At 42.6% G+C, this 67,416-nt stretch overlaps 1 protein-coding gene across 2 annotated transcripts; it reads left to right on the plus strand.

Moving 5' to 3' along the window:
• Positions 1-19,842: 19,842 nt before the first annotated feature.
• GPI (glucose-6-phosphate isomerase) lies at positions 19,843-48,469 on the plus strand. Of its 2 annotated transcripts, none has more exons than XR_012154508.1 (18): positions 19,843-20,062; positions 25,373-25,463; positions 26,826-26,894; positions 30,637-30,756; positions 33,408-33,491; positions 33,587-33,733; positions 35,797-35,868; positions 37,058-37,102; positions 38,146-38,199; positions 39,681-39,741; positions 40,873-40,916; positions 41,225-41,377; positions 42,149-42,278; positions 42,684-42,760; positions 44,182-44,310; positions 45,260-45,335; positions 45,549-45,638; positions 47,440-47,526. XR_012154508.1 is itself a non-coding variant. In XM_073307921.1 (18 exons), the coding sequence occupies exons 1-18, from the start codon at positions 19,944-19,946 to the stop codon at positions 47,561-47,563; spliced, it is 1,662 nt and encodes a 553-aa protein (XP_073164022.1). In that variant the 5' UTR covers positions 19,847-19,943; the 3' UTR covers positions 47,564-48,469. The 2 variants fall into 2 exon arrangements, 1 of the variants encoding a protein (XP_073164022.1); XM_073307921.1 differs by lacking the exon at positions 45,549-45,638 and adding an exon at positions 45,416-45,482 and having other exon boundaries at positions 19,847-20,062; positions 47,440-48,469.
• Positions 48,470-67,416: the final 18,947 nt, after the last annotated feature.

A 67,416-nucleotide genomic window follows, 5' to 3' on the forward strand; every position in this document is an offset into this window, starting at 1 on the left:
CCCACAGTATGCCAACATTTTTATGGCTCACTTAGAACAACGCTTCCTCAGCTCTCGTCCCCTAGTGCCCCTACTCTACTTGCGCTATATTGATGACATCTTCATCATCTGAACCCATGGAAAAGAAGCCCTTGAGGAATTCCACCATGATTTCAACAATTTCCATCCCACCATCAACCTCAGCCTGGACCAGTCCACACAAGAGATCCACTTCCTGGACACTACGGTGCTAATAAGCGATGGTCACATAAACACCACCCTATACCAGAAACCTACTGACCGCTATTCCTTCCTACATGCCTCCAGCTTTCACCCAGACCACACCACACAATCCATCATCTACGGCCAAGCTCTATGATACAACCGCATTTGCTCCAACCCCTCAGACAGAGACAAACACCTACAAGATCTCTATCAAGCATTCTTACAACTACAGTACCCACCTGCTGAAGTGAAGAAACAGATTGACAGAGCCAGAAGAGTACCCAGAAGTCACCTACTACAGGACAGGCCCAACAAAGAAAATAAAAGAACACCACTAGCCATCACCTTCAGCCCCCAACTAAAACCTCTCCAACGCATCATCAAGGATCTACAACCTATCCTGAAGGACAACCCATCACTCTCACAAATCTTGGGAGACAGGCCAGTCCTTGCCTACAGACAGCCCCCCAACCTGAAGCAAATACTCACCAGCAACCACACACCACACAACAGAACCACTGACCCAGGAACCTATCCTTGCAACAAAGCCTGTTGCCAACTGTGTCCACATAGGGACACCATCATAGGGCCTAATCACATCAGCCACACTATCAGATGCTCATTCACCTGCACATCTACCAATGTGATATATGCCATCATGTGCCAGCAATGCCCCTCTGCCATGTACATTGGTCAAATTGGACAGTCTCTACGTAAAAGAATAAATGGACACAAATCAGATGTCAAGAATTCTAACATTCAAAAACCAGTTGGAGAACACTTCAATCTCTCTGGTCACTCGATTACAGACCTAAAAGTCGCAGTATTACAACAAAAAGACTTCAAAAACAGACTCCAACGAGAGACTGCTGAATTGGAATTAATTTGCAAACTGGATACAATTAACTTAGGCTTGAATAGAGACTGGGAGTGGATGTGTCATTACACAAAGTAAAACTATTTCCCCATGTTTATTACCCCACCCCACCCCCCACTGTTCCTCAGACATTCTTGTTCACTGTTGGAAATGGCCCACCTTGATTATCACTACAAAAGGTTTTCTCCCCCCACCCTCCCCTCCTCCCCCCGCTCTCCTGCTGGTAATAGCTCCTCTTAAGTGATCACTCTGGTTACAGTGTGTATGGTAACACCCATTGTTTCATGTTCTGTGTGTATATAAATCTCCTCACTGTATTTTCCACTGAATGCATCTGATGAAGTGAGCTGTAGCTCACGAAAGCTTATGCTCAAATAAATTGGTTAGTCTCTAAGGTGCCACAAGTACTCCTTTTCTTTTTACTGGAGTTCTGTTCGCTCACATCAGAGTGGAAGTTGGGCCAGTGATTGTGTTATCTGGGATTTCTGCAGTTACAGCCTTTTTTTTTCTCTCCCAGTAAATTTTTTCTTATAGAAAGCAAGATTTCTTACACCATTATAATAAAATCAGAGTACTTCTGAAGTTTGGTAAATTCAGATTTAGATCTAAACAGGTCTGAATATTGTGATTTGGGACACATCTCTAGTATTTTTAGGTGAGATTTTCAAAACCACTCAGTGTTGACAGAACTCTCTTCCCAGGACCATTAATGGAAGTTACTATTAACTTCATTGGGGGCAGAGTTAGGCTAGCACTGAAGGCTATTGAAAATCCTTCTGTTCATAATTTTATTGATTATTTCCTTTATTCAGTCATATACTAGTTTTATGTCCAAGCGCAAGTGATTAATATGTTCACACTTATTTTTCAGGCAGAGAATATCGTTTCTAAAAGTTACATGATTCTGAAAGGCATTTTAAAAGTACAGTATAATTAACTAACTGTGAGGCATGGAATCATGCATATTAATTTATGTATGAATAACAAATAATAAATGCAGTTCTGCCATCTGTTGGTTAGAGTGATTAATGTCCCGGAATTGCTTAACTGTTGGATGCCGTGTTTTCACTTCTTTCTAAACTGTCATATAGAATTGCTGTGCAATGTTAAAACAGCTACTATTTTCCACCCCTGTATTTCACGGGTGTGTTATTTAGGTCAGATCATACCCTTTGTGGAGCCATGTTGCCAAGGAGCTGGTGGAAATGGCAGGAGAGCAGAGCATGCATGTCGGCCCAGAGGCTCTGCACAGATGGGTCAGATCCTCTTGCCTGTTTCCTATGATCTGCCAGGTTTGGAGATGAGCCCTACAGCCTTTTCTGTGGGAGACACTCCGCCCCCACTGCCAGGATGATATGGAAAGAATCTTCACAAGGGAGGCCTTCGAGAGATTTCTGATCCCCAGAGGCCTGTGGGTATTTCCTGTGGGAGTGGATGATCTGGGCCATCGTGTTCACCTGTGTAAAGTCATTTGAGTCATATGAAAAGTGCTATGTAGATAGTATTTAAAGCATAATTCTACTTTCTAGCCAACAGGAGTTTCATACACTGTGGGCCAAATCTCAGTGGTGCAGTGGAACATAATACAGAACTGGGAGTTAGTAGACTGGGATTCTAGTTCCATCTGTGCCACTGACTCACTAGATTAACCTGGACAAATCATGTAGGTCAGTATTTTCAAAAGTGCCCAGGTGGAGACACCTTTGGTCTGATTTCCAGAAGGGCTGAGCACCTGCCCAATGAAGTAAAAAGTTTGAGGCATTCAAAATTAGTAGACACATTTGAAAATATAGGCAGAAGTGACTTGCTCAAGATAACTGTGGGTGTCAGTATCAGAACACAGGAGTTCTGTATTAATCCTATATGCAGACCACTACAGTGTGACTCTCTCTGGGGCTGATTCAATCCCCACAGAAGAAAATGAGTCTCCATTGATGTCAGTGAGGGTTGGATTGGGCCTGATCCTATCTAAATAGGCCTGAGTAATGAGTGCAGAAGCAGGTCTTTTCCACTGTGAAAATGGAAAGTGATCAGTGCTGAGCACTTTTGAAAATGTGGCCACTTTTTTCAGGTGCCTAAATGAGCTCTTTGAAAATCTGGCCCTGTATCTTGTTACCAAACCCCTGAACCATCCACTACACTGCTTCCTTTGGTATTGCTCAAGTATTTTGTTCTCTTTGTTCATGTGTACAGTGCAAGATTTTGTAGTAAGATGACTGATGTTTCCTTTCTAGCAATAAGCTATTAAAATGAGTTTAAACAGATAAAATAGTAGTACAAAACCAAAAAGGAAAAAAGAAGAATAGAATGCCAGAAAATTTGAATGAAGGGAAATCAGTCACTTTGTTATAACAGACTTGCTCTACTTGATAAATTAATCATGGAGATAATCTATTAATCTTGCCAATTAACCTTTCTGAAAAATGTAAAATGCCTATCAATAGTATCTTGGTCTTATACATCTCATTTAAAAAGAATAATTTCGAACCAAAAGGATCATACTACCTTTATTCTGAATCTTTCTTCCAAAATAGAAATTTAATTTCTCTTTTTCATGAGAAACATAGCTGGGTCATTCTGCAGCTGCCACTAATAGAGACAAGCCTTTGTAAAGTGATAGGTCATACATTGTGTTTAAAGGTGGCCAAGATCAGATTCATTGTGATCTCCAATTATAGGAGTCTCTGTAATCGAAGTTCATCCACGAAAAACATCCTGTCTTAACCGTTAACATTTTTACTCCAGGCTCAATTAGCTTTAGGTCATGCTGACATTGGAGCATCCAGTTGGTTGTGTTGCAGTCAGTTTTGCATCACTCTGTCAGTACTAGTCATCCTCAGTTAAAGATTTTGCCTGGTATCCACACTAGGGCTGCCTTAAACTGTTTAGAATGTGTATAGCTCTTATGATAGCTGTCAGCTGTCAAAGACAACAACTGCTGCAGCTGATGAACCTCTTAGTCAGAATCTTCTCTCTGCCCTCTACCATAAAATCATTTGATCTCTTTAATGTGGACAAGGCCTTATTGTCTCTGTACAGTGCAGCTGTTTTGGTGGGCTATAGAGGTAGTCCCTGAGTCAGCTACAAGCCTCCTTCCACTGAGCGCTCTAAAGATTAGGAGTAGAATCTTGACCAGACCATGTCGTGCTTATGCCATAAAAATTTGCATGGTGCATTACAAAAATATTTTTTATTCTAAAACTCTCCAAGGAGTTTATACAATCTAAATTAGAAACAAAAACAATCAGGAAATGAGGACAACAGGGAAGAAAGGGTAGGGGAAAGAACCATGAAATGACAGACACAATTAAAAAATCAAAAGTGTATGAAATAAGGAAGAACCAGATTTTAAAATCTGAGACTAAGGTAGGGCAAAAGAAAAGAAATAGACAGTAGAGTACACAGAGATGATAGAGTTGGTCAGCTCTGGAAAGCTAGCAAAATAAGTGTATTAGAAGGAGAGATTTGAAGGCAGAATGTGAAGATGCTGTCTCTACTGAGGACCAAAATAACAAGATCCTTATTCATGTCCTGATCCTTCATATACTTACACACATAATTAATTTTAAGCATGAGTATTTTCATTGAAGTAAGTGGGATGGCTCAGATGCTCTAAATGAAGCATGTGAAAAGTGCTTGCAGAATCAGGGCCTAAGTCCTTACCCAGGCAAACTCCCATTGACTTCCTTGGATTAAGTAAGGACTTCAGAATTTGTTCCAGAGGGAGAGAGTAGGGTGACCAGACAGCAAGTGTGAAAAATCAGGACGGGAGTGGAGGATAATAGGTACCTATATAAGACAAAGCCCCAAATATCAGGACTGTCCCTGTAAAATTGGGACATCTGGTCACCCTAGGAGAGAGAGATCAGTCCAGATACTAGAAGCAACATGAAAAAGGTATGAGGAGGAGGAGACAAAAGGAGTGTCAGAATGAAGAGAGTTGGCAGAGTTTAGATAACAAGCTCTTAATTAGGGCACATGCACACGACAAACTTTGGTTGATGTAAGTTACATCGGCATAGAGCTGCTGAAGTTTTCTTGTGTGTGTGCATACTTGGCTGCTTGCGTACTCACCAGGAGTGCTTGTGTCGATACAAAGTTCCATGCACCATGGGTAGGTATCCCAATGTGTTATGTGCCACCATCTGGCACAATACCTTTGAGGAAATGTTCACAATGTGTTGTGAGGTAGAAATGAGTCGTGCAGGGATCTCTAGGAGCTAGGAGTCAAGTTCCCAGCATACAACTTTCTCCATCCTTTAATGTCATCCATTTCCCATAATTTTTGCACCTTTTTTAAAAATCCCACAAACCCTCACAGCACTTTTTGTGTCCCCCATCTCTGATAGAATCATGGAGCTCACAGAGCTCTGCACTATGCTTGTGAAGTTCAGGACACATGATTCTCCTGCATTTGCAGACCCACAGGAAGTACCACAACAATGGGGGACTTGAGGATTTCTTCAACGTCAGATTGCTAAGAAACATACAAAATAATTGGAATTTGTTGGTGGCGTTCATGCAGCAGCTGCAGACAGTGGAGCATGACATTTAGACCTGAGAAACATTGCATCGTAATGCAGGTTTAGGGCAACAAGCTGTGGCTTCAGAACTTCCAGATGTAAAAGGCCTGTTGTGATAATTGGCCCAACAAATTTTCCCTAGTTGTGAACTGTCAAAAGTATGTAAAAGTTCATGAGATGTTACAATAACCTATAACAAATGTTGATGGGAAAAGGTATGAAAGGGAGACAGAAAGACCAAATTAGTCTAAAGTTAAACAGAAAGGCCTGCTGATATAACTTGAGGAGTGTGTTAAGATCATGTTTGGTAAACAAGAAAATGTGGGTCTGGAAATTAGTGAACCAAAATTAGTGTGTTGGAAACTAGGTGTAATTGATGGACAAAATAATGAGGGGATGGGCTATTCTACCCATCACTCCCTTTTTGGGTCCTTAAAGAAAGAGACTTTGCGGGGGAAATATGGAAGAACAGAGGCTAATGGAGCAAACTTCATAGAATCATAGAATATCAGGGTTGGAAGGGACCTCACTATGGGTCCAATCCCCAACTAAATCATCTCAACTAAATACTTCACCATCATGCCTGCCTCCATGCCCATTTCCTGGGACCCTGGGCCTTTGTCTTCCTAATCCTGAGAGATGTCCTGACCAGATCTGGACAGAGAGAGGGACCCAGGTGATGTTGCCACCCCTACCAGCTCCAGCTGGACCCAAAACACCACATGCGATGAAATGGGATTGGACTTTAACAACAGCAACAACAATAACTACAGTTCATCTCAACTTTTCTTCTCTGTTACCCAACAGGACAGTTATTAATTACCATCTTTGATACCACCTAAGAGACTGTTAAACAAGAGGTTTTTTCCTTCTAGTAGTCTCTCTAACTAAAGGGAAAGGGAACAAAAAAGTTGTTAAAATGAAAGCTTTACTTAATACTTTACTTTTCAAATGCTTTAATTGTTTTTTCTTCCTTTCTGTATCTTTAATCTTTTAATGGTGTGTTTGCCATGTGTGGCAGGGCACTGCAGGGGAAACCCTAATCAGCTCCTGTCACTCCAGCCCCAATCAGGGGAAATGGGCAGGGTCTGGGCCCCCGGCCTGGAAACTGGCCACACCTGCCAGCCTCGTTAACGGGCTAAAAGCTTGGGAGGAAGTGAGTCTAAGGAGGGGCGGAGAGTAGGCTCAGAGTAGGTGAGAGTAGGCTCAGAAGGATAAATAATCTGTAAATATTTGGAGTTTGGTGTTGCGGACCGGACACAGGAATAAACAGCATGGGTGTTGCACTAGCTTGGAATAGTCCTGACTCATTGAGGAGTGGAGCCAGGAGGCTGACCCAGCGGTAATGAGCAGGCTAAGGTCACTGTATACCAAATCCTGAACCTTATTTAACACTGTTTAATGTTGGACAGTGATTAGGTTATGTTAACACATTTGGCCCTTAAGATCAATACAACAGGTCATATTCCCGGAGAGGTGTGCTGAGCTTGCCCAGCTCCAGCACAGGGATACCAGAATGAGAGCTGTATTGACAGTGGAGAAGCAAGTGGCAATCACACTCTGGAAGTTTGCAACATCAGATTGCTACCAGTCAGTGGGAAATTATTTTGGAGTTGGAAAATCCACAGTGGGGGCCATTAATCATCTCCTGCTATGCAGGACTGCGACACTTGGCAATGTGCAGAAAATAGTGGATGGATTTGCAGGAATGTGGTCCCCCCCGAACTGTGGTGGGATGATAGATGGCACACATATCCCTATTTTGGCACCAGCCCACCTGGCCTCAGAGTACATCAACAGAAAGGGCTACTTTTCTATAGTTATGTAAGCATTGGTGGATCACCAGGGACACTTCACTGATACCAATATGGGCTGGTCAGGGAAAATGTATGACACTCGCATCTTTAAGAACACAGGACTGTTCAGAAAACTGCAAGCAGGGACATTCTTTCCTGAATGGTGGATTACCAGTGGCAAGATTGATATGCCAGCAGTAATTCTGTGGGACGTCCCCTACCTCTTGTTCCCCTGGCTCATGAAGATGTATACTGGCCACCTGGACAGCATGAAGGAAAGATTCAACTACTGGGTCAGCAGGTGCAGAATGATAGTTGAATCGGCTTTTGGTAGATTGAAGGGGCACTGGTGATGTTTACTCACTAGATTGGTTCTCAGTGAGAAAAATATCCCAGTGGTTATAGCTGCCTGTTGTGTCCTGCATAATATCTGTGAGGCAAAGGGGGGAAAGTTGTCACCAGGACGGAGAACAGAGATGCAGGGGCTGTCTGCTGAGTTTGAACAGCTCGACACAAGGGCTATTACAAGAACTCAGCATGGAGCTAAGTGGTTAAGGAAAGCTTTGAAAGAGCACTTTAATGGTCAGCCACGAGAATGTTCTATGCTGGACTGTTCTTTGGGCCTGAAGTTTTGGGTGCTGTTAGGCATTGTTTAGTGCTTGCTATACACGTATAACTATGACTGTGTGTTTTACTGAAGCTATGAATTATGCAGTGCTTGCTGTACATTTATAAATAGTAGACTGTGCGTTTCCTTGAACCTATGAGTTCTGGTGTGCTCTGCATTTACAATACTGGGTGCTTTGAGAGCCGCTATGCATTCATGCAATATTTGTAAACTAATAAAGATAATTTTTTAAATAGAAATGTATTGACTGGCTAAAACAATGCAGAAAAACAATGTGCTCAAAACCCAGGAAATGCTAGACAAACTTATAAAATAAATTAATGAAATCTGAGGTTTAAAATTAGAAAGGCAGCAAACATTTCTGTCTATTTCAGTGCACAAATGTACTCCATTGTGGCTACACATATACCAGCCATGGTTCTCATAGGTCAGTGTATGTGTGTGACGTTTCACTCTGGTGTTATCTGGACTGGTGATCTGATAGGTCATGCCAATCCTTGAGTCTGGGAGCCAGCCTTACCCTGCTCTGCTGTGAGAACCCCCCACTCCTGGGCTGATCACACACAGCCTCTGGCATGTAAGCTGCTCCTTGGATTGTGCAACTGAAGGACACTAACCAATATCTCCGGTCCCAGACACAGCTCTAGGAACCTCCGTCTTGCAGTGTCCAGTTATGCCCACTGGATGCTGCAAGCTCATATGAGTTCATCAATTTAACAAAGAAATTGATATGTACCAGGCTTGTTATTTCAAGGGGAGTCTCTGACACACTTCAAACCAAACGCACTGCTTCAGGTAGAATAAATAAACAGTTTTATTAACTATAAAGATAGATTTTAAGTGATTATAAATCAGTCAGATTTGGTCAAATGAAATAAAAGCAAAATGCATTCTAAGCTGATCTTAACACTTTCAGTGCCCTTACAAACCTTCACCACAGGCTGGCTGGTTGCTCTTCAGCCAGGCTCTCCCCTTTGATCAGCACTTCAGTCGCTTGGTGTGGTGTCTGTAGATGTAAGTGGAAGAGAGAGGAAGAGCATGGCAAATGTCTCTCCGTTTTATCATATTCTTTCTTCCCTCTTGGCTTTGCCACCCCCTTCACAGTCAGGTGAGCATTACCTCATCGCAGTTCCAAACTGACCAAAGGAAGCAGGGTGACTCACTCGAGAGTCCAACAGATTATTTGGTTGCTGCCTAGGCCAGCGTCCTTTGTTCCTGTGAGGCTGGGCTGGGTTTGTCCCATACATGCCCTGATGAGGTGTGAACTGCCTCTCTGCTCTTGGAGAGTTTTTGCCTGGGCTTATTTTAAGCCATGAAGACACATTTTCAGCCTCATAACTATATATATGAAATTATAACCTATAACATTATGGTAACATTACTATAACAACAATGCTCAGTGCATCATGAACCTTCTGAAGACACCTGACATGACAAATTTTGCATTGGATACCACACAATCATTTTACAGGGTTGAACATGGGGGTGTGGGGTGTTCCCATGAAGTGCAGAATGTCACAATGTGAAGCTGTGGTTTTCCTTGCTATCTACCAGCATGAAATGGTAGGGGCCAGGATGCAGCCTGTGATGCCACGTGGTATGCTGAAGTGTGTAGGGGGCTGATACCTTAGAGTTCTCTAAGGACTGCATAGGGTGGGGAGTCCAGGATTTTTGGACCTGCAGGTCAACCAGGGTGGACAGCTTGAGAAGACCCATTATGTCCGGTTGCAACTCCCTCTTCTTTTCCTATTGCAATTCCTGGGCCTTTCTGTCTGCTCTTTCCTTCTCCATGCCATCTGCCATGTTGGCCCTCCAGGCTCTTTGTTCACAGTCCAACACAATGCAGTACTGGCTTGCAGGATCTCCCTTAACATGTCCTCCCTAGTCCTCTTTGTTCTCCTTGTCAGGATCAGGCATCATATGGGTATGGAGGGGGCACCCTTCAGGTCCATAATGGCAGCAGTTGCTTTTTAAAACAGACAGATGTGTCATTGGATTTACCGTCACAACAGAAAGGGAAAGGTGAGTTTTAAAATCTTCTTCCCATATCCCCATAAAACCTTTTAATAAGACATGCTTATTGACACTTCAGCTTTGGAGTTCTCAGCCCCAGCCATAGTGAGCATGGCCACCAGGGATGAGAGTGGGAAAGGAATTTTGGTCATATTAATAATAAAATCTCTGTCCCTAGACCATGAGTACAGGTTTAGGGGAATGGCACTGAATATTGGCACTATTTTCCACAGGCCATGATGATTTTAGCCAATATCTCACTCCTGAGGCTAACAAAGGCATAGAGGGAGTAGCTGCTACTGGAGTTCCAAAACCGCCAAAGCCTGTATGCTACTTGTCTGTTTACTGCTACGGTGCCAGTCCAAATCATCCTCACCTCATAGGAAGAAATAAGGCTGCCACCCCTAGAAACCTTCAGGAGAGTATTGCAGAGTATCTCCAGGAAAGTTTTATTGAGATCTCTCAGAAGGACACAAGAGACAACCCTACATACATAAACAAAGTGCTCCACATGGCTCACTCCACCTAACCCTACACGGGAATGAAAAGCAGATACCAAATTTGCCTCTGTTTGTTTGTTGCTATCTCTTCTCATACAAGTAAAACAATGAAAAATCAATACCAGTGTCTTGTTAATTTGGGGGATGGGCTGGGTGTAATCTTTAAAATTAAACCTCATAAGGGAAAATGCCTGCACACGCTTACCCATGGTCCCTTCTCCTTCTTCAGCTCATCCATGTGTGGCTGACAGTACTGGCTAGGCTTTGGTGGAATCTCAAACAGGTTCTGTCTTGAGTCATGCATGGACCCCCGCACTATCCCTCCAGCTGTTAATAGTTGGGGTCTCTGTCTCAGGCTCCTCCAAGATATCCACTGTGGCTTGCGGGATGCTAGTGCAGGTCTCTGCCAAGTATGGCATGCCACTCACAAAAACAGCAGGTATGTGGCCCAGCACCAGATCAATTGTTGCCCTCCCCCGCCAGCCCGACCTTTTGGTATGCCTAGGCTCAGTTCCTTCATTTTCATTCAGCACTTCCGCTGATCTCTGTCATACCCCTTTGCTTGTATCCCCTGTGCTTGCCAAGCTGAGCAATGATGAAAAAGCATTTCAAAAATATGTGGGGAGTTTTTAAGGAGTGGGGAGTGGCTTCCGGTCTCCATGACCCCTGGGTAGTGGCGTTCACAACTGTGACCAGGACAGTCACTGTTGCAGGGAATGGGGCATTGTGAGACAGCTTCTGGAAGATTGTTAGGGTTGACACAGTTACACAGTATCTACACTCAGTGCGTCGACTACGTAGTGAAAGTGGTTTTACTGCATCGCTGTAATGGGCACTTATGTTGACTGGAGACAAATTTGAGTGTAGACACATGCACAAATAGGTGAACACAAGATGACTTACATCAACCTAACTTTGTAGAGTAGACCAGGCCTTAGGTGGAAACCAGGACTGAGATGCAGGCAAGGGCAGAGTCATGGAGCATCTTCAAGGTGAGGAAAAGAGTTTAAATATCATGTAGAAAGATAAAGGGATCCAGTGAGAAATTCAAGGAGGTTAGATTATGTGGTCAGAGCAGTGAGAAGAGAACATTAATTGTAATATGTTGGATAGTTTAATAAAAAGGAGAGGTAGGACCCAGGGTGGCTAGAGAGGAGGGGATGAGGAACCATATTATGAACTATATTATGAAGGTATTAGCAGTGGAGACAGAGAAGAATGACAGGTTTTAGAAATACTTTAGAGGGAAAAGCAACAAGATGTGATGAGATTCTTGGTGTGAAAAGGATAGGAAAGAGTTAAATTAAGTTCAAAGATGTAGGTTTGCGTGACTGAGAGGAAGGGAAGTTGTCAGCAATGATGGAGAAAAGAGGAAGGAGAATTAAGAGGAAAGTTGAGAAATTCAGTTTTAGCCATGTTGAGTTTGAGAAAGTGACAAGACATCCAGGAGAAGCTATTGACAAGACTGGAAGAGATGTAAACTTGTACAGATGATAGAAATCAAGTAGTAGTTTTGAGAGTAATCAGCATAGAGGTGGCATACTACCCTGAGAACACAAGGAAATGGGACAGTGAGGAGGAGAGCATTGAAAGAGCGGTAACCTAGGTAGGAGAACCAAGGAAGGCTATGCCTATACTGGCTCACATCCTCCCTTATTGGACTGTGTACATGCTTGCACATGCTCCCAATGGGCTATATCTACACTAGCAACTGTACAAGTGTCCAGGTACATAGATGTGCCACAATCCCACTATTGTCTACATCTAAACTCCAGAAACAGATGTATGGAGGTGAGTAGAGCATGAGTAAGCTAATATGCCTGTGGGACATGGGTAAGTGTATGCCTCAGGCTGTGACATGGTTCTGCACCCAGGCCAGTTTGCAGTTTGGACAGGGGTAAGGAATATTTACCAGGTCTCGAGTTTCATCAGTCCACCCCCCTACCATTTCCTCCAGCACACTAAACCCTTTTCTGCCCAACACTTACCCCATCTATAAAATCCCTGTCACCCTGTTTTCACTGGTAGGAATGAACTACACCAACCACATCAAAACAGCTTTCTGCAGCTTTTCTTTCATCAGTATAGGTGGGTGTGGATCTTCCTCCAAGAGCAGCTGCTTGGCCCACTGACCACAGCCAATCAATGTGTGGTCAGACTACACCTTGTGCACACAACTCCTCCTTGTGCAGCAGGAACACACACCTGTACTGGGAAATTTCATGGAGGCTGGAGCAGGTGGGCAGTGAATAGCACTTGAAGCTCCAGTACAGGAGGGCAAAATACTCAAAAGGTCTTTCCAGGAGGGTTCATCAAACGTACCCCTTCTACAATGATCTGGACTGGCTGCTATCAAGGGCTCCTAGTACAGAGCTTGAAGTGTCTCATGACCCTGTCCTCAATTGTCAGGATGCTGATGAGGGCCAGAGCAGGACCCTGGAGAATGCCCCCAGATGACCCGAAGGACAAGGAGCATGTGATTCTGCACCTCTACCCACAGGAGCCTGTTGAGGTAGTCCCCTGATGAACCCAAGGAGGAACCTGAGCTTTGGCAGGAATCAGAACCTGAGGCTGATAAATTACAGCCTGATGATATCCACTGTTACTCTGGTGCTACATTTCTGATTTTCAGCCCAGCCCCTGCTCCACTCCACCCCAAAATGATCACTGAGCAAGACATAGCTACAGAAAAATGACTTCACTGATTTCTGATTAACTGCTATTGTACATTTGGCTAGAGCTATACCTTAAAAACAGATTGTTAATGAAAAATAATTGTGCCCCTATCTCTGTGCATTTCTCAGGCAGCAGTCAGGCAGCAACGGTCCCAGGACTCCATAGACCAGAGGAAGGGAGGGGAAAGGTTTAAAAAGTCCCAACTGGGGAAGGGACAGTTGTCAAAAACATATGGTTATTTGTCTAAACTTAGTAGCAGCTGTCTTTTGTCCCTGGGAAGACTGCACAGTTTCAGGGCTTCTCCCATTCCCCAAGTCTTACTGTTCCCTTACAAACAGGAGCTGTGTGGAATGGGAGGGGTGTGTTTGAGGTGGTTGTGGGGTGTTAGGTCCCAGAGGGAAAAGGGAACAGAACACAGATGTAATACACTTCGGTTGTCTGAGGAATGTCACTGCAGTCCTTTCTCCCTTGGAAGATTATGTAATTGTTACTGTCTCTGTCCCTGGTGTGTGGCCTCTCCCCGCACTGAGTCATGCTGCACAAGCTGGGGGAAATGCACAGTGGGAGAGGATCCGGTCTGGTGGTTGGATAAGTGCAGTATCCCTTTGAAGTGGAGAAGTGAGGGGCTTGTGGGAATGTATTTCACTTCAGGCAATGAAATAAAGTTTGTGAGGTGTCTCTTCTTTTCCTGTCTATTTCATCATTGTTAAGCAGGCACAGGGACAAGATTTTTTGTGATGCTGGGTAGAGTGGAGTGGGCACAGTTTGTGATTCATGTCTCCCTCTGGATGGAAACTGCACATGCTAGTAAGAATATAGTCAATTCCCAGTTGAATTGACTCCCCATCCTGTAAGAATATTTCAGCAAATTTCTAGTGTTGCAGAAACTCCAGCTGATTCTTGATGTTCAACAGCACTGCAAGTCTGCTTGGTCCACCTTCATAGCTGACCAAACCCCTCCATTCAGCATTATATAGAGGAGTGACTGTCAGCAGAAACATCTCTCTGGAATAGATTGCTGGATATCCTCTGCAGGACTGGAAAGCCACTTCTCTATTCCATTCTGGTTCCTTGAAAACCACTATGTTCTACAAATGTTGACCAGCCATTAAAGAAGAAAAAGCAGACTGGCAACATAGCCCACCCCTCAACCCCCCTGCCTTGAGACACTATGAACATTTTAATTTTTTGAAAACATTAGTACATTTTTCTTACCATTAGTAGCCTCTGCTCCTTACTCATGGGCAGCAAAAATTGTCAGAGAACCAAGGATAGTCTAACAGTCACATTCCCAGAAGGCTGAACAAAGTTATGCTGTGGGGAGCGGGGGTGGATTTCTTGGTTTCTTACAAAGGACGAAATAAGGCTACCCTTGTCTTTGGATTGGCAGGACCTTTGGCTCCTGAGAGAGAAACTATTCTGCCAAGAAGGCAGGAGCAGCTCCCCAGAGACAGCAGAGGCAGATGGAGAAGGATCCCGGACAATCTGCTCACATGGATGGACAGGAGAAATCAGAATCAAAGAGTTCCTCAGGGCATGGGAGGACCGGGCTCTTCAGCAGGAAGAAGCTTTGATGAACTGGCTCCTGGAGCAGGAGACACACCATAGGGAACAGGAGCATTCTGTGATGGGGTTCAGGATACAATCCAGACCAGTAAGGGGTTGTGTCACCACATGCCCTGAAATCCAGGGTGCCTCACAATGCTTTTCTGCTGTAGCTCCCAATCTGGGATGCTCACGACAGCCAACAAGCATATGCACTAGACAGCTCTGGTTCAGCAGCTCTGACCCCAGCAGCCTGCCTACAGCCCCATAACCCCACTCTGACTTCCACCAGCCTTGGTTACAACCAGCAACGTGACCCCAACACACTCCCAGTTTCAAATTTTCCTGAAACCATGTGCTCTGCAATGTTCAGCTTGGATAGGTCAGAGAAATAATAAGGTTAATTTGTTCCTCTAAAGGCCCCAAACACATTATAACTTATTAACTTAACTGGGATAAATACAGCCTTCCATTTAAACACAGCACTGAGTTGGTTTATAGTAAAAATAAAACAAATTTATTAACACTACAACTTAGGTTAAGTGATGCCAAGTAACAGGAATAAAATTAAAAAGGGTTACAAGTAAAACAAAGTGAAAACATGCATCTAAAAGTATAAAGCTTAATTTAGCAAGGTACAATCTTTGCCTAAGTAGGTTTCTCACCTATATTCAGTTCCCAGAGACTTCAACTCCCCTTTGGTTGAAGGACCCATCTTTCTCACCTTGCAAGAGCTCTTTTCCCTTGTGTCTAGTGGTAGATCATAAAGATGGCTTCTCTCCTTGCTTATATCTTCTGAGTGACCAAGAAGAGAACACGGAGTCTGCAGCATGCTTGGGACCACACCCTCCGCTGGCACCTGAAATCCTTTGCATGGGGAACCCCTGAGTCTCCAAGAGGGGAATGTTGAGCCTGTGGAGGGTCCTGAACCCCACAATCCTCATAAGTCCCATGCAGGAGATGTCCCTAGTTGTCCCCAAGAACAATTTCCCCAGTTATTGCCCCTTCTCAGTGAGAGGGAAAAAAAGATGGGTGCAGCAGACTGTAACATTTAGTTATTGTTCATGGATTCAGTACCATTATATTTTAAATATTGTTGGGTGACATTTCTTTTTTAAAATATTTTAATTACAAGTTCCATATAATACTTCTAATAAATTTTATAGTTTCTTTGACTTATGTGTGGATGCTCCTTCCTAAGTATGATGAACGGAAGATGTTTTCAGGTTTGGGGTTGGGCCCCACAATTCACAGCATATGAAATGGAATGGTGTAACTGTCAGGTGCCTTCATACAGCAAATACTTTTCTGTCTGTCCCACAGCCACAGCCCTTCCCAGGTTCAGAAATATCTGAAGTCCCAACCATACATGGGAGAGATGATGGGGAAAGCACAGTTAGTGTTACGTGCTTATAGAAAGCACTACTAGTTATCAACACAGCAGAACTCTACAACACAAAAAATGGGTAGATAAACGTCTTTATGGCTTAGTTCACATGTAGAAAATCAAAACACAGTTCCAGTAATAATACCGGCAAAGACAGTATCTGCCACTACCCTGTGATTAAATAGGCTCTCCTTTCCCCCCTCCCTGAAACCCTATCCAGTTTTAAACAGCCACTAAGTGCAGTTAGCGCTGCTGACAGCCTCTTCCTGGTGCGGGCCTGAGGTGGGCTAGACAGAAAATTGGGGTGGGTATGCAGACCTGAGATTGCTCCCCAGAGCTGGCTGTGGCTGGACAATGTGCTGCAAAGCCTCACCACCAAACAGCAACCACCCTGTCCCTGCCTCAGGGGCACCATTTAGGGAGGTGGAGGGCACCCCCCTGAGTTTTGTACCACATTATAGTTTTACTATTTGTGTGTGTGAGAGAGTATGTGTGTGCATGGGAGACTGTGTGGGGGGGGGGAGTGACTGTGTTGGGGGAGTGTGTGAGGGAGATTGTGTGAGAGAGAGTGTGTGTGTGTTGGGGAAAATATGTGTGGGAGACTGTGTGTGTTGAGGGAGTGTGTGGGAGACTGTGTGTGTGCCTGAGTGAATGTGTCAGTGGGCTGTCTCTTTAAGCCAAGCACTCAGGAGCCTGAATGCTTGTGCAGTACAGCAGCTGTAGCAACTCCCATTCCTGATCCAGAGGCATCAGCACAGACAGGCTCTCACCCCACCCCAGCTCAGCAGAGACACACTCAGTCAGACACAGAGCATCGGGCGAGTTTCCCCAGCACCCTGCCACCCATGGATCAACTTCCTAAAGAAGGGGAGACTTAAGTGTAAACAGGGGGCTCACAGTCTCTGTCCTGCCTGCTGCTGAGGAGCCGGTGTCACACCTTGGGCCAAGGCTAACATCAGGAGAGGAGCTGACTGTGCAAATCTCTGGACCACAGCCAGTGCAGCAAATCTGTCAGGGCATATCTGAGCTCAGCACATCTCTGAGCATAAAGGAACTGAATGGAAGAAAAAGACAATTTTCCTCCAGTCTAGGCATGTGGCTAAAGCCTCCTCTCTGTAGATCAGGTGTGTGTGTGTGTGTGTGTGGGAGGTGTCTTCAGGTGCCAATCTGCTTCCCCGGGCTGATGTTGTTTTCAGGCAATGGGGAGTGGTAGGGGGAAGTGAAAGCAAGCGAATGGGGGAAGAAGTGAGTATGTCTGCTGGGGGGAGCCAACGGAAGCTGTGCCTTCAGAGCTGGGTGGCCGGAGAGTGGTGGCTGCTAGCCAGGCACCCAAATCTGAAGGTGGAGCTGCTGCAGCCAGCAGCTGGAAGGGGTGGCTGGAGGAGAGGCCTAAGGCAAATTTTGGAGTGGCTATAGCCCCCACAAACTCCCCTACTGCCACCCCAGCTGACAAGGAAGGGTTGAAAAAAAGAATGGATACACCCTTCTCCAAAGCGAAAGTTGATAAGATAATGAAGAGACTGAGTGATCCTGACAACAGAGGTTTGTAAACAAGTGTGAATAGTGAAGACAAAAGCATTGCACAATAACTGGATTTCAGCATGGCTGCCAACCTCCACAGCACAAATCTAGTGGAGTTGCCCTGTTATAATGGTCTTTAATGTACAAACTGTCACAAAAATGAATGGCTATTGAGCTCGGTCATTGATGTTGGGATAAAGTTATATGAGCCAAGTTAGAACAGGTATGTGGGGTTGGCACAGACACTCCACACAGAACAACATTTCTGGGGAACAAAGTCCCTTTTCCCCCCTCAAATACAAACTGGTCTCCTTAGCATCCTGGTGTCATGAACCTTTCATTGTTTCCTACGTTTTTATTAATCAATCTGCCTCTGTGGTCCACTAAGCTTTGCAGAACAAGAGAACAGTAACCTTTTTGTTTCACACACTTACTTGCCCCTTTTGGTGAGCAAAGTACTGAGATATGGGTGCCACTGATAGCCCCTGAACAGTTGGGAAAGCCCATCCTGTCAGATCCAGCTATTATTTCTGGAACTTTTCTTCTGTCGACAATGCATGGGTAGATCATAGTGCTAAATACCTCGCAATGACATCTGCCTGTGCTGAGGGACACCTTCGTAACCTGTACAGCTGCTGGAAATGTACATGAAGGAACACTGGCACATGCTTGTGGGTTCTGAGGGGTTTGTTCCCCTGTGGCCAAAGTTCATTAGCCATTTGTTCCTGTGACAATTCACACATTAAAGATAACTATCACAGGGCACCTTTATTAGTGTTGGGTTTGTGCTGTGGAGGGTGGTACTGAATTTAAAACAAATAAGGCTAATTGCTAAGTTGACATAGGTTTTGCAAAAGCCTGAAAAAGTAATCTACATGCATGCTCCCTTTGATTGGTATTTTACCTCTAATTTAAATGTTAACATTTTACAGTGAATAAAGTGGTGTGCTCAGCATGACTCAGGAATATATGGTATAATTAAATAACAATGGATAAATACATAAAGTGCCGTACTCACTGTCACTCAGGAAAATGTGATGTATTTTAATATTCTGTGATGTGTGATTCCAGTAGAGCAGTGATACTCAGACTGAGGCTGCCAAGCTGCAAGTGGTTCTTTAATGTGCCTCCTGTGGCTCTTTGCAGCATATGGTATTAAAACAGGGGGGCAAGGCTTACCTTGGGCGTTGCGGCTCCCAAAGCGACCGGCATACCCTTCTGGCAGCAGCTTCTAGGCGGGGGTCTCTGCGTGCCACTTCCGCAGCTCCCATTGCCCGCAGTTCCCAGCCAATGGGAGCTACGGAGTTGGCGCTCAGGTTGGGGGCAATGCACAGAGACACACCAGCCCCGGGGGCCACAGGGACATGCCAGCTGCTTCCGGGAGCGGTGTGGCACGGCACGGGTGGAAGGAGGCAGCGCGGGCAGGGAGCCACCTTAGCCCTGCTGCTGGCATGTCTCTGTGCACCCCCTCAGGGGGGGATGGGGACAGCGGGTCTCCATGCACTGCATGGGGCGGGGGAATCAGGTAGAGCCACCTCCACCCCGCAGGGGGGCACGCAGAGACGTGCCAGCAGCCAGCCACAGAATGCAGGCAGGCAGCTTGCCTGCCTGAGCTCTGCCGCACCGCCGGCTGGGACTCAGGGGCAGGTTGTCAGATGAGATTTGTCCTGCATTTTGGGGGTGGGCCGTCATTGGGGGCGCCGTGCCACCGCACTGTTTCACGGTAAATCCGCCTCTGATCAAAAGATCCCAGTCCGAAGGGAGGTCCCGCCTGGGCCAGGTTCTGAACAAACACCTCGCCTCTAGTCTCGTCCCCGCAGAGCTAAGTCTACTTCGATCCAAAGCAGAAGCCGCGCCAGAGAGAGAGAGAAGCAGGGAGAGGCGGCGCCTTGCGGGCTCGGTGACAGGCTGAAGCTCACACAGTCCGCAGGGCACGCAAGGCGCTCACGGTAACCTTTGGGTGCGCGGGATCCCGGATCGCACCTGCAGGGATGTGCCGGGGCGGCTGCGAACGGGAAAGGCGTTAGCCCGCCGCCCAAGGGAGCGCTGTGACGGCTCCAGCCCCTGCCCGGGCGGACCCCCGTCCACAGGCCAGTCACGGCCACGGGGGCTGCAGCCGCGTGTAAGCGGAGCCCAGACCCAGCGCGCCAAGGGGCCGGCCTGTGGGGGCCGGGCCGGGGCGGGGCCAGCACTGGAGGGGCGGGTCTGCCGTTATAAACCGCCGGTCCCCACCAGCGCCTGCTCTGCCCGCCGCATCGCCGCCCGCTAGCAGCATGGACCTGTCCAGCGACCCCGCCTTCAGGAAGCTCGCCGAGTGGTACAAGGCGAACGCCGCCACGCTCGTCCTGAGGCAACTCTTCGAGGCCGACAAGGACCGCTTCCAGAAATTCAGGTGGGCCCACTCAGCGGCACGACCCCGGCCCCCGCCCCCGGGGGGCGGCTGGGGCGCCGCCGGACCGGTCCCCTCCCCGGGCAGCGGGGCCGGGGCTGCTGCAGGGTCCTTCCCAGCCCCCGCTCCCAGAGCTGTAGGCGGCGGGGCCCGGCCCGGGCCGCGCAGCGCCGCCAGGGGCCCGCTCGCTCAGGGCCGCGGGGAGGCTTGGCGGAAGCCGTTTCCGGGCCCTGCCACCTGCCCGAGTAGGGCCGCAAGGGAGCGGAAGCCGCCTCGGGGCGCTGTCTCCGCACCAGTTGGCCCCAATGGCCTAGGTCCCCGCGGCCCGCCCGCCTGGGGAGTGCAGCGCGGAGGGGACGGGGCGGTCTCCCCCCCAGAGCTGGTGGTGCTCTTCGGGCACGGCTCCAGCAGAGCCCCCTGGCTCGGCGGGCTGCCCGCCTGCCCTTGACTCCTCCTTGCGGCCCGGTACGTGCCGGGAAGCACGGCGCGGGGCTGCGGCGGGGAGAGGGGCATTGTGGGTCCGTCGTGTTTCGGCCTCTCGCAGCAGCCTGCTTCGTCATGGTGAGCCCCGCGGCAAGGGCGCCGAACGGCCCCCAGAGCCAGCGGGGTGTCCGGGCTGGCCCTGAGCAGAGCCTAGTACTGCCCCCAGCACCTTTGGTGCCCCCATAGTTACTCAGAGCACACCGCAAGAGCGATACGGGATTGTGCCCCAGGAAGGGGAAGCACAAGGATAGGCACAGACCGTGTTTAACGCTGCTCAGCCTCTCTGTCGAATGGAGCCATGATTACCCTGGCTAGCAGGAGTGATTAGAATTCATTAACATACACATGTGCTAAATATTTAGTATTGAGCTTCTTCAGATCTCTGTAGATCATGGTGAGAAATACAGACACCCTGAGCTTTTGCCTTTTGGTGTACAGATAATTTCCTGTCAGGCATCACTTGGGTGGGAGATTGATTTAATTGTGGGCATCATCTTGAAAAGGGGCTTTATGAACGGCTTAAGTATTTTAAAGAGTATGTTGAAGACCAAGATGTATTTCTCCACATTAGTGTCCAAGAAGAGCTTTCTTGCATGCCTACTTTCTCTATGCTGATGAAAGAATAGACTTTTTTAAATCCTCATTTCTGTGTAATGGTTGCACCTATGATCCTGGCAACAAGATTGTGTCACCTTGTACTTTAAAGTCTGTAAGTTTTTAAAACAAATATTCTAGTTTCTTTGTAGCAGAGAAAGTACATTCTGGCTTACAAGGTTTCCCTGGCTCTAATACAGCATTAGGGACTGAATTTGATAGTTTCTTTTTTTGTTGAGAGGAGGGCAGGGGTGTCTAGAGGTGTGACTACTTAAAATAAAGTTGAAATGAGATCAATAAAATATACATCCTTTTAAAATCCAGAACACCTATTGTTTCATTCCTTCTTTACATGCCTAATAGGATAGCATAGAATGTCTGTCCATGTTTGTTACATTCATACTCCTCCTTTGCTGCACACCTGCCTGAGAAAAGGTCACATTTGCGGTTTAGTTAGGCATACTTCATAGTTGGAGGCAAGTATGAACACTTCCCACAATGTCACATGAATTTGAACTCTTAAACAAAAAATGCACAAGTCTTTTGACAAATGCTGAGAGCAGTTAATCCATCACCTGGCTCATAGTTGACTGCTCCTTGAAATTCAATCTCTAGTTCTGGCAGGCTGACAGAAGGAGCAGATTCCAGAAGCATGGGTTATCCACTAAGAATACCCTACCACTAGCTGTGGAGGGTTCAGCACCAAAACTGCTGGCAGCAGCATAACCCCAGCAAATCATAACTACGTGGAGGTTGCAGACTGAGTCGAGCTTTTCTGAAGCAAATAGCCAGTGCAGCGTATGCAGTGCTGGTATGTGTTCATAACCGCTTGCCCCACTCAGAAAAGACTACTACATTTTGCACCAGCTGAAGTTTGAGTGCTTCTCAAAGATAGCCCTAAGTAGAGTGCATTGCTGTAATATAGCTTGGCGATTACAAAGACATAAATGACTGTAGTAAGGTATACATCAGAAAAGAACAGAGAGCCTCTAGGCTAACTATTAGTGTGTATGGGGCGGAAAGCATTACAAGTCACCTGGGAATTTGAGCAATGATGGATTCAAGGTTCCAAATGGCTTCTTTATATTTAACATTGTAGGGGGGGAGACCAATATTCTGTATGGTACCATGGTAATGGCTTTACAAGAAACTGTTACATCACTTAAGTGTGGACGTGGCTTATGTGACAAGTCATTGTTTTCATGTGGGTAGCACCATCTAATAAATGCTGCATTGCAAAATGTGCACTGTAGCAGAACATTATTGATCTGTAGGGTTTTTTGGATTTCTTCTAAGAGTCGCATACTCTTAAGTAGGTTTAAAATAAAATTACATTATATCCCTTCATACTCCAGATGAGGTGTGGGTGGTAGTTAGATTTGTTGTGGTAGCCCGCAGCAGCTACAATGATCCAATCGTCTCTTGTATAAAAGATAAATTTGGGAAGTTCCCCTTCATTCGTCTGAACAGGGAAAGCATTATGAATGACTAGTTTCAAAGAATTTCTCCATTTTTAGTAACTAAAATTTTTGTCTGGGATACTTAATTTTCTAGGTCTAAGGTTGATTCTCCCTCCCCCCATGAATAAATAAAATACTTCTGTAGAATACAGGGAGCCCAAGCTTCAAGGATGTGAAGTTAAGTTTACCATACATTGACTAGAATATAGTCTCTGTTGCAACTTCCTTGTGCTTAATTGTAGTCTGAGATTGTTCTTAGAATTCCTTTAAATTATGAAAAATCTATTGATATACAAAAGGGCATGATATTTTGTTAGTAAAGTAGGTTCAAACTTTGGGTGCATAAAGCAATTTAGTATCAAATTAAAAATGTGACAAACCTATATAAAATGTACCTTCTTAAAGAGCTTGTCTCAACAGGTTTTATACTGCTTTAGCTCAATCTGTTTAGAACTGTACAACCCCTAATGTGAATGTAGTTAAATGATTAGAAGGTATCTATACAAGTATAGCAAGCTTCACCTGTATAAAGGTGCTTATAGCAAGCTATATTGGTGTAAGCACCTTTATACCAGGATAACTGCAGCCACACTAGGGATTGTATATCTAAAAGTGTAGAGGAAAAACCAGCCAGAGACTCCAGTTGGTAGGAGTAGCTGTAGCAGCAGCAGGGACCTTTCAGACATGCAGAGAACTTTCTACAGTTTTGACTGGACTTTCTCTGCCCTGTGCTGACTGGCTGCTTTCTCTAACCTTCTCCCTCACGATTGCATCACCTCAGCTTAACCCACACCTGCCCCTCTTACTCTGTTCTCCCCTTGCCCATATTCCTCTCCCCACTTCCCTTCAATGTTTCCTCCCCTTTCACTTTCTTTCCATTTAGCTGATCCACTCCAACTTACTTCCCCCACCAAAATAAAATGTGAAGCTAATGACGCTTGCTGCCATCGCATTGTTCACTTTGCTTGTGTTATATACCCTTCCCCCACTCTGTCTTGTCAATTTAGATTGTAAGTGCTTTGGGGCATGATCTGTCTATTACTGTATTTATACAGTGCCTAGTAAATGGGGCCCCATTCTTTGCTGGCCCTTAGAACAGATGCAGTTATTACTTTTAGTGCCTAAGTAACACCTCCTAACCAAAATAGTTGATAGTTTTGCAGTACAAAAACTGTGGTGACCAGGCCCAAGAGTTAAGCATACTTAACCTGAGGAAACTGGAAACCTAGACCCAGCATTAGAAAAGTATATAAAGTGTGGTAGAACAGGCTGATCAGACTGTAGTATGTTGTATTTGCTACAATTCTTTTTCTCCTTCAGTCTTACTATCTGCTTTTCTGATGCCTGCCTGTTCTTCTCTTTGATGGTATCCTAAAGCTTTTTGCCAAAATATCTTCCTTTCCTCATTCAAATCTGTACAGTAATCTTAGTTCTGATAGGATTAGGGGGAGAAAGAAACAAAAAATACTAAATTATTGGACCCAGATGTACATGCCTGATTGAGTTACTGATGTTACAATAATAACCTTAGTCCTGCATCTCCCCATCTTGCTCCACCCTCCCTGTTTATGGCCCTTGCTTGTTGTGTCACATCACATTTATTTGGGCTAGGGGCTATGTCTTAATTTGCTCTTGTTAGATTCCTAGCATAGCTGTGTACTCCAAAATAGTATATAAATTGTGTTCAGACACTGGGGAAAGGAAAGCTTGCTGCAGAAAGACACAGGAGAGAATAGTGAACAATGTAGATTTTGATCCTGAGAGGTGTTGAGTACCTGCAGCTTCCATTGACTTCAATGGGATTTGTGGGTGCGCAGCACCTGGAGCAAAAGAAAAATAGCATAGCATAGGGAAGCAAGATTCCTTGGGTAGAAACACTGTTTTCTAGTGTTGGAATGAGTAATAGGAAACAGTTTTATGAGTTTCCCCTACACAGGAGAAGTGTGCTGTAAAAGTAGTGCCCAGTGCAAACAAAATTAGGATGTATATGACTGGAGGATTCTGTTGCTTTGGATGGGGTATGGAATAATTTGGGGTATGGAATAATTAGCGCTTCCTACTACAGCAAGGGGCTAATAAAGTAGTCCATTTTCCAAGAAGACTAAATGCATGGCAATACATGACTTGTCTTGGTGCTACTTCTAATAAACACATCTTCATGTTGCAGCCTTCAACAGATCTAAGGCTAAAAATGCTGATCTTCTGAGATTTAGACTATATTCTTCAAACAAGGGTTAGTTAAGTAATTTGGAGCGCTCCGCTGGACAGTGAGGATTAGATTACACAACTCACAAATGAGATTAATACTGAATGGAGCAGAGTGCTTTTTTTTTTATACTTGGGATTGTATTAGTTAGTTGTCGTGTGTGTGTTTTTTGTTTTTGTTGTTTGAGCAGGCCTGCTTTTGTCACACTTTGCTGCTGGAATGAATATGAATCCTTGACTTGATTTTTTTTTTTTCATCTTGTTGTTTTTATTGAAATGATTGACCTAAATGTCAATATGATTGTTTCTAACACTGTTTAATAGACTTCATTCTATTTAAACTCTCCAAGGAGAAAATGGACACTATATTTGGAAAATTATAGTCCAATTAAACTGTTTAGTATCTAGTAAATCCTCTTATGAAATGTTTGGGCAAAACTGTCCCTTTGGCTGTTCTTACTAGCTTTTGTAGATTTGGGGTCCAAATTATTTGGGTAATCTCTCTTACTTGCATGCATAAAATAATATCTCTGTAGGAACTTGCAATTTAACAAACCATCTCTGTTGGCAGTGTGACTCTGAATACTGATCATGGGGATATCTTGGTGGATTATTCGAAGAACCGTGTTACAGAAGAGGTCATGAAGATGCTGATAGAACTGGTAATTCCTTATGTTCACCCTGATCTATCGAAAGATGAAAATAAGTTGTAGAAAAATGCAGAGCTAAATCCTTCCTGGCACAGTTGGTTCTAGCACAGGACATAAAAGTCAAGATTATCAAGGGTATTTGGGTGCCTATTGGGAGTTGGGAAAACTTCAGCCCAGCTCTCAAGAGTAGATAGTTTCCTGTCTTCACAAGGATTTGGTAGACATCAAGCCCATGAAACCTGCAGACCATCCTAGGGATAGCTTCACAGCTTTGCTTTCTGGCCCCAAGGCAACGTGACTCTGTAAGGAGCTATTCTACCAAAGCCTCCTCACTGACCATGAGCCCCACCTCGCTACCCACCTCAGGAGGGGTTTGGCTGTGCAGCAGAGCAACCAACATAAGATAATACTGATGTCTGCATTAATACAAGTTGGGACTCCTCATGGAATTGAGAATGGGAAGATTATGCCATGAAAGATGACTGTTATCTGCTCCCTAGCTGCAGAGCACTGGCAGAGGGCTTTTGTACAGTCTAGTGGGGGAGTATATCTGAGAGCTGCCTCAAATCACCACCACAGCCCAATCTGTGTCTACATGCTGGCATTAACCATATAACAATTGGGCCATTCCGATGTAATGAAATATCAGTTTGTGGAGCCAAAAATGTTTCTCCTGTCAATCTGATGCTTTTAAAGATCAGTGCAGGTCTCTTAAAGAACAACAAACTTTGTTTACATTATATATAAAAAAAGAACCAAACTAAATTAGTACAAGTGTCAAGTCCTTAACAGAATTATATCCACAGTTTAAAAGTGATGCATGAAACATCCTTTGTTGCTTAAATAGTCATCTGAAAGCTTCAGGACTGTCATTTCTGAAAAGATTTGCCTGGATAACCTCAGTTCAGTGTGATGTTCAGGTTTACCATTCTCCCTGGCTACTTAGTTAGATGAAAGACCAAGACAGTCTTGTATCTGTGATGCATCATATTTGGAAGTACTAACAGAAATTTGGACCTGCAGGAAAAAATTACTTTCAATCACTTTTCTGTTTATTAAAATAAATAAATAGGCTATTGACTGGTGTATTGTTGATGTTAACAAGATGAAACGGAGTAATTTTAAAAAGTTGAGATTGTCGTGTCAGTTTCACCTATACCACTCTCCCTTCAGTGAACAAACACCCTCTAACCAATTTCCTTTAAAATAGGAGAAAACTCTTACAGTTGTAAACTACTGGCAGATAATATAACTCTTGTAGCCAGTTTTTATGGAAGAAATTGTCTTTCTGATGCAGTTGGTCTATCTGGGAGGGGCTAGTTTCTTCTTCCCTTAAGTGAATATGATTTTTTTTTTTTTTTTTACCCTTCTCAGGCAAAGTCAAGGGGTGTTGAAAATGCTAGGGATCAAATGTTCACTGGAGAGAAGATCAACTTCACTGAGGTAAGGTTTATTTCTGTCTGTGGCTATATCACCTAGGTCAGTAGCTCTCAACCTTTCCAGACTACTGTACCCCTTTCAGGAGTCTGATTTGTCTTGTGTACCCCCAAGTTACACCACTTAAAAACTACTTGCTTACAAAATCAGACCTAAAAATATAGAAGTGTTACAGCACACTATTACTGAAAAATTGTTTACTTCCTCATTTTTACCATATAACTATAAAATAAATCAACTGGAATATAAATATTGTACTTACATTTCAGTGTGTGGTGTATATAGATCAGTATAAACAAGTCATTGTATGAAACTTTAGTTTGCACTGACTGTACTAGTGCTTTTTATATAGCCTCTTGTAAAACTAGGCAAATATCTAGATGAGTTGATGTACCTGCTGGAAGGCCTCTGCATACTCTCAGGGGTATACATTCCCTGGTTGAGAACCACTGACCTAGGTTATGCATATTTATGCTGGAGGGGTGTGGGGCTGGAAATTACTACCACATGGCTACTTATGGTGCATTGAACTATTAAATGTGGTGATAGTATTTATTTCTTTGCTCATGTTCATCACACCATACACACACAGGCTCTGAGGAGAAGCCAAAAACAAGTAGTGACATCAATGGCAACTGAGGTGAGGTGGAGAGCTGGAGACCAGCCTTACAGTTTACTGGGCCCCAAGCTGCTGGAAGTGGAGGAAACTGGACCAGAAATGGTTTCCCACACTGGTCTGGTTCTAAAGGTATTCTGCTGGAGAATGGAGATGGGACCAACTGATGAATTACAGAGCTCAGATCTGACATGGGGCAGGGTATTAGATGCAAGGGGACACTTTCTTTGTTTCTGCTTAAGACTAGTCGTGGTAAAGCTGAGCAAATGACACAAGAACTTCTAGTAAGAACTGTGTAACAACTTCTACTTTGTGCCGTTGAGGATACTTGTCAGTGGCAGTTATAAACCCAGTTTTTTGGGAACTAGCCACCTATTGCATCAAGAGAACAAAGACCTTCCCTTTTTTCTAAGTGTGAAAGTGATCACTGTATCCAGGCTCATTAGAACACACTGTTGCTCAAAGTTGGTGGTGTGCTGCATAGGACTTTAGTTAGGTTGGATAAAACAAATTAAGTAGCTACTCATGGTGGTTTTGTTTTTTTTTAAAAATTGAGAATGGAAGAAAATCTGGGTGATCTTAAATATTAAAGTTCCTTTCACATTTTAGAGCTTTTCTGATGGAAGTTATTTACTTGTGTTCATTCTCTATGTGAACTTGCAGAGACACTGTTAAACACTTTGCTTCGAAGAGCTCAGCAGTTGTATTATATTTTGCTTGTGAGTATTGAGTGTTTGTAGAGGTGTTTTGTCATGTCCAGATAAAGCAGCTTTGGAAAGGCAGTTTTTCCTCCCTTTCTGTATTAATCCATTGCCCTTAATTGTTTTACTTTTGTCCTTTTTTAGCTCCAGCTAAGGCTTTGCCTGCCCTTTTTTTTTTTTTTTAAATATTAAAGGCAAGCAGTTAAAACTTCAGTGGCTAGAATGACTACAGACCATTTTAAAACCTAACTCTTCAGAAAGCTGAAGTCTGTGTTTGGACCCAGAAATAGGAATTTAGCCAGTTTGTACTTGCAATTGCATATGTGCAGACCTCGTATTTCAACTGTCTGAAAATTGGGTCTTTGTGCCCATCAAACCTTTTCTTTGAATTCTGACCAGTAATTCAGAAATGATGCTTGGGAGAGTTCACTGGTCCAAGTTCAGAATGAAATTACTATTTTTCTCCTTCAGAGTTTCAAAGTCATTGTGATTGTTCATTCCTCCCATGTGCAGTCATGCAGCCCCAGGTGGGAGCACCCTGCTTTCTAAGGTTATTTTGGCTGAGCAGGGGACAGCTCTGCCCCATTCAGCTCTTTATTTTTATTAACTATCTAGGGATTGGTGTGAGGGGTGGGTGTTGAGGTTCTGCCTCCCTCGGAGGCTCAATTTGGCATAAGGAGCCTGTGGCTTATCACAAGGTAGTCCATTTTGACTACTCCTTATGAGGTTGCTCTCTTCCCTGCCTTGGAACAATATACCAGTCAAAATAAGTGTTCACCAGAGAACTATATTCTGAGGTAACATTATTTTAGAGGAGTGGACTTGGTTCCCTGCTTGGCCTCCAGTACTTATGCCCTACTTCAAGGGCTGCTGTGGTAAGAGGTAGTAATGCAAAACACTTTGAGTCCAAGAACACTTGCATTTATCAGACCCCTAGGTCTCCTTTATAGTTGGCAGAACTATATCAGACGGGTGACCTGGAACAGATCTGTGTTTAATTTACACTCTATCTGGCCAAGCAGAACATCATGTCAAATCTTTTAAAATCAGAAGTGTCCTGATTACTTAAAAGGGATACCATCAAACAGAAATATTTAACATGTCCAAAGCAATAAAGATTCAGAATTGACTTGTACTCTAATTTAGAGAATGTTCTAAATCTAAACAAGCTGACCACATTTAAGGTTGATCTATATTTTGATGCTGGAGGCCTTGTCTGCCTGGTGTGCATGTATGCAAAAGTCCTAATTAGTGCACCCATGCATAGCAATGTCATGTGTACATCCCAAATGAGTGTTAACTTGGATGGTAAGCTACCGTTTAGTGGTCACTGCACCAGAAATAAATCTCTTCAAATGCAGTATTTATCAATTTGAAAAGTTTTAAGATAAAGTAGAAATCAGTTCAAATACTAATATATTTGATTCCATGGCGAAGAATGACCAGGACCATCCTTCATCTTCAATTTAAAAACAGGGTGCATCTTCATAACTGTAGCTCAGGAGGCTCCTGAGTCTTCTGACCCAGCAGCCACCAAAGCTCTCTTAGATTGGTTTTAGTACTGTAATTTAACCCATAAACTTTGGCAGTTCATATCTTCCTTGTTGGCTTTGCCTCACTGACCAGGTGAATTGTTTAACTGTAAATCCTCCATCCTAGATTACAGCAGCAACAAACTCATCATTGCAGATGAAGACTCAAATTCTGGCTTCTGATATAAGCAGGGTGTGGTGCATCTGAGATTAGAATTTGGCACTACTCTAGAATTCTAACATATCACACGAGTATTTGGGGGCCTCTCTCTGTTAAGCATGTTCTTCTATTCCACTGCTATCAATTTCCCTGTTACGTGGCTGCTACTTATATATGCTTATTTATCTTTTCCTGTATATTGTATTTTCCTGTTACTGCTGTAGTCATTGAGAAACTGCTAAAGTACATAACACCCTTGTGTTATTGACTACAACTAGGAGTTGATCATAAAACTATCTTCAATCCTGAAGACCATAATCTCTGCTTAATGCAGAAGTATGAATTGCAAATGCATTAAAATTGCTTATCAAAAGATCAAGCTTTTAACTACAACTTCAAATTCATTCTCTCATTGCAATCTATTAATGTTTGCCTAATATGCATACTACATACTTTTCTAGTTTTGGACAGTTTTTTGGACCGTTTTCCACCAACTCTGGCAAATCTGATCAGGTGCTTAGATACCACAGTGAGCATGTTAGAAATAGTGAGAGAGAGATGCAGGCTAGTAGTTGTAGAAGACTTTAAAGTTAATAGTCTGAGAGGTCCTTAGATAGGCAGGCTTCAGAGCCTTTAATGTTATATTGCTGCCTTCTGGGTGCTGTTTTGTGTATCTACACTGCCAAACTGCCTCAGTTAATATTTTATGATGTTTGTCTCCCATGCTGCCTTGTTTCAGAATCGGGCTGTGCTTCATATTGCCCTGAGGAATCGCTCCAATGTTCCAATATTAGTGGATGGCAAAGATGTAGTCCCAGAAGTTAACAAGGTGTTGGACAAGATGAAGCACTTCTGTCAGGTATAAAATCCTTAGTTGATTGATTTGATCTGTGTACTTTGCATCAGTGTTTCCTGTTGCACTTATAATATGAACTACTACAGTACCTAACAAGTCTAAATGAGGGACAGTAGTAGCTGCATGAACAAAATGGATCCATATCTGTACATGTCTTCCAGGAATGGTTACTTTTTCTGAACAAGACTTTCTAGAAAAACACTTTCCTGAGTTTGCATTTAAACTGTTTTGTTTACAATATTATTTTATCCTCCTTCATAACTTGTGAGTTCCAATTATATAAATATTGGGCACAAATGGCAGTTAGGCACCAAACACCTAATGACTTCTCCCTTCCCTTACTAATTTCTTAATCACTTGGTCGTATCTCATTTACTGTAGAAATGTTTGTCTAGAAGGAACTTCCCCCTTAAAGTCATTATTTGCTAATGTGAGTGCAGTCAGGAGGCTCCCAGCTCACTTGTCACTTGACAGGTGCTCCAACAATTCTACAGTGTATTGTAGAAGGTGTCTTGGACTCTTTCCATGGTCTCTTCTAATCACATAGCCATTTTCCTGGAGCATCTCGGCCTTTCATAAGGTATATGTAAGAGTCAACTCTATTTGTTTGCAACTTAACAGTGTAAGAATTCTTTGGTATGCTCCCTGGCTAGTCTAAACCATACATCTTCTACTCTCAAATCATAAATGACTGTTTGTCTTTGGTTTAGTACAGCACAACATTTAAAATGTAGATGTCTATCAAACTAGTTCTAGACACTCACTTTTGTAGTGACAATTCTTTAATTAAGAACAGTTGGCTAGGAACAAACATGGAGAACAAAGTGGGTGTTAGCTTAAGATTTGGATGCATTTCATATGCCTGAATGCCAAACTCAGATGCTTGATAAGGGCTGATCAATATACACTGTTCTAGGTATCTTAAACACATCAGTGAGGTTCAGGGATGATGATGGGGTAAACCTTTGTTCGTGAAACTGTCATTGTAAATCCTGCCCAGATGGTCGTGACCAAAAGTTACCCTGGCCTGATGACTGCTGGGTGGCCTATGTGAAATGAGTTGGGAATAGATCCAGTTCCCAGTGGAGAAGTGCCCAAACCAAAATAACTGACACTAATTGGCACCTTTTGTTGGCAGCCTCAGCCCACAATTAAGAACTGAATGGGCTGTAGAAGCTCAACAGACTTTTATCCCTTATAAGGTCTCCTTCCTGGGCAGGATTAAAATGTACTGGTGGTATAGTGTGAGGAAGCTTCTATTGCTGCCTATGCCATACCTCTTTTGCAGATATGGACTTCAATCTTCAGAGCTAGCAATTGGGCACTTCTCATGCAGACCAGAGCCCCTCTGAGTGACCAAAGTCATGTTTAAACATTTTAATCTTCCTTGTAGTGGTGGAAACTAAAGGATGCTTGATTTAGTCTTCTCTATGAAGGCAAAAAATATGGTTCCTTAACATGGTTTTAAGAGGCTATGGTTTAAGTGGTGGCTGCTTTTTTTTTTTTTAAAGTAGCCTGTAGCTGAGATTGCTATAAATTGTTACTTAACTTGGTACGTCTACAAGTTTCTTCAGTAGAGCATCATTATCTTCACAAAGCATGTCTGGGGAGAAAGTATTAGAATAATTGGAGCTCCGATGATTAATCTGATTGCAGAAAAGAAATAGCTTTAGAATTGGGTTTCATTTTCCGCTCTCTCTGGTAGTGGATGTTCATGTTTGCAAGCTTTGCTCTGTGCAATGAGTGGGATTAATGCACAGGTGGTCAATGATGGGCAAATGAAGGTTGCTATTTTGGTGGTATACCAGTTTGACAGCTTTTATTCAAAACTTTCAGTAGCTGGCAGACTGAGTAGGGCTGAAGCACAGAACTGATTCTCTTAATAGAAGACCTGTGTACAATGGAAAACCTTTGAATATTTTGTTTAGACATAAATCTTGTATACACATGACACTTTTTAGAACCCGTGTTCTATTATATTTAGCAAAACCTACTTACTTTAATTAGAGGCCCAGTGCAGAACTTCAGATCCAAACTCCTCTGAATTTAAGTTCAAATGCAAACCAGAATTTAATAGCTTAGAATCCTCTTGTTATATAGATTTTTAATTTGAGTTGCTCCTTTGATGTTCCTCCTCTTTAACATTCATATTTATTGTAATTGCCATGGTGGAACACAGAAGTCTTGTATTCTGTTCTTGTAGACTTAGGCACTGGTATTAGTATGCAGTACTTCGGCTGTGGTATGAGGAAATCATTGGCCTATATGAAGCTTTACGTTTGTAAAGTAACATTTGTCACTGCTCTATAGTAAGGGCCCTATTCAGTCTTGTGAAAAATATGTGCTGCTCCAGTTGGAGTTGAGTAAGGGGAGTATGTGCATATGTAAAGGCTGACCTTTGCCCTTTATAAGTTAGTATATTTGTGTCCACAATGATAGTCTTTTTTTAATAAAAACTCTAAATCCTTTTTTGTTTTTATGGATTTACTTTTTAGCTGTGCATTTGATTCTTGGTATTTCCTTGTTTAAAAGGAGAACCTTTTGGGAGAATCTCCTAGGAGTATTTGTGACCTTAATCCATACATAAATGATGGTCTTGATATTGTAGTCATTGTAACTTAACTTTAATTAATATCTGTGTATTTAAACTGCAGAAAGTTCGTAGTGGAGAATGGAAAGGCTACACTGGAAAGGCAATTACCGATGTGGTCAATATTGGGATTGGTGGCTCAGATTTGGTAAGCTCTCAAGTACTGACTCCTGCATAACGTTTTGTGACTTGTGAGCGTGTGCAGCGAAGATTTTACAACCTAACTATATTGATGCTTTCCAGGGCCCCGTTATGGTGACTGAAGCCCTGAAACCATATTCCAAGGGAGGCCCTCGTGTCTGGTTTGTATCCAACATTGATGGTACTCATATAGCCAAAACCATGGCTGAGCTTAATCCTGAGACAACACTCTTCATCATTGCATCTAAGGTATAGAAAATATTAACACTAGCAGGTGACTGTCTCAACTTGTAAATAGTCAGAATGGAGATCACTCAAAATGTATAAAAATTGCAGCAAGGGAGGTGTAGGTTGGACATTAGGAAACTTCCTAACGGTCATGGTAGTTAAACACTGGAATAAATTGCCTAGAGAGGTTGTGGAATCTGTAATTGGAGGTTAAGAGCAGGTTAGACAGGCACCTGTCAGGGATGGTAGATAATACTTGGTCCTGCCTTGAGTGCAAGGGGCTGAACTAGAAGACCTCTTGAGGTCCCTTCCTGTTCTACAATTCTATGAAAATATTAACTTCTCCAGATGTTTAAATGAATGGGATGTGTCCAAAAACAATGCTTAGGTGAGCCATACCCAAAAAGTCTTGTCTCAGTGTCCAATATCCCATAAATGGAATTTGTGATCCCATGTGGCTAGTTCTTTTAAAATTCAAGATCAGGTTTAGCATTTTGCCATATCTTTGCTGCATTTTTCCTATTTTTTAGAACCTAGTTTTACCCAATTGTATATTTTTGGTTCTTGATGATGATAGATCCTACACAAAGTACGGTACACTTAAAGATCTTCTTTAAGCAGGTACTGTGACCAATGTTACAGAATGCTATTCTGTATTACTTTTTTGTATTGTGATAGTCCCTCAGAACCAGACCCCGCTGTGCTAAGCTCTATATGAACACAAAATGGACAAGTCTGGGCCCACAAAGAACTCAAAACATTAAATTTCTTGATCACTGTAAACATTGTAGAAGCTACGAATTGCCAGCATAATATTTTGTCAATTTGTAAGCAATCTGTACAATTTCAGTTTTGCACTTCAACATAAACTTACTATAACTGCATTTCTAGAATGCTGCTTGAGGATGGCTTGCCTTAATTCATGAACATAATGGCTGGGAGGGTCTTGTCTTTATTTTGTTTTTGTTCCTCTTTGGGAATACTAACTAAAACATATACTGGCTTCTGTCTTGCCTGAGGAAGTTGATGGAGACAAATTTCATAGTTGTATGACTAAGGTCCCTTCATTTCTAAAGCAGAACAGAACCCCATTGGTTTTAAAGGCACAATCCCTAACAAATTACCATGTGTGTAATGCTGACCTTGCTTTGCTTGTTTTGCTCATTATCTCAACTTGGCAGTAACAGACCTTCAACTAAAATGTATGCAGTAAAAAGGAAACTTCAAAATGACCACTAGCATTGTTTTGTGCGTAACTGAGTTCAATCATCACGGTTCAAAAGCTCAAAATATTTCCAGATTGAAAGAGTAACAGTTCAGTTTATTTGCCAGATTGTAGTTAGATAATTGGATATGTTCGGAAGGGAACGAATGGTATTTTTTAAGTTTCTCAACAAATGCATGTTCTAGAACAAAATAATTTCGGAGATGGATGGGAGTAAAATGAATGTAATGCTCATCCTTAAAGCTATATTGTGATGGTTGAGTAAATCAGAATGGCTGAAGCTAATCCTAGAAGAATTGCATGACTGACCTTGTTTTCACACTTCATAAAGCAGGAACGTATTTTCTTTAATCAGCAAAATGAAGTTATGGCAAGAGTGTTAACAGAAACTAAGTAGAATAAAGTGTCCCAAATGTGAGAGATGGGAACAAAAACAAATAGAGCTAACAATCTGTGTGGTTTTCCCAATTTAAGTTTTCAGTTAGAAGTCACCACTAGTCTTAAAGTGGAAATTGTAGTCCAAACAGTTTATGCCCTCCTTCAAATATCAATTACATCAGCTAAAACTGATGTACCTGCCAAAAAAAAATTCCTAAATATTCCTTGTGTCCTCAGACCAATGTTAATGTGAAATTAGGTGTGCACCTAGAAATACTAATATCTGCATGCACAGTGGGTACATTCTTCCTTGAAATCAAGCTGCTGCTGTTATATAAATTTAGGGTTACTCTGCTCTGACTAGCTGGAACAATTGGATGTTTTGGTAGCCTAATCTTGTCTTGCATTCCTTAAACACATACAGACTTCATGTACTTTCTGTGAATGTGACTAGTAAAAGATCTCTTTTTCTACTGTGCAGACTTTCACCACCCAAGAAACTATTACCAATGCAGAAACAGCCAGAGAGTGGCTTCTTCTTTCTGCTAATGATGTAAGTATAATGTGCTTAAATTACATAACTGAACACATAACAGCCCTTCCCAGTGTCAGTTCTAAACAAGCTCTGGAGCAGAGCCAACTCCTGCCGAAACACATGCTGTACACATTGGCAAATGTTGGATCTGTCACATTAAGATCAGAGATGCAACCACTAACTTTAATGGTAATGGAATTTAGTTTAATCAGTGATGAAGCCACTTAGGTGTTGAGACAAATGTTTGAGCTGCACCTAAAATCCTTTGTATAAAAGTACTTGGATAGATGTAGCCTGTATCTCAGATCCATCTTGTAATATGATACAACTTCCAGACTTCTGTGAGGTGGAGGAAACTTGGAGATGCTAGCCTCCATGGAATGGCCTGCCAGTCCTTTGCAAAACTTTCAAAGCTACACACAGTTATAGTTGAAGCAGTAGATGGAGGCTGCTGCAGCAGATATCCGAACTGTGAATAGAGGTCTTCAGTTCATATTCTGGCATCTCACTCCTTCCTTCACCCTCCTACCACTCAGACTTTGAAATGCAAGTCGTTCCTTTTTTTTTTTTTTAATTAAAACTACCTCTAACCCACTCCCACTAGGGGAAACTATTTACTTTTCAATATCAGGGTTTGAGAGCATTTCTCTTGTAAACTATTCCTATAACAATACCTCCCTGAGTCCTGAAATACTTAGCACCTCACTTAGAGATTCAGGTTGAATTTCAAGCCTGTCACTTGGGGTTGATTCATTAAAGAACCAAGACAAGGATTTCTGGCCTCCACTGACCTTTTGATGATTGCCAGGAGGATCTTTGTAACATATCAAACCCAGGCTGCTCCAAAACTTGGTCAGCAAGGGTTGATCTAGACAGACACCTTCAGCACCTTGTCCTGAAGGTTGAGTATGTTGCTCCGGGATATTTGCTATAAGAAGACTTAGACTATCTTTGAACCTTGCCTACATTTGGGTCAGACATGCTGCTGACTCTTATATCTGTATTCATGATAAAGTCAAGTTCACAGACAGAGCAAATATACATGAATAGTAACAGTCAGCCATGTTTTCTTAATGCCAGCAGAAGCAAATATCAAAAGAACAGTCCTGATTGTGTCAACATGCATAAACCAGCTTTGTGGCTGATCAGCAATGCAAAATATTTAGCAGTGTTCTGTTTAACTAGTTTATATTTTATTTTATTAAAGCCTTCTGCTGTGGCCAAGCATTTTGTTGCCTTGTCTACCAATGGCGTAAGTATAACACTTTTTTTTTATTTAGACCTATGCTATAGGTTTTAAAAATGAACTTAATTAAAATCCAGTAAGGTGTGGAAATGTGTAGGTGTGAAAACAATACCTCATGCTTTAAGATCATCTTGCTCTTGGAAACGGGGGAGTCTTACAATTTCATGTACAAGAGAAGAATTATTCCTAGTAGTGGATTATGGGAAAATGCAGTCTCCAAAGGGCCTTCAAGGGATGGCTTATTTAGGATGGGAAATATTGCTCAGAGCTGCTTTATATACTTCTACTTTTCTTTTAGATCAAATGTTGTAAAAAAATCTGTACTCCATATTTTCTGATTTACAGTTCATATGGTTGCCCCATTATTAACAAAGGGTACCACTTCTTGCTTAACTAGTTATGTACTCCTGGGTAAGGTTCTGGTATTGAGTTTAACACCATTTAAATCTTTGGGCCGAGTTCTGCACTGATGAAAGTAAGCTGTTAGGTGTAAGTAGTGTAACACATAGTCTTGGTATTTGGTGGGTATGTAGAGTGAAAATTTGCAAGCATAAAGGGTCTGCAGTGTAAAAAACTACTGCAATGAGTAAGAACATCTATAATAAGATGAGAAAGGTCTGCATTTACCTCAAAGCCTTCTGCAAGTCTATTTTAAAGTTCCATTTTCCATTCTGACTCTGCTGCATGTAAACTATTAATTTTGAACAACACTGAATGCCATGTTGATTCATTACACTACTTTCCATTTACCAATTTTCTGATCCATTTACACCACTAAATTGAACTTCTTGTTTTTGGGACCGCTGACAGATGGTACATTGACCAGGAGGAACACAGGATCAATCATGGCTTATTTTCTGGTGGAGGCTTTAAACTTCTGACCCAGAATATGAAGTCAGGGAGATGTTTGTCTGTGTGTACTTTAGTTATATAGGGAATAATATCTTTAAGCTAACTATAACTTCAGCTACATAAGCATCCTGGAGTTGCTGTTTGACATCTGTGTTCTCTAATATGAATGTATTTACCCATTTTATTTTTTATTCTAGCCTAAAGTTAAAGACTTTGGAATTGACACTGAGAATATGTTTGAGTTTTGGGATGTAAGTAAATGTTTAACACCAAGCAATAGATGCTAACTGTTAGAATAACTTAACCTGCTTCAGAAAAGCCAAATTAAAAGGTCAATATCCTGCCCCCCACACACACCAAAAAAAGATACTAAAACAAATCCACTAGTGCTTTAAGACAGTAATATGTTAGAATCCTAACCACAAATTGAGGGAACATGTCAAAGTAGTGAAATATATATATCAATCTTGGCCATTCAGTTTGTCTCCCTATCAAAGGTCAGAAGAGGAGCTTTCTGTATGCAGTGCTGTCTAGACAGCTGTTGAGTAACAGGAGATAGCTCATTGCTCCAAGTGTAGGTCTTACAAGTAGTTATTATAAGCTGTGACATTTGACTGTCGCACTCTACTGTATATAATTTAGATCAGTAAAGGTCAGATATCAAAGAACCAGAATCTGATCTGATATTTAGTAACAGACACAAATTGTAAGTACAGTGGACCTTCATCTCAAACCTTGTGGAAAAAGTAATATATCTGAACTATGCCTGACGACATCAGACAGGTCAGTATATTGCTCCTTGTTACATGCCTGACAGCATATTTAAAACTAGGTTTTAAAGGTTTCTTGTTGAAACCATGAAAGCTATTTAACATTCAGGTTGGTCTAACCCTTTATAACAAGGATTCTTGAACAGTTTCGTAGCCTGGCCCACTTGTCAGTGTGTGGCACACCACCTCTCCCATTTGTAATGCCTTCACATTGCTGTAGTTGACACAAGGATTTACTTACAAGCAAAAGTAACATTAGGACAGTAGTTAAGGCATATTTAGCTGCCTTTGATTCAGGTTAGCAGCTAGAAGTGAGGTAGAAGCTAGTACCAGGTGATTTGCCAGCTCACTGGACCACAAACTTTGATCTCACTGGCTGACAGCCTCCAAACACGTTGCCTCCTAATGGGTGCACATAAAACATACCAAGCATATTCAGCAATCGGATCACTGAATCACTCTAGAATTATTTTATGGAATGGCTTGTTTTCACTTCTGATATGTAAGATTTTTATTAAAGAAATACCTTTCTCTCTCCTTCCCTCCCCCCCCAAATATAACCAAACTGATGGTCCTTCATAGACAAGGGACACAGTCCCACATTGCCAAAAAGTGATTCTGTAAAAATAAATGGAACTACATTTTGGTTTGAACACTTAAGGTAGCTTATTCTGCAACCCATAAAAAGTAAGGATCTTCTGTCTGTTCCACCAGTTAAACTAACCCATTCCCAGAAATGGTCTGGCTTGTCTGGTATGGGTGTGCAGAACAAGGAAGGACACATCTCCATCCTGTATTAAAATAAAAACTTGTGTTCTGAAGAGCGAAAATGAATTTGGAAATTTCTATTTCATATCCAAAGAGTGCAATATGAGAGGAGTTAGTAAAACTTGTTGCCATATGTTTAAACACAGAATCCTCATGAAAAGTTACTGCTATCTAAAACAATCTTGTATTTGCAGTGGGTTGGTGGCCGTTACTCATTGTGGTCAGCCATTGGTCTCTCCATTGCTCTGCATGTTGGTATGTATCCATATTATATAAAAATACTCTACATGGCTTGCATGATCAGCAGTGTGATTTACACACATTGAATATGCTAAAATGATCTATAGTGAAATAGATAACTTGGCTCTTTGGATTTCAGTAGCACATCTCAACTTCTGAAATTGCACCCACAAATTTGCCTTTGACAAAATGGCCAACCGTGCATCTTGCTCACTTGCATGGTCAAAAATATTTTGACTTCTGTTCAGTCCATTTTTAATTTCATTTTCTAAATGAAAACTAAAATTTCCTGGACACTGAGAAGGTCATAAGGAAATAGTTACGGTGCTTTTGAGATTGAGTATTGGAGTTGCAGTATGTGAAAACTCCGTTGCTGTGTAAAACTAAATGGATTTCTTCCATTCTAACTGAGTCGCAGATAGGTAGTACCCTTCTACCTGCCTGAGCAACCCAAGTCTGCCTTTAAATAAATGTTGCTGGCCTACTGATTTAGCTGTTGATTTAGCTATTTGCTCTTGATCCAGTAGTCTGTACAGAGCTGCTTTTGTAGAGTTACTGCTTTTATCATCAGCTCCATTTCCTCCTCCTCCTCTTCAGAATTTTATACTGAAGAGGGACAGGTTTATCAATTAATGCTGTAGTGTAGTTGGGGGAGATTAGGGCACCAGTCCCTAATGTGCACTGGTGAGTGGTGCTGGTTAAGGACCATAATGATAGGACTGTATGTAAACCAAGCTAGGTAAATTTCTGATAAAGATCTCCAATTTCTTTCTAGGGTGAACTATTTGTCTCTAATTCAGAGACTGATCAGAAAGCTATGCCGTAGAAATTCAGATACTGATAACAGATGCTGCCTCTGTGTACATTTCCCTTTGTTACTTATTCTCTCATTCAGTTTTCAGGCTAAGGTTAAAATATAAGAACTTGCTGAAGTTGAGCCCTGAAATTTTAAAGCCCAGACTTACTCAAACCCAACCTTGGGGGCACAGATAGAGCCGAAGTTATAAAAAGCTGCTTTCCAACTCAAAATTTCACTAATGAAAGGAAATCTTAGTGTATAAGAATCTAAGCTGTGTTGGGGACTTATTTTCCAAGGAAACCATGTGTAAGTTGTGATAGTTAAAATGCACACTTTGTTTTGGTTAGGTTTTGACAACTTTGAGAAACTGCTTGCAGGAGCCCACTGGATGGTGAGTATGCAAATACTTGTTAAATATTGTGTTCCTATTAACTTGGTACAATGTTGCTACTAAGACTGCTGGTGGTGACAGACTTTAATCAGTTGTGGAAAAGTACTGGTCTTCCCCAAGCTCCTTATTGTTTCCACTGCTTTGAAAACACTTTCTGTTGGAGCTCACCCCTCCTTCCCAGTCTTAGATCAGTTTTTGTTGCCACTCTTCAATTTGGGAAACAATTGGACCAAACTCAGAACCTCTTATTCAAGGAAGTAAATTTCTTTGGTCACTGTAGTTTTCTCTCTCATCTCTTTCCTACATAGGACAACCACTTCCACACTGCTCCACTGGAAAACAATGTACCAGTTCTGCTGGCCATGCTGGGTGTCTGGTATATAAACTTTTATGGCTGTGAAACCCATGCGCTCCTGCCATATGATCAATACATGCACCGCTTTGCTGCTTACTTCCAGCAGGTAAGGCTCAGCTTGTACAGAAGGTTCTCTGTAAGTCTGTGCATAGATAGTTCACTGCCTTTTTTTGAGGTCAGGTGCACTTTGCTTGTTAGCATAAATCATCTCTTTTGATGGTGATCACTGGAGCATAATATAACAGGCCACTTCACCTGGAATCGTCCCTTAGAATATGTGCTAACTACTTATGCTAAACTATCTATTCCATGTAGTATTGAACTGTGTTAAAGTACAGTTGGGTTCAGACTATGGGGACGACTGCAAGTGCAGTAAGATCAGGCTTCCAGGGCTAGACATGGAAAAGCCTGAAAAGACATGAAAACCCAGACCTTGCAAAGAGCTCTGTGTGGCTTGAAAGCTTGTCTTTCACCAGCAGAAGTTTGGTCCAATAAAAAAATATTGCCTCAACCATCTTGTCTTTTTAATATCCTGGGATTGACCCTCCTAAAACCACACTGCACACAATATAATGGCATTTTGGAGAGTTCTCAGGAAGATTACTATCTTGGTAACACAGTAATACAACTATTGGCTCTTCACAACCATCAATAGAGAGGCTCATAAAAACCCTGTCTCTCACAGATTTTTGTTAGCATCCCAACCTTCCTGATGTCAACAAACCAAATTATCTTTTTCAATTTTAAAAAAGTTAGTAAACAGAATTAAAGTAAATGGAGAAAGTTGTTACAGGCCTAATAGACTCCGCAAGAACCAAAAAAAAAAAAAACGTATAGGGTATATCTGATTATAAACTTCTAACCTCATTGCTTGTAGGGTGACATGGAATCTAATGGGAAATACATCACCAAGAAAGGCACTCGTGTGGACTACAATACTGGCCCTATTGTGTGGGGTGAACCTGGAACTAATGGGCAGCATGCCTTTTATCAGCTCATCCATCAAGGTACAACTGTAAAACTGGTGACAGCTATGCAGAACACCTGGGTTTGGGAGGAAATTCTGAACAGCAGATGCTGCAGAGGTTGAAGAATTGATACAGTCTTGAGGGCAGGGTATTGGCTAAATTGGCATAGGCTTCTTACTTACCATCAACCTATTATATTATTGTTAACCAGTGGCCTTAGAAGGCAACATGCTGTGGTGTTGCAGCAAAAGGATTTAGGACTAATATCTAAAGTAGAGCTGGTCAAGAATTTATGAAATATTTATTTTTTGGAAAACTTTTTGCTGCTGTTTTAGACTAGTTTAGAGTGGCTGAAATTTGTCAATTTACGGGTTTTTTAGGAAAACTTTTCCTGCTTGATTTTAATAAAGTATTCATGGATTTCTAACATTGTCTTCCCTGCAGGAACTCGTATAATCCCCTGCGATTTTCTAATCCCAGTCCAGACCCAAAATCCAATCAGAAACTGCTTGCATCACAAGGTAAAACTACTTGTGCTTGTAATCATTAGCAGCCATATTTCCTCTTACTACAGCTGAAGAGACTAGAGTTCATTCAACACAACAGTATTTCAGAATTCATCTGTTTTAAACACTGGACCACATTTTTAATGTCTGAGACTGCCCCCTCAAGCAGGGTGTGGCAGAACAATCTGACCTGATGAAACAGAGGTTTTGTTCCTGCAGAACTTGCAACTCTCTAGTCTAGAGGCAGACAAAATGTGGCCTGTTGGAGGGGGTTGTATAGAATTACATTTAAAAATCAGGCTAAGTCTGCATATTGCGAGGAGTCAAATTTTCAAAGGAGATGATGGAACCTTTTCCTTAAGAGATGCTCCTGACCTCCAAGCTTTGCACATCCTTGGAAAATAAAGATACCAACAGGCTATTTATCTTCTGAGCATTGTCTCCTATGAACCTGGACTGATTTATTAAAGGTTTAATCCATCCATTTATATTGGCTCACTTTTTAACATAACTATAAACTGACTTTTTTCCATTAACTTTCCCAGTGCAATGTGTAACTTTCCTAGTGCTACCCTTTTATTTCCAGCTTTGGAGGGGAAGGTTGTTAGTACTCCTCTTAAATTACACTCTAGATTCTTGTGACAGGATGTTAACACTGATTTCAGACAAATATAAATAACTTCTTTAAAAAAAAAAAGACGACCGAGCAATTTCACTCAGTCATTCCTAGGCATGTTAGAAATGATGTATTATGGTGACTGATAGGCACGGCCCAAAACAGAATGTGATCTCCACCCTGAAGTGCTTGCAAACTAGTCCATGTGATACAATGAGGAGGTAGCATGACTCTTAAAGGAGCGATGATGGGTAACTGCAATAAGAATATACATTTTATTCAGGTAGGGCTGGTATGTGGCAGGACATTAAGGTTTCTGTCTCAGTTCATGGATTTCTCAGCTGGCTAGCTTTGTACAGGTCTTGAGGAGAGGCTGACTTGGTGTGTCATCTGATTAAGAACATCCCATGGAGTGGGGGGTGTGGCATAGAAGAAAGTGCATAATCTTGTGAAAAGTGGATGAAAACACAAGGAGCACTACAGAGGTAGATACAGTGCAGTGGTTATTGTGGTGGTTTCTGGGGGTGAAATCCTGGCCCCACTGAAGTATGATTTCGCCCTGAATCTTTAAATTTTCTCCTTGTCATATATTCATGACACTGAGAAGCCTTCTGACTATACTCGGAGAAAGAAACCATATTTCTGTTGTACTGTACCTGGTACCTCAGTTTTAGCTCTAAGTGACTTGCCTGACATTGTGCACCCTGGAATGGAATCCTGGTGCAGTACTGGGCTCTAAGCACTAGATAGAGAGGGAGCACTATTAACTAGAAGGGCAGTAATTTGGCTAGCTTGTTAATATCTAACTTCTTCCCATTAGATCCTTCTGGCCAACTTTCTTGCTCAGACTGAAGCCTTGATGAAAGGAAAGACTGCTGATGAGGCTCGAAAAGAACTGCAGGCTACTGGGCTGAGTGGAGATCCTCTGGAGAAACTTCTTCCACATAAGGTATCAGTGTGGTGATAACTGTCATTCAAATTACACTGCTATGTTTTGGTGTCAGAAGCATTGTGTGTGTTGCAGACAATAGGTGGGTACTATAGAAATGTTTAAATGTAGTAGGTTAGGAGAAATGAGGCGCCCTCTGGTGGCGGTTGGCTAGACATGAACAGCAGCAAGCTGCAAATGTTGAAGTTTTGGAGATTCAGTGACTGACTTGGGAGGTCTCACTATGGGGCAAATTCCTTTTTAAAAACCAAACTGTCATTGTTGTGTTAACAGAACACTGCAACTTTGCAGCACTTCCCAGACAGTACAGGCTTTTCCATGTCTAGCCCTGGAAGCCTGATCTTACTGCACTTGCTGTCGTCCCCATAGTCTGAACTTGTGTATGTAAGAGTCTGCTTGGGCCTAATTTTTAGGTCCAAACACGACCCAATCCCACATAACCTAAATCCAAGTGGGAAGAATTGTTTCCAACCTGACCCATGCCCATGAAGTCAGCACAGCGACAGCTGTGCTACCATGCCCTGCTCCTATCATCTGCAGCCCCCTGCTCTGTGTGCTGCAGAGTAAGAGGCACTGTAACTCTTTGGCACACTCACTCAGCATCACCCCATGCAGCTAGGTGGCAACATCCTGATCTGACCAGGACCTAACACTTGAGCCCCTTTGGTTGGGTTGCAGGGCTCTACTGTACATGCTCCTGGCATTTGGAGAGGACATTTTACAACTATTATGCTGACACACTTATTACAATATGGTCTACGGGGATGACCAACAGATTGAAATTGCTATTATCTCCTTCTAATACTCTTCATGTTGCTCCCTACAATCTTTAATTAAAATAAAATATAACTTGGTGTGTGACTGATACTAGGGGCCTGGAAAAATAGATTCATGTGATTCTGATATGGGACTCTGTTTGGGATGTAACACTTTGTTTTTTGTTTGAAAGGTCTTTGAAGGAAATCGCCCAACTAATTCCATTGTGTTTACAAAACTTTCTCCATTCATTCTGGGAGCCTTAATTGGTAAATATGTCTCATTATTAGTAATGTTCAGTGATGTTTTTCTGAAGAGGCTTAGTTAATTCTGGTTTTGTTTTTTATAGCTATGTATGAACACAAGATCTTTGTTCAAGGAGTTGTGTGGGATATTAATAGCTATGACCAGTGGGGGTAAGTCTTACTAACCTATTTCCAATCCTTATGAACTATGGCACTCAACTTCTCACTTTCTTAAAGCTTAAGGTAATAAAGCAAGTCAGCTACATATTCTTTGTGCTATTCATCAAAGTGCAAAAGCTTCTGCTGTGGCTCTAAAGACATAAAAAGGCAAGTATTTATGGAATAAGATGTGTTTATCCACTGTTAAACCCATGCATGGCATCACAACAGAATTGAGGGAAGATTAAGGGACCTCTACTTTTATTAGCTTTAAGAAACTATACATGGAAGGAGGGGGAAGAGGGAGAAGAATAGGTGTTCTCAGCAATACTTATGGAAATATTAGAGGTGGAGAAGACCAAGAAAGTGTTACAAAAAGCAATCCCCTTCGAGTAAAGGGTAAACATGGATTACCTTCTTTGTATGGAAACTAATACTAAGCAATATGACAGCACAGCAGCTGCCAAGATACTGAAGCACCCAAAAAACCCACCTTTTGATTTCCTTTTCCTGTGTCAGGAAAACATGCACAGGGTTGTCCTCTGACCTAGGAGCCCTAACACTAATGTAGGCTCTATTTCAAATGATACCCTCCACTGTCACATGAGGTACATCTTGGTCAAAACTTTTTTAAAGGGACTAATTTGGGCCCCCCAGAGACTGAAGTGCTGAAACTTGAGACCTCTTGCAGGGCCTGATTTTCAGAAAGTGCTGAGCACCTGGCTCTGACTCAGGTTCTTTCAAAGCTCTCAGGTTGGGTGCTTAAAATCACTAGTCACTTGAATATCCTAGTTCTTGACTTAGCAGTCATGGACAGCACTTGGTTGACTTACCAAGTCACTAAATAAACCTTTTCTTTGCCTCCTGGGTCATGTATATGTTGCTGAAGGACAGCAGCCCTTTGAGGAGTTCCCCACTTTTCTTCCTTTCAGATGAAGACTAGCCTTTCTTAGGAGCCAGTCAGTGCTATTCCTTGTCACTGTTACCACTGACTATATGGCTCATAGCTTACTCTCCCATGTAGAAACTCCCAGGAGGAAGTAGAGGGGCTGGGATGTGCATAAGATTCAGATGAAACTTGTGCCTTCCTTTTGAGAGGGTAGTGGAAGAGGATGAGGCCCTATAAAGCCCAGGACTCTACAAGGGACTCTGTTCTCCACTCCAGAGATCCAAGACTCTGCTCCTGTGCACTGATCTAGAGATTCTACTTTCTGCACCTCTCCTACAGAGCTGTGCTACCATTATTCTTCCAAAACACTGAAGTAGAAGCTGAACAGGGGTCTCTGCAGACTGTAATGCTGTCTAGAATAGCATAACTCCTGTGAGGCTAACCTGTGAGGTCTGGAAAGGAGGCGGTGCCACCAGGGTGAGGAACAACAACTCCTCTATAGTCCAGTGGTTAGGGCACCCATCTGGGAGGTGGGAGACCAGATTCCTGTCCTATGCTGCTCTCATGACTCTAATTTATCCAAAGTGGAACTGCTTCAACAGGAGAGAATGAGGGACCCCCTCTTCAGAATATCCTGAGGCCCCTGTTCAAAACTTTTCTCCCCATCAGGTAGGGGAAACTGAGACCAGGTCTCTAATATCCATGGGGCTAAAAGTTAAGGGAGAGCGCATCACTACCTCCTATGGCTAGATTTGAATGGGGATCTATCCAGTAGCCCATGGCTGGTAAGATATGCAGGGGAATGCCTCTCTTCCCTTGCTTAGGCATGAGGTAGGGCTCTGGGCACCTAAAACAAGGCAGCAGTGTGTATGCCCAGAGGCCAAAACTTTAGGCACCTAGGGAACTTTTCCCCTGAAATTTTAGGTGTTGAGTGAGTTTAGGCACAGCTAAGCAAGGTTTCATGGATCACAGTAGCATCTAATCTGGGGTTTGTACCTAAATATCTGAGTCTGGGTCTGGGCCTGGGCCTAAATGAGTTTGTACTAACTTAATTTTTTTCTCCCTCTCCATAAAATGCAGAGTTGAACTTGGAAAGCAATTGGCTAAGAAAATTGAACCAGAACTAGATTCTGATGCTCCAGTGACATCTCATGATGGCTCAACAAATGGGCTCATTAGCTTCATCAAGAAGCATAAAGCTTGACTTGAAAGATTCAGAAGATACCACCAGTCTAACTACCAAACACCCAGATCAATGTTGTAGTAATTGCTTTTTAGCTACTTTAACCAAAATAGCACTTTACACTTGGAGCCCCGTAACTTGTTGCAGCTAATCCTGTTCTGTCAAATGTGTTACAAATGGAAGCTAGTTTTGTGAAACAGAAGTTGTATAGTTGCTTTCTATTTTTGTGGTTGTCAAACTGTAAAGTGCAGCTGGTATGTCCCTCACTAATTCCTCAGTTGATCACATGTACTAAAATAAGAAAATAAAAGACAGTGGACAATAGAACCTCTTCACTCTGTTAAGTGCAAGCCTGATAATCCTAACTTTACCAGTTAGTTCACTCAGTTTCAGAGTATCTAACTTCAATTTGTCCTCTTCTTTTGAGACTGGTGTTACTGTAAACTCAGGGGTTTAAGATTAGGGGAAACACCTTGCAGAAATCAAACAACCCAATGTTGCAACACTGCTCAGATTGTATAGTATGATATGGTCTGTGATGAAGACCTGGTCATAATGGCCACTGTAACCCCTAGGGATTCATTGTTGCTGCTATTGTGCTAAACAGATAAGTAAGGCTGACAAGAGTACTATGGTGGCTCTTCTGTATTTACTTGTCCAGATTCTCCATGAGCTATGGATATATCAGACAGCTACTCCAAAGAGGACAAAATTTCTTTCCTGATGTGGCATTGATGTTTTTTAGACTTCAGGAACACTTAGATGTTTGGTATATTTGCATTCAATTTCCTATCAAGCTGCTGGAGCTTAGCACCACTTACTGAGAACCCCTCTGATTTCCCGTATCTGTCTTTCAGGATCCTCCAAACAATTATACATACAGTAATTGTATTTGCTTCAAATTGAATAAAGAGAACAAAAAAACAATCTTGACAAACAAGCCTTGAAAGTCTGTTATGGAAACTTAAAATCCCCCTCAGCCACTGTGTGTATCATGTTAACTATAGACTCTACACAAGACTGCACAGGTGGCTCTTACAACCCCTATTTCTTCTTTACAGCTTATAAAAATGAGTTGATGATCCCAATCAAGACTCAAAGGGTGGAGGGGCAGTGTGAGGGGAAAGCAAGACCAATTAACTCTTAATTTAATGAGCCCTACACACCAAATACAGCTTAAAAGAAAACTTGCAGAAACCAAGCTAGAAGTAGAAAACTTCAAGCTTACAACCCCTTATCTGAGTACAAACGCATGCTGCACTCATGTGAATTTGGGTCTTGGAGACATGGCACATGTATGACAGTTGTGGCTTTAATACTAATCTAACACTTCTTGCAATGCTAATCACTTCCCATAATCTCCTGTGGCTACTTAAATTTGAGCTGCTATCCAAAATACAGGCATATGAACCTGAGTGGTGGTCTGCACAACAGCAGCTTCCTTGTAAGCTTACTCAAAAGGCAGAACATAATGCAACCCTCATGATCCAAGAGACAGGTTTCTTACAGCACCTTGCTGCTGACAAATAGCCAAAATAACAAGTGACCATATTCGTTTTGGAATTTAAAATCTTTTTGTTTCAGTGTGAATGTCCATTAACCATGCTAGCCATGGTATGTTGCTAAAAGTTATTCAGAGTCAAGTTATTTAATTCTTATGATATAACCAGGTGGTCCTAAACACACCCATATAGATTTTTAATACTTCACCCTCCCTGCTACTTTTGTGACAAAAGTAAATAAAAATGACTAAGAAGCAGTTACTAGATAAAACACTGCAGTTTTATTTGTAATGTGAATTCCTTCAATTGCTTGACCACTCTAGCAGTGGGATGCTTCATAGTGACTGTCTTTTGCCCTCTTGTTAAATACAGCTGTGAAACATGACCCCTTTTAGTCCACAGTATCTGCTATAGTCTTCTTAGCACAAGGCTGGACAGCAAAAATTAGAGTGGTACTTTGCCTTACTGTTTGTTTTGTAGGAAGCGGAGCCTTTCTGTGGATGAGAAACAGGGTGATTTCTCCCCTCCAGCAAGAGATGGTCAGACACATGGATTTTCAAAGGTGCTCCAGGTTGACATCTCTGTTCTCATCCAAGTCCGTGAATATCCTACAGTTGACATTGATGGGAGCAGTGTTAGGCTAGAGCTGAATGCTCTTGGAAAATCCCACCCACAATGTTCATTCTGGAAACATTTCAGAACTGCCTTAGGAAGCAGAAAGACACAACATGCTGTTGGTGACGCTTGTCTCTCTTGGATGTCAACTACTCTTGGTATTTAATTTTTACAAATATGCCTCCCAAACAAAGCAGCTAGCAACAAGGATAGTTCAAATTAATCCAGACTTGCTTGCAAGGGAGACAGTCAACCTTAGGATACAGAATAATTTAACCATGCTATGTTTTGTGCATAATAAGTAGCAGGTGTTGGAGCCAGTTAAGATCAATACATGATAGCAAAAAAACAAACTTACTATTGTTAGCTTTTGGTGGCTGGGCTCAGGATTCTTTGCTGGGAGCCTAGCTGCTTGTCTCCTAGACTAGAAGAACATTTAGTGACTAGCCTCTTCTGGCAAATGAACTGCAATTGTACTTTCCTTTCTTTAGTATCCTCTCTGGCCACCTGTAATACCACCATTTTCCAAAACAATAAAAGCTGTAGAGGTTCCAGCTACCTACCAATCCTCTTTCCACTCTTAAGCAGCTTGGAGAAGCTGTATGCATCTCAGAAACCTGGTAAAACAGCACTAGTGGTAACCTGTCTCTTCTATGCTCTTGCATGCACTTAGGGGATGGGGCCCTGAAAGCTGTGTGAGGGTCATCAGCCACTTGCATAGGGAATTGTTGCTCATGAATCACCTGTGCTGTAGGAAGGCATTGCCAAAGCATAGGCTTCAACCAGCTGGAAACAGCTGGCAGGCTTGTGTGTGTGTTCACACACACTTTGGTTTGATGAAAAAATACATATCCAGATAAGGGGCCTCAGTGTTGCTTGAAACTGTTGAGGCTTGATCTTACAAACCCTTGTTCACACTGGATAATCCCCTGACTTCAGTTAACTAGCACCAGTAAAAATCTGCAGGACTGTGCCTTTGAGCAAGTGGGCTTTGTTACTTCCCAACAGAGAGTGAAATGACAGTAGTGAGTAAACCATGCTTTAGAAGGCATATTCTTCTGGTGGCCTTTGCCTTTCCTAATAAATTATCTGGATTCTAAAATTATTCTGTCACCAGCAAATCTCCCACAGTGTGAAGTTTGGCTACTCCCTCATGTTTTTAGTCAAACAGATCCTCTGGAATAGGTTTCCACTCTATATAGAGAAAATTGGATCTGGAGGGTAAATCCTCTCTTGTTTCTCTACGTCTGTGTAATCAAACTTCTGGTTAACTTTTTTGGCCAGACTTTGTAATGTAGCTCTGTCTCTTCCCCTTTTCTCTTTGGAATTTTATCTAGTAACATTCCCAACTGTTTACAGCTTTGGTACTATGCCTACTTATAAATATTTTTAAGAAGCCTGGCAAAAGGTGGGAATCCAATAACCACAGTACAGGCTACTCAGTACTGAAAGGAACCAGTTCCCAGCTGGTATACAGAATAGGACTAATAAGTAAGCAGCTGCAAAAGATGCCAATAATCCTCCTGATCTATTACTCAACTCTTACTATGGTCTATGGCTTTATTGTGCTCATACAAGCAGGTTAATTGGGTAGACAGCAGCTGATTTTGCTTAATTGTTGATTGGGAAATCAGAATTAATACACAAAATGTGTGTTTTAATTAAGCAATAGCCCTTATCCTTGTTGGCTTCATAGCCTGACAATAGGCTGCAATAAGCGTTCTAAAGGCATATATGAAGTTTAGTTACCTAGAAAGGAGTGTAGAGCCAGACTACTGGAATATACTGATTTGAAAACTGCAATCTTGTTGAAGCAACTTTGAGTTACACCCCATCAAACCCTATGGACTTGCTTAGTGGGTAAGTCATACTGAATGTATTTGATTTATTGATTCAAAGTGATGGAGGATTTGAAATGAGGGGATTTCTCATACAAGAGGAAGGGGAGAAGTTCTTCATTCTCTGTGTAAGCTGAGCAATAGCAGCTACTGGCTGTTACATATGTAACAGTTGTACAGGTTTCTACCACAATTGCCTCTGAAAAATGATTGCTGAAGTGTACGTTCTGATGAGGAAGATTTGGCAGTTGGGAAGTGCATGTTAACTCCGAGTTAGAGGAAGAGACTACCAATGGCTTTATTGACCCAAAGCTGTACAGCAGCACTAATTCTGATCTCAGCTCGAGAGCTGTACCCTAGTAACCTGCACAAAACAAGCTCTTAAAGGTCTATGCCACAACTGTGCCTGTAAGATATTGATACTGTAAAAATCAAAGGATTTTTCCACATTCAGGATGTTTTTAAAATGGAAGTGATATTCTTCCTCTGTCAGTCACCTTTACAGAAGGGCCCCCATGGGACTAACAACCAGGACTTCTTTACCAACTCCCTATGTGACCTTGAGGAAAAATCACTTTGTTCCTGTGACTCCATTTCCCCATATGTAAAATAGGGATAATACTACTTACCTACTTCACTTCCTTTGTGTGTGTGTGTTGTGGGGAGGGGTTTCCTACTAGGAAAAAAATCAATAAGTATGCCAGCTGCTGTCCTACAAGGATCCCCTCCGCATCCACCTGGAAAGAGGAACTTGGGCACCTAGTCCTTCTTCCAGTGGCAAGCACCCTGATGCTACATCCCAGAAAGTAACACTTACCTGGGCCCCATTATGAAAGTGAGAAATGCTCCAGATACCCCTGGCCTGCTGGAAAAATCCTCACTCGCTATTGATGCAGCTGGTCAGCCCTGTGAGCTGCTGCCAGCTGTAGAGGATGATTGATCATTCTCTTTCCCTGACCCAGCCCTTAGAAGTGCAGTAAAAATTGCTGTGCAGGACAGGATGATAGAAAAAGGGAGCTACCTACCTTGACCTATTTTTCTGGCATTTGGTCCTGTCTTCTGACTGTTGTTCCTGTGTGATTGGTGGTGGGTGAGGTAGCAAATGTATATGCTTATTAAAAAGCTTCTCTGTCAGGGGTGGCTCCCCCCTTCTACTGTAGAGTCCTGTAAGCAATCCCCAGGTAACTGGTTTTGTTTCTGTGGATTTACTAAGGCATTCAGTGATTAGGGAACATTTGGAGGAAACCTGCTTTGATCCAGTGGATTGTTGGTATCTCCCATGGTTGTAGCAGATCCCTCCTTTGCTGGGGCTGTTTGCACTTGCTTTTAGTCCCATTCTCATGATGGGTGCAGGTTGGACTCTCCAGACCTCTGTACCATATAAAATGCTTGCTATCCAAGAATTTAACAAGTCTTTGATTGTTGCTTGTTTGTCTGAGGAACCAGAAGTCTCAGGAAAGGTTGGCCAGCAGGCAGTGCCTGTTGTGCTGGTTGTGGAATTGCTGTGCGGTAATCTAAAAATACTGATGAACACTGGTCAATGAGGGGGCATTTTTTGTGTGCATGAATTAGACTTTCCTGTGGGAATGCACTGATCTGGCTAAATAGGGGCCCGTTGAAATTACAAACGGGAAGAAGACGCGCAGCCCCAGATAAGGAACTCCTTCCCCCTCTCCCCCCTTCCAGGCACACTTGAAAGACAATAGACAAAGCTACAGGCTTTGAGGACCTACAATCCTGTCTCCAACAAGTGGCAAGCTTGTTCTGCCAAGGCTGGGAACTAGCAGATGAAAAGGAATGAACAGTTTTTGCAGGAGAGCCTCCCTGCAGCAGGGGGAGGGGGAATAGTTTGTGGGTTAAGGGAACAGACTACCCCAGGCTGACAATAGGGGGTTCGGCGTGTCTATAAAAAGCTTAGACCTACTATGTGGAAGACCTGTTGTCTCTGATGTGTGTTTGTCCTTAATAAATAATACTTTGCTTTAAAGAAGCTGATTTGTCTCTGGAAGGAACAGACTTGCAGGTGCTGGACATAGATCAGACCTGTTGAGGTAATCGTGGTCAGTACACGGGGGACTGCAGCCCAAAGTCTGGTCTGAGAGTGGGGATGGCCTGAGGTCTTAACCCTGAAAAGGGATGCACTCCATGAGACCAGAAGGGTCAAAAGTGCTGTTAGCCTAGTCACTGCAACTCTTGTCAGAAGAAACTCCTGCATATGGCCAGACTATGGTGTATTTCTGAGTAAGTAGAAAATACAAGAGCTTGAGGACTCTCAGGAGTTGGGACTCTAGCTCCAGTGGATTTATATTGTTTCTATTCAGTAATTATATTGCAATATCATTTGATCCTTTATTAAAATCCACTGTTGCATGACAGTCTAAATGATTTCTGCATGATCTGGAGATGGTAGTAAAGCCTTACACTGCTACTGAAAAGGCAGAGACCTCATAAAGTGAGGTCCACCCAGAATGATGTCTGTGCCAGCCAGTAGACTGTGATTGGTCCTGGCCATGTCTCCAGAAGCAGACTTGAGAGAGGAGGTTGTCCTATTATTTATTTGTATTAGGGTTGCTCCTAGAGGCTCCATCCAAGATTGGGATCCCATTGTGCTAGCATGTTTTAGGCACAGTAGGAAACAATCTCTCTGCTGGGGAAAATTTAAAATCTAGACAACACAGACATAAGGTAGGAAAAAGGAGGATAATAATACTTCCTTTTACAGATGGGGAACTGAGGCATTGAGAGACTAAATATCTTGCCCAAGGTCATACAGAAAACTCTGTGGCAGAGACAGGAACTGAACCTAGATTGCCTGAGTCCCAGCCAGAGCTGCTTAACCCCAGGGCCTTCCTTCATCTTGAAGGCCATCAGGGAAACTGAGATAGTAGCTGGCTTTATCCGAAGTGGATTAGGTTAATTTAATGTGATGGCTTTGTGGTGTGTTTGTATTGGGTTTGATTACTTAGGCCTCGATCTTGCAAGCGCTTAGTTACATGTGTCTCTTTTACGCAGATGGGGTGACCAGACAGCAAATGTGAAAAAATTGGGACGGGGTGGAGGGTAATAGGAGCCTATATAAGAAAAAGACCCAAAAATTGGGACTGTCCCTATAAAATCGGGACATCTGCTCACCCTATATGCAGATGAGTAGTTCCATTAACTTCTGTGGGACTATTTATGTGCATAAAGGTAAACATGTAAGTGCTTATAGGCTCAGAGTCATTGTGCGTATCGCTGGTGGTGGTCTACCCATGCTGCTCTGCAGGTGATGGAGGATGGTAGTTTGACTGTGTAAACTTTGTAACTTATTCAAAGTCAAAATTAACATATATGAAGAAATGTTTAACAGTTCATGGAATATAAATTATTCCATTGAAAGGGAAAAGAAATAAAATCAGATTCATCTTGTATCCCACCAGAAATACACGCAGTGCAGCCTGAGAATGCAAGCTTAAAAAAGGAACATGTTTGCATTGTAATGTGAACTAATAAACTGGCTCTGAGCATTATGATTACAGTGATGGCATCTTGTAGCTCTTCTGTTTGCTGAAAATTTGGCTGGAATTATCAGTAAGAGATGCCCTTCGGCAAAACCTCTGGTGATCTAAAATAAGGTTATATTTTTCCAAACTCTGAAGCAATAAATAAAGAATTTCAGTAGAATTGCATTCTTATCATAACAGACTTCAGTGTGATCTTAATGGTCTGAGCTCACAATGCTTGAAGGGAGCTAATCTGAGCAAAATTTCCTCAGAACACTTAGACAGCTTGAGCTGATCCTCACTTAAAAATTATGAATCTGCAGTCTGAGGGGTTAGACACGTGTGCCATGAATTTGTATACATCATTCAAGTAAACAGACAATTGTTTAATCCTAGTCCTTCATTTTGCCTAGAAGAATGAGGGAATGAATCCTGCTGTTGAACAGCTGTAGAAAGCATTCAGTTCAGGCAATTGCTGCTACTGTTTCTTGTTGGGAGACACAATTTGGCCAATTTTCTCCCGTGGAGCAAGGGAGGGGGCGTGGGTGAGAACCTTCACCAGCCCTTTTGCTGGCTTCTATGTTACTTGCACCCTTCAACTCCTTGTTATGCAGGCTGAGGCAGGAGGAGGGGTGGAGCCAAGATTATGCACATTTACTGCCTCTGCTTGCCCATGCCCCACCGCAGCAGGCTCCAGCAATGCATGGAGTCAACACAGTAACAAAGTGGGGTCTCCTTGGGGCCCCTTACTTCCATGCAAGGGCGCACAGCAGGGCTCATGGCTGAGTGGTGAATAATTTGATCAGATACCCTGACCGAGTCTAGACTATGTCTATGCTGTAATAAAAGACACGCAGCAAGGACGCAGCTGGCCTGGCTCAGGCTTGTGGGTCTTGGCTTGCAGGGCTATAGAGCTGCAGCATAGATCCGTGGGCTTGTGCTGGAGCCTGGGCTCTATGACCCTGCAAGTGGGGTAGGTCCCAGGCCTGACCCTCAGCCTGAGCCCAAATGTCGACATTGCAATTTTTAGCCCTGCAGTCCAAGCTCCTTGACCCGGAGTCTGATGACTTGGGCTCTGAGACACGGTGCTGTGGATTTGTATTGCAGCATAGACTCTTTCCATATAGCCTACAGGTCTTTCTACAGCAGTAAGATGGGGTAAGACCATTGTGGGGTGTGGGGGAACTCAGTGACTTTGGGCTTGGGATTGAACTGCTTGAGCTGAAGGCATTTAACAGTTATCTGGGAAAGGTGGGTGGGTGTGACTGATTACTGGAGCATGCATTATGGAGGTGGCTGGTAGGGTCTCCCATTGACTGCTATTGTATTGGATTTCTCCTCTCCATAATTACTGGTGAGGCCTTGTGCTTCTGTCTTTGTACCTCTGCTTATCGGTCAGCATTTTGGGAGAGCAAGAAGTGTCTTTAGGTTCACTTGAAATTAAGTATAGGCACCTTCTGGGTGGATCTTGGATTGTTACCCCATGGAGAACCCAGGAAGGCCATAACCCCTTCTTCCCTCCCTTCCCCCTCCCTCACTACGAAGATGTAGATCAACAGCAATATGTCTATGCAGCCTGGGGCAGAAAGCGTAAATTATACATTAAACTCTTCAGCCACAAGCTCCTCAACCTTTAGTGATAATGTCACAACCCTCCTGAACTGAGCGAGACTCTGTCCCTGCATGGTGAAGCTGGGAGGCTTACGGAGTGAACAGGGCAAGTGGCCAGAGGCCAAAGCATTCCTTGAGGCTGGTACTGTCTGTAGAATCTTTTATTTCTGTGAATTACTTATTGGTTCTTAACATTGTTCATCTGGGATCTGCTCCAGCTCCCACTGACATCAATGGAAAGAGTCCCATAGACTTCAGTAGCCATTGGATTGGGTCCTTGGTTATTAACTGCAATCCTGGGGAGATTCCTGTGGCCTGGAAACACTTTCTCTGTAGAGCTTGAATTTTGTGCCATCCTGGAACAACTGAGCTAATGTGTATGGCTCTTACCTCTCCACCAGCCAAGGCCACAGTGTGGAATGCAAAGACCCCAGATGAGGGGCATGTACCAAATATTCATACAGGAAACTTAAAATGCTGCAGGATCCCCTTTAGTGTAAATAACACACACTCCCTTAAAGAAAAGGAGGACTTGTGGCACCTTAGAGACTAACCAATTTATTTGAGCATGAGCTTTCGTGAGCTATAGCTCACTTCATCGGATGAATGCATCCGATGAAGTGAGCTGTAGCTCACAAAAGCTCATGCTCAAATAAATTGGTTAGTCTCTAAGGTGCCACAAGTCCTCCTTTTCTTTTTGCGAATACAGACTAACACGGCTGTTACTCTGAAACACACTCCCTTGCCAACCTCAGTTTCATGATTTTTTTGTTTTGTTTCTGATGTAAATAATTTTCAAAAATAAAAGGAAGGGGGAACACCAACTTTGTGTGGAACACTCCAGGTAACTTTTGGGACTAAACTGAGGCACTCTGCTATTAGAGAGCCTATGGTGACACTATTGCTTATTAATACATTTCACCAGCATTATTTTTCTTACTGACTAAATCTAGGATAAAGCAGAATATAAATGTAATGTAATTAACTGTGGACATGACTTTATTAAGAAGAAAAATGCAACGTTAAAGGAATTTTTTTTTAAAAATTCTCTTAAAACCATAAAAATCTTACTCCCAGCTGATATTGACATTCTCTTCATGTTGGGTGGACTTATCCCTAAGGAAAACTATAGGAAACTTTAAAGTGTCGGGTTCTATTTAAAACCTTGGTGGTCCTTAACGGCTGCCCCCACTGATCCAGGCTGGTATAAACTTAAACAGAGCTCTTTGTTGCTCTTGAATGTGACATAATCCTTTCATCTGGCATGCTGAATGAAGTATGTACATGGCTTTTTTGCTAACCCTGCTGGGCTGCCTTGTTACACCTTCAGAGCAAACCACCCCACAGTAAAAACTTGGACTCTGTCATCCACCCTCATTGCAATAAACAATTGATAACTACAGCATCCTTTAGCTTTAAAAAACTACCTCTATTTAAACCTGTCTCTCTAGGAAACAGCCACTTGCCTCCTTCTTTCTTACAGATGCAGAGCACTGAATATATATAATATTTTGTTTGCATATTTGCTAATTTGAAGCTCTTTGAAGAACCCTACAGGGAGATCAAAGACAAAAGATTAGGAAGTTTTTAATAAAGTGAAGAAGGATCAGGTTAGATCAAAGGGATCAGCTGACAGGAAATAACTAGGTGCTGTTGTTGGCTGACACTTCTATGCTTCAGGGTGATTTCTGTGTTAATGGGAGGTCAGAAGAAGGGTCGCTTTATATCTTCTTGTCTCCAGACTTTGTGGACTGGGTGTGTCTCTGTAGTTTAATCCTCTTTTTAAAATAATCAAACCCATAACGTCACAGTTTGGCTCACCCATATGATTTTTCTAGTTAGTTTTTATTTTGACTTTAAAAAATGGGAACACACCAACAGATTTTTTTATTTAATTAACTGGTATAGGAGGTGGTTTGAATAATCGGTTGTCAGATATACTGGTCCACATTGATCCTCCAATGAAACTCCATTGAGTTCAATGGAATTACAGTCAGGATGCGTGTGTGAGAATGGAGACATTTACTCACAGTTAGGTGCTTGTCTACACACACGTTGTACCACTTTAACTGTACTGGTATAACTAAAGTGGTTCAGCCCCTCTTGCGTGGATGCAGTTACACTGGCATAAAGGTGCCCACATGGGAATAAACTATACCAGTTAAATTATTTCAGCAGAAAATCACACCCCTCACCAAAATAGTTATACGGTGCAAAAAAAGTGTGTAGACCAGACCTATGGACCCTGTTCTGATCTTTGGCCTGTGTCCCATTATGAAGACCAAGAGGAAGAAGCTCTGCAAGATGTCTTTTCTTTTTAGTATAGAAAATAGAACTAGGGTTCATTTGGCTTAATGCACATTTTTAATATGTTTTTATGGACAATCCTGGGCTCAACAGCTATTTTTCACCATTTACGGTTCCCAAGCAGATTCCTATATCCCATTGACGCTGGATTTCATAGCTGCATGGAACATCCTCCCCTTTCATGTCTTACCATGTGGAAGAGGAATAGGACGATCCCAGTCATGTCACTGTCAGCAGAAAACTTCCATGGCCTGAAAAGGGATTGGGTCCAAGATGCTGCAAATATAACAATGGTTTGTATTGTGATAGCCCCTAGAAGCCTTAGTCACTGCCCAGGACCCCATTGTGTTAGGTGCTGTACAGACATGTGCAGTGGTTCCTCCTTCTGCAGCGGGGGTTTCTGCTGCCCAACTTCATAACAGCATTCTAGTCATAAGTATATTGTGCATGTATTGTGTAGCCTAACGTAAGTTCCATTTTTACATTGGTGGATTAAAATGGTATGATTGTGTGTTCAGGCTCCAGGGCCTAGCACAATGGTGCTACTATAATTCAAATAATTATCTGTTGTAATATTTTAAGAGAAATGTATTTTATTGACCACACCTTTTGTAAAGTTTACAGAATAGTAATCACCATGTAAAATCATGACAACTTAAGCATTAAAAGAAAGGTGCAACCTCTTAATTCCAAGAAAACCAATTGGAAAGAGGGTGGGGGTTGAATGAAGGGGAGAGACAGGGAAAGTTCTGCTTGAACTTCAGCATTGGTAGTGTGTTTGGTTAAGGTACATAGTATCCTGTCACTGGTGTGCTGTAGATAATAGGAGGATGTCACTCTTCAGGCAGAATGGCTGTAGGTCAAACCTTGAGGTCAGGCTCAGTGACTTTCCTTGGCTATACATATGTCTATTCCCTGAGGGCACTTTTGAAGGTGCCTCTCAGTGCTGTATACTGACCGATAAACTACACGGAATATTGCTGTTTTGGAGACCCCTACAAATATGTGCCCATGGGTGTTTATGTAGCCTCGTGACAGCTGATCCAGTATGGGTCCTTCATCTGGAAAAGCAATGCTGCTAAACTAACAGCTCTGAATGGTGCATAGAACTGGGGTGAAATTAAGTTGATTTTACTTTGAGCTTTTGTTCCCATTTTTCCTGAATAGGATGGTACCCAGCAATGGAGTCTCCCAGACTGCCAATCTAGTACCTTTAAGAATCACTTGTCATTTAAGAAAAGCAATCGGTGGTGACTAAATTATTGTAAGATCTGATATTTGGTGCATACAACTGATAAAAGCAAAGAGCCTCCAAAATGGCTTTTATGTAATCATACCTTTCTTTGTGACTTCCTGGTCCTTACTGATTCCTATAGGGCAGCGTCGCCTTCTTATAAGAACCTTTTTCCCAGCATGCCTTTCTAGAACTGTCCCTTTAAATTTGATGGAGCCACGTCACTGGAGCCCTAACGTGGTCATTTTGCAATTGATTGCTCGATCTCTCCGTCTTCCAGTATGCTTAACATCTGTTAAGTTTCCATTTCTTATTGTTGAGGCGATGGCCTAGTCTCATTCTTGGTGCTGACGCCATTTGGTGATAGTTGTCTCCAGTTATTACCATGATTATTAATATTCGCTGTCATGATAGTGCATAGAGGCCTCAACTAAGATCACATTCCTGTTGTGCTAGGCGTGTACAGACACAGAGCAAAAGACCGAAAGAGCTTCTGATCTAAATATGCTAATATTATAACTTTTTCAGACTGCGAGAGTGAACCTGGTAAGCATTCTTAGGGTGAAGTTTGAATGCTCTGCCAGTGCACCTCAGTATTAGCCAGGGATATTTTTTGATAGTCTCATCCTGGGCCCTTCCTTAATGGAGAATGCTGTACTGTGTGGTGTTACTGTGATCTGGATATTTAGAGACTGGGCAGAGGATTAAGGCCATTTGTGCGGGGATGCCAAATAGGCTATAGGAGAGTGAAAGGGATAAGGCCTACCCCCAAACAACTAGTCAATCCTGGACTCTAATAATAAGAATCAGTGGATTGGCAGGTATGCTCACAGAAATGCTAATGAGCTATACTGATAACAGGCACCTTAATGCCAGATGTGCAAGGGACATAGGCCTTACCTATAACAGAAAGTGATTTAGCTAAACTTTGTATGCTCTTTTGTATATCCAAAGCCCTAGGCCTACAGGGAAAGAACTGAAAGCAGCAGAGAGACCTTGAATGTAGCAGAGATCTGAGGGTCTCAAAATGCACAAGTAATGGGAAAGGAAACTGAAGACAGGAGGGGTCCTTTAACCAAGTTTATTGGACTAGAGGTTAGCTTACCAGCCAGAGGTGTAAAGGGAAGAATGAAAATGTTCATAGGGAGTTATTCGTAATGGAAAAACTCAATGTTCCCAACACACAGTATTTCTAGAGGGGAATTATAGATCACTTGCTAGCCTCCAGCTGCTTTACCTTGAATTTTTGGCTTCTCTGTTGGGTTTTATACAGTTTTTTATATTTAACAGAGCATCCATATTCTTTCCTTTTAAGTCTGGGACATGTTAGTTGTGTCATATCAAGAAAGTCTTAATAAAAAGTCTTACAGGACAGCAGGGGATTGTGTGGAGGTCTAAAATGTGGAAATGTCCTACTCTGTAAAACTGAGGATTTACACCCAAAAAGGATTGAGCAATTTACAGGGACAATCATGCAGAGTTCTGGATGGCTTTTCAGACTCTGACCCAGCAAAGTACTTAAACGTGTGCTTTAAGCACATAAGTAACACTAGTTAATTATTCACTATTCACATGCTTAAAGATCATTACATGCTTAAGGACTTGGCTGGATCAGGGCCTCAGTGGTAAGGGTATTAAATGCAAATAATTCGTACAAGATCTTAGATACTGTGCTTTACCCAAAATGTTCAAATGAGCAAACAGAAGGGGTTATGTGGAGACTGGAGTCCTGTAGATATAAACTAAGTGAGAAACCATCTCTGCCCACTGGGGGGAAATGCTAATCATTTAATTACTATTTTGGCAGTGTGAAATCCCTCTTCTCGCAGTCCCATGTCTGGCATTCTTCATTCTGTTTTGTTTAGGTAGAAAACAAACCAGCCATAAATTCTGAAAAGTAAAGAAAACTACAAAACAAGAGCCTCCTTATCTTCAAGCCCAGGGTTTTGGATCCTAATAAGGATAGTAGGTGGCTGAATATTAATGATTTCTTATTATTCAACATGAATATTGGTAGTGCCTCGAGGTCTCATCATGGTGTGGGGAGGGGCTTGTGCTGAACATATACACCAGGATTTTCAAAAGTAACTGCTAATTTTGGATACCTTCATTTTTGGGTGGCCAATTTGAGACATGCTAAAGGTCAGTCCCTGAGTTTCAGGAAATTGCTGAGCAGCTGCCATATGAAAACAAAGCCTCTTTAAAGTGTTTTAGACACTCAAAATCATCGGTCACTTTTGAAAACTTTGGCTATAGCCAATGCCCTAGAAAACTTACAATGAAGAGACAATGAGGTTTTATTAAGCATCTCAAATTGAAGCCAGATTTGTCACCAAAGCCAGGTTGTGAAAAAAGGCAGAGAGAATGGTTTAATAATAATAATTAATAAATTTGCATTTCTATATAGGTAGTTCAAATGACATGCAAACTAGAATCTCTTCAACCGCCTCTGAAATTCAGCAATTCCTATTTCTGGGGTGAAATTATAGCAGAGCAACAGCTGTCCTGTAGGGTTAAGGCTAGGCCAGTTTTCTGTTTAAAGTGCAACTTTTCCGAAGTATACTAAAATCTGTGCCATTAGTCATTGTGCCCTGAAATGTGGTATTCCTTCTGGGGGGTCTAGGTTTCTGTTAGTGATCCAGATTTGAGGCCATTTGACCAAAGGGTTTCCCAGATACAGCCTTTGGAAAAACAAACAGCTTTTCTTAAAGTTGAGAGATTTGGGCAACCTTATTTGCTCACAGAAATCAAACCAGGGCTCAGACGTTTGAGGGTTATCTCAATAGAGTGCACGGCACCCATCAGGCCTTTTGGGGGGGAATCAAATTAATACATTCTGTGAAAAAGTTTTTGCTTCTCCAGTTAGGTTTGTTGCAAACCTGGTGGTTATTCTCACTCCTCAGAGATTACACTGAGCATGTGCAGACAAAGAAGTTGACAAGATTGTTAGCCTCTAAACTTTCACCCCCAGCTCAGTAGCTCAAGGGGGTAAGAAGAAGTATTCCTTTGGACCTGACCCATCCAGACCATGTCCGTTTGAGCTTCACCTTGGGCAGAAGTTTGGAAAAGACTGAGAGGCATAACTGCTAAACATTTGTCTGTCAATTTTTATTACTGTTTTGGAGGAATGTAATCCAAGCATTTAAAACACACACAGACATGTGAATACTTTCTGGAAGGAGAGAGGTATTTTAGGGGGTGAAATGGGGAAAAGGCAGTGAGAGAGGAGTTTAGGGCTGCATTGAGAGGAAGGGGATAAATGGAAATGGGTGGTGGTAAAGTTGGGGGGACTCAGGTCTGGGTTCCCTGCTCCACCAATGGTGTCTGAGACTGAGCCCCACTCCCTCCCCCTGTTAGTGTGCCAGGAGCTGGAGGCCCCTGCCTATCTATGGGTGTATGGCTCCTTCCCCACCTCATGTGAACCTGGTTCTGGAGTGGGTCTTGTCATGCTTGTGGTGTCTAGGCCCTTCTAGCCATCTGTTGGAGTATGATTTCCACCATGTTGGCCCCGATATTAGCTAGATTTGGGGAGGGTTGCCTTTCTGGGGCATCTGAGTTCCTTTCCCTACCCTCACCCCAGATCTGGGGAAGCCCTCCCTCTCTTAGCTTAGAACAGGCATGCTTGGAACATGCACCAAGAACACACTGCTGAGCCTGGGGTGAGGCATTGAGAACAGGTATGCTTGACACCTATCAGAAACTCTCCAACATTGGGGAGGGGATGTAAGAACACCTTCTGAGGTGACTGGAGCAGTTCACACATCTCAGACCTATTGTTTTAGGCTATATTCATCCCCATTGGGTATTCCTTCTTTGAGAACATCTCATTGAGATGAATGGACCATTTAAGACCTCTCTGAGCCTGCAACTTTGAAGTTTGAACCCCCTAGGCAGAAATGGTCTAGATAATACTTAGTCTTGGTCTAGAATGTTCTAGATAATGCTTAGTCCTGCCAAGAGTGATGGAGACTGGACTAGATGACCTCTCATGGTCCCTTCCAGTCCTATGATTCTATGAAATCTGAGAATGACCTGAAAACAACTGGGGAAAAAATCTGCCTCTGTCAAGGTTTTATTTTTATTTTGGAGAAATATAATCTGAGTACAGCAGAATATTCAGAAGGCACTGAAACTCTTTTTGAAAAGAAAATAAATTACAGATCCGAATGCTTACTGGGAGGGTGGGGTAAGTAGGGGTGCAAAAGAAGGTAGTAATAGGGGAGGAGGGGTTTAGGTCTGCAGTGATGGATGGGGGGTGTTGAGGAGGGGGTTAAATGGGAATAGATAGTAGGGGAAGGGAAGAGGGTTGTGGGAAGATGTGAGGGGTTGGAGAATATGAGGGGTAGCAGAGAAAGTTGGCCTTTGAGCCCTGAATTTCTCCCTGTCCATGTGCATGCTGGGATCTAGGGGATCTCTAGCTTATTGCAGGGATCTAAGCCTGTCAAGTTTCCTTCCCCACTCTGAACTCTAGGGTACAGATGTGGGGACCTGCATGAAAACCCCCCTAAGCTTATTTTTACCAGCTTAGGTTAAAACTTCCCCAGGGTACAAACTATTTTACCATTTGTCCCTGGACCTTTATTGCTGCCACCACCAAGCTTCTAACAAAAATAACAGGGAAAGAGCCCACTTGGAAAAGTCTTTCCCCCCAAACCCTACACCCCCTTTCCTGGGGAAGGCTTGATAAAAATCCTCACCAGTTTGCATAGGTGAACACAGACCCAAACCCTTGGATCTTAAGAACAATGAAAAAGCAATCAGGTTCTTTAAAAGAAGAATTTTAATTGAAGAAAAAGAATCACCTCTGTAAAATCAGGATGGTAAATACCTTACAGGGTAATCAGATTCAAAACACAGAGAATCCCTCTAGGCAAAACCTTAAGTTACAAAAAGACACAAAAACAGGAATATACATTCCATTCAGCACAACTTATTTTATCAGCCATTTAAACAAAACAGAATCTAACTAGATTGCTTATTAACTCTTTACAGGAGTTCTGACATGCATTCCTGCTCTGGTCCTGGCAAAAGCAACACACAGACAGAGATAACCCTTTGTTTCCCCCCTCTCCAGCTTTGAAAATATCTTGTCTCCTCATTGGTCATTTTGGTCAGGTGCCAGCGAGGTAATCTTCACTTCTTAACCCTTTACAGGTGAGAGGGTTTTTCCTCTGGCCAGGAGGGATTTAAAGGTGTTTACCCTTCCCTTTATATTTATGACAGAGCCCCTTTCCCTGCCCTCTATGTTTGGGATCTGGGATGCGGGGCCTGAAGGTAAGGCAAATGTAAACATTTGAAAACCCCATAAAATATATAGTTAAGACACCTCTACACCCATGTGTGGAGTGGTGGGGTTGGCCAGAGTGTGTGACGGAGGGGTGGAATGGGTGGACTTGGGACATGGCTGGGGAAGCCTTTATAGAGCAGGGGCAAGACTCTCAGCTGGGGGTGGATAAGGGCATGAAGGGCCCAGCTCAGTGTGCAGCTTGGGCAACATAACCAAGGTAGCGCGCAGTCCTCCTATAAGCTGCTGCCTGTGAAATGTGTATGCAGCAGCACAGGGCAGGAGACAGCAAGGAGCAACTTGTTACATGTTAATGGCTTCTACAGTGCTAACTAATGGCTTAATGAGATGAGAAGGGGAGGGAGCTATATGTTGTGGGGAGTGGTGAACAGGAGGTGGAGGAGGAGAGAGAAACACCAGCCTTTTCTCAGGCGCTTAAAGTTACTATAACAATCATGTAATAAAACTGTCAAGATTTTTGGGATGTGCAGCGTTGTAGCTATGTTGGTCCCATGGTATTAGAAAGACAAAGTGGGTGAAGTAATATCTTTTATTGGACAAACTTCTGGGGGACAGATCATAAATGAAATTTCTCTCCCCAGCCCTTTTAGCAATGACACATTGCAAACATTTCAAAGCACAACCAGTATCCCATTCACTATCACAAAATGTACTGGAAAGGTGAGGAGCACTGAAGAATCACATAACAGCTGTGTGGCCTAGTGGAAAGACCAGTGGACTGGGACTGTTCCTAGCTCTTCCACTGGATGGCCTTGGGCTAGCCACTTCACCTTTCTGTGCCTCAATTTCCCTAATCTGTAAAATGGGGATAGTGATGTAAACTTTGAGGTCTAATGATGAAAAGCACTATTTAAAAGCTAGGGCTTTTGATTATTGCCTACCTGCAATAGCATATCAACTGTAAACCTAGATGAGAACTATAACTGCTTAAAAAAGCACGAACTCCTACCAACAAACATTTTTCTATTTTTTTTTAAAACTAGACAATTAAATGGCAAATAACTTAGTTAACACAGAGTTAAGGTTGCCCAGTGGTAACTTGTGCCTTTTCAGACTGCTGAGTTCAGCAAAACTCAAACTTCTGAAAACAAGAAAATACAGAGTTAAGATAAATGCCTCTTCATTGTAATGGATGGATGCTACCTGCCCTATGCTCAAACTCTGTGTCCACTCCCGTGACAGAATACCACACTTGTAAAGTGACTGACTGTTAAATTTTATACCCTTTTACATCCCCCTTCACTCATGCACACAGGATACCGTCTAACCGTATACTTCCCTCTACCCATCATTACATCCTCAGACTGCTCTCATAGCCCACCTCACTATTGACATTACCCACAGCAACGAGCCTCCAGTGCTCTGCTACTGGCATAACCTGTACAGTTCTGTGCTGAAATGATGCAGATTGGAGCCTCTGGTACACATACACCTCTTTCCTTTGATAACAAACATGGGGGAACTCAGACCCAGATCTCCTCATATCACAAGTACAGCTGTTCCAAGCTGCTCCACCATTCAATAGAGCTACACCTAAAATACTGAATGCAGCTGGAGTGCATGCAGATAGTTCCCAGCGGCTATTGCCTACTGGAAGGGGGCCAGTGTTAAGGTTGGGTGGGTCTTTACCTTAACTTTGTACTTCCTGGTTTTCAGAAGAGTAAGTTTTCCTGAACTCAGCTTTCTGGAAGAACATGAGCTGTCACTCGGCAACCTTAGCACTGTGTTAACAAAGCTAGTGACCATTTAATATGGTATACGTTTAACAGTGCGCTGCAATGCTATGGAACAGTTTAAGACAGGAAGCCATGAAGTCCACTATAACCAGTTGAAACTGTAAGGGAATCTGGGAAGGAAGAAGGTAATTATCTGAGCTAGAATTTGGAGCTGTAGGTTAAGAAAAGTGCTGTTGAATCTTTCCTGACGATAAGCAGGTAGGACCTCAGAAAGGCAGCTCGCAGCACTAGTGTTTCCTAGTAG

Source organism: Lepidochelys kempii, chromosome 12 (assembly GCF_965140265.1).
Source record: "Lepidochelys kempii isolate rLepKem1 chromosome 12, rLepKem1.hap2, whole genome shotgun sequence".
NCBI classification, from domain to species: Eukaryota; Metazoa; Chordata; order Testudines; family Cheloniidae; genus Lepidochelys; species Lepidochelys kempii.

Excerpts from the sequence above, each read along its gene's own strand:
- GPI (XM_073307921.1), top strand. The coding sequence starts at position 19,944 with ATGGACCTGTCCAGCGACCCCGCCTTCAGGAAGCTCGCCGAGTGGTAC. Across the intron at positions 30,757-33,407 it reads AGATGAAGCACTTCTGTCAG|AAAGTTCGTAGTGGAGAATG; the intron begins GTATAAAATCCT and ends TTTAAACTGCAG. Across the intron at positions 38,200-39,680 it reads ATATGTTTGAGTTTTGGGAT|TGGGTTGGTGGCCGTTACTC; the intron begins GTAAGTAAATGT and ends TTGTATTTGCAG.